This window comes from Nothoprocta perdicaria, unplaced genomic scaffold (assembly GCF_003342845.1).
Source record: "Nothoprocta perdicaria isolate Ctin4 unplaced genomic scaffold, notPer1 scaffold_1, whole genome shotgun sequence".
In the NCBI taxonomy this organism is placed as follows: Eukaryota; Metazoa; Chordata; class Aves; order Tinamiformes; family Tinamidae; genus Nothoprocta; species Nothoprocta perdicaria.
The window spans coordinates 4,134,358-4,205,055 of NW_020454093.1; the positions used below are offsets into that span (position 1 = coordinate 4,134,358).

The 70,698-nt window shown below is 44.6% G+C and overlaps 3 protein-coding genes across 5 annotated transcripts; all 3 read left to right on the forward strand.

Annotated features, from left to right (window-relative positions):
- The first annotated feature begins 21,272 nt into the window (after positions 1-21,272).
- Positions 21,273-26,671, forward strand: F2RL1 (F2R like trypsin receptor 1). The gene is made up of 2 exons (XM_026035388.1): positions 21,273-21,357; positions 25,054-26,671. The coding sequence occupies exons 1-2, from the start codon at positions 21,273-21,275 to the stop codon at positions 26,157-26,159; spliced, it is 1,191 nt and encodes a 396-aa protein (XP_025891173.1). The 3' UTR covers positions 26,160-26,671.
- A 3,863-nt stretch (positions 26,672-30,534) lies between these two features.
- S100Z (S100 calcium binding protein Z) lies at positions 30,535-47,323 on the forward strand. 3 transcript variants are annotated; one of them, XM_026038314.1, is made up of 4 exons: positions 30,535-30,603; positions 43,317-43,540; positions 44,662-44,819; positions 46,027-47,323. In XM_026038314.1, the coding sequence occupies exons 3-4, from the start codon at positions 44,679-44,681 to the stop codon at positions 46,183-46,185; spliced, it is 300 nt and encodes a 99-aa protein (XP_025894099.1). In that variant the 5' UTR covers positions 30,535-30,603; positions 43,317-43,540; positions 44,662-44,678; the 3' UTR covers positions 46,186-47,323. The 3 variants fall into 3 exon arrangements, with proteins under 3 accessions (XP_025894099.1, XP_025894115.1, XP_025894108.1); XM_026038330.1 differs by lacking the exon at positions 30,535-30,603 and adding an exon at positions 32,142-32,166; XM_026038323.1 differs by lacking the exon at positions 30,535-30,603 and adding an exon at positions 35,189-35,249.
- A 10,602-nt stretch (positions 47,324-57,925) lies between these two features.
- Positions 57,926-65,795, forward strand: CRHBP (corticotropin releasing hormone binding protein). The gene is made up of 7 exons (XM_026035773.1): positions 57,926-58,021; positions 58,470-58,563; positions 59,199-59,356; positions 61,377-61,587; positions 62,291-62,439; positions 63,765-63,882; positions 65,031-65,795. The coding sequence occupies exons 1-7, from the start codon at positions 57,941-57,943 to the stop codon at positions 65,186-65,188; spliced, it is 969 nt and encodes a 322-aa protein (XP_025891558.1). The 5' UTR covers positions 57,926-57,940; the 3' UTR covers positions 65,189-65,795.
- The last annotated feature ends 4,903 nt before the right edge of the window (positions 65,796-70,698 follow it).

Sequence of the window (70,698 nt, forward strand, 5' to 3'; positions counted from 1 at the left end):
ATTTTTAGATGGTCAGAAGAGACTGTTACTAAACTTTGCCGGGGTTAGGGTTACGTGCTCGGAGAGAAGGAAATGTCCTCTGAGAACAGCACGACCGTCATGGAAATGGTTTGCCCCCTTTTGCGCTGGGGTTGGCTGTAGCATAACCACAGTGAGAGGCGTTCCCTTAATACAGCCTCCCTCCCCTTCCCTGCATCTCTTGAAGCTGCATACATACTTCTTGTTTTATAAACTTAAGAATACGCAAACGTTTACCCTTTGTTTAGATTTGTTGTTACATATCCCTGGTTTAACCAAATAAACTGGTCCTTATTCTGTTTCTTCTTGGATATAATTATATTATTTTGAGCTACTTTGGAAGCAAAACCTCGCGTTAAACACGCAAGCCTCTGAAGACTGGAGGGCTCCAGGCAATCTAAAAAGGTGGCTGTGCCTCTGCCAGCCACAGGCTTAACCCTCAGGAAGTTCAAAATCGTGTTGTCGTGATATTGTTGAGATAGGTTAGAGAGGGAAGAAGTACTTGACTCAGAAATGTGTATGTATGTTGCATAGGAAATCTGTAGCTTTTCCATGATAACATACGGTTTCTGTAGAAAAGATCTGTGGTTTGCAAGGGAATTGTGCTCTCTCTGCCTCTCGTGGCTTTGTGGGATGTACGGTTATTCAGAGAACGACACCAGCATGTTTTGGTTCAAATGCAAAACTGCATCATGTGTATCAGCTAATGGAGACACAAACACCAGCTTATTTTCTAGGACATTGTTGGACGTGTTTTAAGTTGAAGTTTCACAGCAAAAACAGCATGAAAAGGAGTAAGTGCACACCTACTATAGAAACATTATATCCAAAATGATATTTAAAATTGGTCACATCTTTCTTGAACAGGAGTCGGGACATATTTTGCAAAAAAAAATATATGCAATTTGCCTGAAAACTGCAACTTTGCTTTACAGCAAACCAAGCAAGAAGGAACTGATTCTACCAAAGCAGCAGATGAGCTGATAGCACTAATCCTAACCCTGGCATTCAGCCAAATCTCAGTGGGGCCAGCAAAGCTGGTGTGTTGGCTCTTAGGCAAATGTTAGCCTAGAAGCAATGTGGATAAGAGCCTGGTGCTGCTTTTGACGTGCCTCTTGTCTCTCCCCCTTTGCTTTCAGTTTGTGTTTTGCTGAGGGTTCAGACACATTCGACTGCAAGAACATGCAGAGTGCCCCTGCACCTAGCCCACAAGTCAGAAAATTACTGTCTGACATGTGGGTTCTCGTAACAAGGCCAAACAGCTCGAGTCTTACCCCGTGTAACCAGCTCAGTGCTTAGAAAAGACCACACTTCTCGGCGTCAGGTTTTCTGATGCATTTAGTGTCAGCAGAGCTCGTGTCAGTGCGTTTGCTGCTCGGCAGCGGCAGTTTGCTGAGCCAGTCTCAGGCACCGTAGGCATTTAAAATACAGCCTGGACACTTAGCATGACCGTGATGCAGAAATAATGTGGTATCTATTTTTTAAAAAATGAACTTTAAAAAAAAAAAAGTGCATTTAGACTGACCTGATCAAGCTAACAGAAAAAATTAACCAGCTTTGTGCCTGCTGCACTGCTAGCGGAGATGGAGAATGAGCAGCTTGCGCGGGCAGTGCATGTGCATGAAATTCTGCCCACAGCCAAAGGAAATGAAACCTCTTTGGGGTTCCATGCTGTTTGGCCCATAGCCTCTCTTTCTCAGACCTTATAATGAGGGAATTAGGCTGCATCCTTTTCCACATGAAGCAGATCAAAAACTTAATGGCAAAAGAAAATGTTTTGAGCTGACAAGGTGGCAGGCACTACAAATGCATTAAAACTCTTGCTTTAGCAGGAATTGCAGATAGGATTTGTGCTGCATGATGTTGGCTGGAGATGTGAGAGGATGAGATTTGCAAGCAGCATGATTCTTGTTAGCAAAACACCTGAGGTCACTGGTATAACTTTTTTCACAGCAGAGCACTTGCTCCTTTTAGCGTGGCAACAATTTTGCGGGAATTGGCATGCTCATCCTTGAAGCATTTTATCAGCTAGTTCTTCCAAGCATGCACCCACCACAGCAGCCTGGCTATACAGCACGTGTAGAGTATGATAATTCTGCTTTCTCCGGTTAAACTGTCCTTCTTCCAGAGCCACAAGCAGGAACAGAAACTGTTAGTGATGTTCTCAGTCTGTTGCCACCAATTGTTCCCTCCTTGTGCTGACAGAAAGTGAGAGCCAGCTGGTGGCTCCCGAACCACAGCGGGCTCAGCCGGCGGCCTCTCTGAGGGCTGCGGGAGAGAGGAGCCAGGTGCGCCCTGTATTTGCACCAATTTCTTGGTGATGACTTTTTATATGGGTCATTTCCACCTTTTGTGGTTTGATCCTGCAAGATGCTAAGCAAATAGAAAAAAAAATCCAGAAAATAAAATATTAATGGGAATGTTATGCACTTAAAAGTAATCACCCAGCTGACCATTTTCTTGGTGGAATTTGGCATTTTGCATGTGCTAGAAGGGCTTTGGCTCTAGCAGAGGCAGCCGGAGGAGCAGCCTGATACCGGAGCCTGCACTAGAGGGCATTAAAGCAGCTCGGGAGAGCTGGAGCCCCTGGGGAGGAGCTCTGTGAGCAGGGATTGGGAGCACCGGCCTGGGCTCGGAAACAGGGCTCAGCCCTCTGTGACCAGCCAGACACGTGGATCTGCAGCGGGGAGAGGTGCTTGGCAGCGTGTGAGTTCATATTCACCGTGTTCAGCAAAATTTCTGAGAACAGTTTTTCCATCCTGGTGCTGCTAGTTTATAATGAGGTGTCTAGGAGCTCCTAGGGCAGCCCAAATACTCCTCTACCCTTAAAAGCAGAGAACCCCTGGGCTCACATGCATTGCACCCATTAATGCAGCTCTGTGCAGGTGGGAACGAGTCAAGTCAATGTGCAAGGTGAACCAGGCTTGGTGCATTCCCTCACCAAAGCAAAAATGAATTAATCTGAGTGACCTTCATCTTTCTTAATGTAGTAGGTCTGGAGAAGTCGCTGTGTTGTTTAATCAGCGGGGGGGCTGTGCTGGAGTTCCGGGCTTGGTTGCTTTTTGTGCCGGACTGTGATGTGCCCGGGCAGCAGTGCCTGGGAGCCTGTTGTCCGAGTCGGTGGCTGGCTTGAACACACTCAGTTTATGCCCCAGTAAGTGCGAGGCCTCGCTCGCTCACCCCTCTGAACCAGAGGTGACCCGTGTGAGCAGGGACTGCTGCAGCCCCACGCTGGCCGGGATTGCTCCCTCCTTCCCAGGAGCCCCTCATCTCCCTATGGAGAAACGGCCATCCCGATCTGCAGGGTGCAGCTGCCGCCTTAACCGTCTCTTTGCGGATCCCTTCCCGGTGCTGGTCTCCGCTGCGTGTTAAGCGTTGGAGCGCCTGGGAAGCGGCCTGTGGCGGCAGCCTGGCCTGGCTCGTCGGGCCCCACGTGCCGGAGCCGCCCTGCTGAGCGGCACCTGGAGGCCGAGCCGGCTGCCGAGGTGTCCTTGATGTGTAGCCGCCTTTCCTCAGGGACGACAGGCCCTAGCTCCTCAGGACCGCAGCAGGGGAATGGTGTGGGGAGGCAGGAGCCGCACGGGCGCCGCGCAGCCAGGCTGGCGCGCAGCGGGCTGCTAACCCGGCAGCTTCGTTGCGGGGAGCTGCTCTCACCCTCAGGGCAGCTCTGCCGAGCTGCTGCTTCCTCCAATCTTGAGTGCAGAAATCAGGTGTTTTATGAGGCACAGCCAGAAACAGTTACTGATAGACACCCAGCCCAGAGACTAGAACTGTGGCTTCCCTGGCGCTCCACAGGAGTTACATTACGTGAGGCATGTGTGGCAGTGAGAGTCCAGGCAACAACCAGATTAAGTTTTGGGGGAAGATCTCCTCTTCGCAGGATGTTTGCCCATTTTGTGGGAAGCATCCTGAGCGAACCCTTATAGACAAACCTGGAACACTCTGTGTGGGGTCCCTCCTTGTAGATTCAGCAAAAATTATGCTTTGGGGACACAAAATGGGAATTAACAACTTCTATACTTAGTGTAGCTTTTTGCTTAGAGGTTTGGGCTTTGCCTGTGCTGGGCAAGAGCTATCTGCGCTTAGGATCTGTGTTTAGGCTAGAGAGCAGCAAAGATTGCTTGATTTGTCCTGTGATTGACTTAGATCTTTCTCTCATCCCCGTGGCCAGCTCCTTCAGCATGCCGTATGTCTCCTGGTTATTTTAAGGCCCTACACGTCTTGCCCACATCCTGGTTTAGGTTTCCTCAGCCTGCGTGCAGGTTGTAGCAGCCAGATGCATGAAGAGGTAACTGTTGCTTTAACTGAATGCACCTTGTTCCATCCTGCTATTCCAGAGGAATGGAGCACAACCCAGACCAGCCCTGCCAAGTGTGTCAGAAACACTCACTTTGTAGTAACTTCTGCAAAATCCACTGCCAATTAGGAAGAACCACTGCGTAATCATCCAAACCCAGAGCTGTTTTAGTGATTGCCTCCTTTCACGTGCTGTTCTTGGTGAGCTGCTTGTCTCCACAATATGATTCTACAGAAAGAAACAGGCCTGGGAAAAGCCGGCAGTAGAAAAACTGGTTTTTATTTTATATATTATTAGAAATTATTTTAAAATGTAATTAAATTGATTTGTGCCGTTAACTTTCTACCACTTAATGAAATGAGTACATCTTTTGCCTTTGGTAGAGGATGTGGTAATAATTAGTAACCATGAGATTGCCTTAATTAATAACCATGAGAAAGCCTTCATAGCTTTCACTGTTGTATTCAAAGGGCTTTCTGTTCTTTCTGCTCTGACAGACAGTACTCCAGAGCCTTTTGCCAGCTCTACTTTTAACCAAAATCACTGATTTTGCAAGCTTCTGAGTTGTTGCTGCAAATCGACTCAGCATCATACTGCAGTGAATACAACCTGATAGATCCCGGGAAGCCTCTCCCGAGGCCACAGCCCATTTCTGAGTGCCCCAACAGTCAGGGTGAAAGGGAGAAAGGCCAGTGGGGTTCAGCTCATGGGCCGAGTAATGAAACCTCCCGTTTCCATTGAGCATTGTGGTAGCAAGTGAAGTGCCTAAACCCAACAGCACAGCCCCTCGTGCTCCTGCTCCAAACGGGCAAATTAGGTTGGTGGGGTTTTTTTCCGGCTGTGAAGCTGGTCCTGCATTTCAGAGCAGAGCACTGGTGTCCCTGCAAGGGGCTGGGATTTAGCACACGTCCATACCAGACGTGCTGCTATCGTCCCTCTGGGGCTGCCGTGTGTCTGTGTGCTGGTTGCACTGCTCGCGTGCTCACGCTCTGCCCTCTTACCATGTCCCCAGGAGGCAAGCAGGCCTCTAACTCCCTAATAAACTCCTCTGTCCTCAGATCATGTAGGAGCAGATCTGCGTTCACAATTCGCTCCTTATCTTCCTTTGGCTAGATGATAAAATAAACACATCCACTCTAATGCTGCTACCGAGAACATTTGGCCAAGTAAGTGGCTTAATCAGGCGCTTGTGCAATGGTGGCTCTCAGAATGACTCATACGTGCAATCGCTCACATATATAACACGAAACCATTAAAACCACCCCGGTTCTGGCTCTTTTGATGCCTGTTGTGGAGCACAGCTGTTCCTGAAAGGTCTAGTTGCCCACATATAATAAAGGGGTTAATAGGTAGAACATGGCCTTTGAATGGGCTCAGGAGTTACATGGCTAAAGTCCTGCTACAGAGAGACATAAGCGGGATAGATTCAGGTATCCCACCCCTATAGTCCATAAGGCAACCAGCAACATAAAGGAGCAAAACTGGGAGACAGATGGGAGACAGACAGGGCTAGCAAAGAGTATCTGTGTGTCCCATGGCAATACACCCATGGCAGCAGTGACAGCATGCGCAGGACAGTAATATTTTTGCAGCAGAATTACAAAACAGAGCAATATGCCCTTCATATGCTGAGGGCAATTCATTGCCCTTTATCTTTCCAATTACCTTTAAGGTGATTAAAGATTCCTATAGGTCTTCTCAGCCCTGTGATTTTCCTTCCGTGGCCTCTCCGTTCGCTCTGAAACACGGCGCTGTGTGAGGAGCACCGCGCTCGCGCTGAGGCCTTGCCGGTGCTGAGCACGCTGGTGTGTCGCGCTTCCGCAGCCGTGCTCCCCTTCCCACATCCAGCACGGCGTTGGCCTTTTCCACAACAGCGTGGCGAGCCAGCCGGCCATCAGCTTTTGATCCTCCTCATTCCACCCCGCACATGGTGCTAATTGAGGCTTTGAAGCTCAGTAGGGAAGAACTGGTTCAGTATGGAGGATAAGCAGCTCTGTAGCCTAGTGAAGTTTCCCAATTACAATTTCCATCCGTGTTGGAAATGCAGCTGGAATAGGACCCAGGTCCAAGCTCACTGTTCACTGCATGCGTTTTCTTGTTTCATCTGCCCTCAAAGAAAGCTGATACACAGGATTTTGTAATGACCTCTTCATGTCTTCAGTGATTGAACAGCGGAACAAATCTTCATTCAACATACTTGTCACTTGCCTACTGACAAAAACTAGTTATTTATGTTCTCTAGCATGCATTTCTATTTATTATAGCAATCACAAATATTATTATTTGGGACTAAAACATTTCTACTGCTGTAGCTGCGCTATAACTTGTTATAATGCCCTAGGCATTTCCAGTGGCAGCTCTGCTAATCAAACTGAACACACCACAGGTTTGTTTTAAACCATATTGGTGGGAAACCTTGGACTGATTTTGACAGACTCTTTGCAAGATCTTTAGGTTTGAATGCAACATTTCACTGGTATTAAATCAAAATATAAATATTGGAAGATAGGGATCTTTGAGCTCTGTGAAGCAAACATTGTTCAAGGGTCTGGGCACATAAACAGGAGCTTTTGCTCATACTTTTCCTTCTTTGGTTATTTGCACATGAGAAGTAGTCAGTCTTCTGTTCCCCAACTAGACTCAAAAGTCTGACCATTTTGTTTTCAAAAATTAGTTCCTGTCACAACAGGTCACTCTAATCACGTAATGAAATGTGATCCATTCAATTCCCCCCCAAAAAATTCATCACAACTCTTATCATGCCATATGTCAGAATTTAGGAGAACAGAGTTTTTTCTGAATGACCTGAAAATTTTTTAGGGTTTTTTTTTTTTTTTTTTTTTTGGTAAAAAAAAATCATTTTTTTTTTAAAATTATCATTTGAATGCAATGAAATATCATTTTAAAGACCTTTAAAAGCAATTAATGGTTGCGTGGTGTATTTGAGTGCTGGAAACGTCCACTGTGATGTCTTCATCTCGTAAAAGCTAGTGGAAAAACTCCCATTAAGCAGGTTCAACTCACACTTCCAACAAAGTTATGAGGAACTGAGAGCCTTTGGATTTCAGGAAACCAAGACAATGGCAATTATTTGCTAACTTCATTTGCAACCTTGCTTTTTTTATGGCAAAAATTGTGAAATAATCTTTAAGGATAACATTAGCTACAAAAAAAAATGTTTATTAGAACCTGGGAATGGAAGAGCATAAAAGCAGTGCCTGGCATGCATGGTTTAGATCTCTTTGACTGCTGAAAATCCATGGGAAGTGTGGATAGCAGGGTAGTCAGGCACAGGCTCGCTGGGAACGTGAGTCTTCTCCTGCAGCACCATCCAGTGCATCCTGGAGCTGCATCCCTTATGCCCTGACACAGCATTTGCCCTTAGAGGCCTTCTCGCATGCAGGTGGGGAACAGAAAGCAGAAAGTTGCACCCAGAAACACCAAAGAGCCTTCTGTGCCTCGCGTGCTCCTTGCCCTGGGCCGGTGTGGGAGGCGCTGCTGGCATCGCTCCCACCTGCTCCTCACTTCTCCAGGCTGGGCTTTCCTTCCAGCGAGCTCAACAAGTGCCTTGATAGCACCTAGGAAACTCCAACCAAGCACCCACTGACTAAGCCCTTGTGCAATCCTTGCCCTTGAGAGCTGGTAATTGCAAATCCGGGCGGTTTTATTATGGGGCTTATAGTAATTAGCACTCTCTCTTAAAGTTTCAGTGCTGGACTCAGTTACATGTGAATTCACTGCTGCTTTTTTTTTTTCATTTTTTAAATATAAATTTTCCACAGAAACATAATCCTTTAAAAATAGTACTTGTGTCTGTTCTAATGGCCCTGGTTATGGTGTCAAATTGAAAGTCGATGCTTATGTCTTGTACCGTAGTATGAGTCTGGGCAGGGACAGTCAGCACATTATTTTTAATCTTTGAATACAGAAATGCTGTTACCACTGTCTAGTTTTCAATACATTTTTTTTTTCACTTGTCTGGTATGTGGTAGCTTTTTAGGAAGTGAAGAGAGAGAGGCATAAGAAAAAGGAACACACAAGCCAGCTAAAAAGCCATAAACTATTAAGTTCAAATGAAAATAATTATATTACGGAAGTCCAGGATGAAATGGAGGTGTGTGTTGCTCTCGAGGACCCCTTGGGGATCTCGTGAAGTTTCGCTGCACATGAATTGCTCATTTCAGTGTTGCAGATTCCGCAAAGGTGGGAAGCCACACACACGTCTTCCCTCAGCTGTTTCATTTCATGTTGTTAAGGCCTGGTGTTTATGTCGCTTCCCACCTTATAAGTGCTCCTTCTCCGTGGGTTTTCTTCACAAAGACTCTTGCAACATGGAGCCGCCGGACAGCTTCGGCCCCACCATCTGCTCGTGGGGCACATCCTGGCCTCTGCGATCCCACACAAATATCCATGTGATTTCTAGGAAGGCTGGATAAGCTGCTCTTCCCAGGGCCCTGCACACGTGGGGCCATGGTCCCTGGGGCTGCATCCCTAGGGCCCCCAGGGCTGGAGCAGGCCCTGCTCCCTTTGACTTGCCTCAGGGCTCGCAGGGAGATCCGTCCCTTTCCCTGCCAGAAACTGGGAGCCAGATAACAGAATCTTTAGCTCTGTGGAACAGGGCTTCGCCTGGAACCACCTAATTACCTCCTTAAATACTTCGTATCTTCGTACAATACTCTGTTGTAGTTGCTGGTGACCTGTACCAAATCTTAATCACATTTTGAAAATGCAATGCACGCCTGTAAGTAAAGGTAATTTAATCATATTTCAGTCATTTTTGTGGGTAGCCCATGAAACATATGCTGTAAAAATAAACAAATATATAAACATACAGTGATCTTTCACCAGGTCAGGAATGGTAAGACAGTAATGACTCCATCCTAGAAAAACCAGATCTACCAGCTTTCCTGTGTAGGCATAAAGAAACCAAAACACAGTGGGGAGAAAAACCTCCGAGATTTTCTTTGGTTCAAAGAAACCAAGAAGGCAGACAGAGGCAGACAGAGCTCGGAGCTGCTGTTTGCAGGAAAAATGACTTGATTCAATTACCCACTGTGCAATGAGGATATTGTTGCAGCTGTCATCACCAGGTAATATGTTGAATTAAATGACGGGGATTAACCTTTGCAACGCTGGGAATCTAGCTTTCACTGATCAAACAGTTGTGGAACATTTATTTTTTTCTTAATTCTTACTCCCACACTCCTAATTAATTTGCCACCAAACCTACTGATGAGAGCTAATACAATAAGTACTAGGAACAACCATGCAGACTTCTTGCACAATTTAAATGCAAGAACTGCTGCTATTGCATTTCAGCCTGTTAGACTGTTTTGCAAAAAGATATTCATTGGCTGCTAGAAGGTTATGCAGAAGTAAGACTACATGGTTGAAATGTGCAATTATAATTGTGATGTAAAAAATAGCACAGGGCAGGTGGGAGGATGACTAAAATTCAGTGTGAGAGGCAGGGGGAGCTACATGACATGTCACGTTCTGCATGTAAAAGTTGTCTCTTACACAGTCCTGGGCTGTGCAATGCTGCCCCGGGCTGGGGGCAAGCAGGTGATCAGCACTGAAACGCTCCTCGGGGTCCCTGTGGGTGACCACCCAAATACCTTCCTTTCCTAGTTCAGTTGTGCTCCGCTGTCCCAAGCAGCCCTGTGTGGCCACCGTGGTGGTTTGGAAAGCCCTGGGACCAGTGCAGTCCAGCAGCTCCTCTCTCGCAAGCGCCCCGGAGATGCTAGCAGGGAATTTGGCTGCTGTGCTCCTGCAGCAAATGGCTTCTGCTGTTGGACGCTTCTGTACACGTTAACAGCCCTGCTCACTTTCTAAATGCATGTTAGCATTTTGTTTTCAGATGTTTTCAGATCTGTGAACTAAATACTTGCAGATTGTCGCATACTTAAATTACTTCTGTTTATTTAAACCTTTCTAAAACTGGATAATAATAATGGCTGTAGTTTTTGTTAAACTGAAACAAAAAAATTGCAAATTATTCATGCTCAGTCACTCATTTTACAGAACCACAGCTTCCTGCCAAGAAAATGATGACAGAATAAGCAAATTATTATTGTTTAGAACTATAGCTTCTGTTGTGTGTATGTATGTGTCAGTCCTCCAGCTTTGGTCAGATGACTGCACTGGAGCTAATGAAGAGTTTGTGTTTTCCTCCTGACTCTGCCGAGAGCAGCAGGTGAGCAGAGCCCGAGAGGAAACCTGCAGCACCGAATGGGCACGGAGGGGACGGCGGCGTCACTCAGCCCGGCAGGTTGCATCTCCTCCTCGCTTCCTTTCCCAGCAGAGGCCGTTTCCAGGTTCTGGTCTGGAGTCCTGGCTGGGCAGCATCCTTGTTCCATTAAACTTGCCTCTTAGGGGACACTGCCCTTTGCTTCTAGGCAGACCACAACCCTGCTGTTAAAACACTTGCAAAATGGGTCATAGTTCTGTGCTTTTTAACTGGTAACCCTGAGCAGGGTGAGAGCGTTCAGTGACAATGACATGGGAAATCCCAAAAGCCACTTGCAAAGCACTTGTACTATGGTGAAATGACAGTTGTTGAAGCTTGAGAGTTGCACTGAAGCTATAGAAAGCTATATATGCTGAGACATGAAAAGATACATCCCTTTCCTATTACAGAGCAGGGAAATGCCCAGTCTCTACAGAATATATCCTTTCTACTGCCCAGTCTCTACAGAATATATCATTTCTAATTCAGCTTTTCTCATTTTTCCTTCCTTAAACTGCAGCTTGCTAAACTCAAGTACATCCCAGTAGCTGTCTTTATTCCAGACAGAAATGCTCCTGCCAAATTTGTTATGTCACGTACAGAAGTCGTTTGATACATTTAATTTTGTCCCATATATATTGCTGGACTGTGCTGGAGCCTAAATTGTTAATGTGACCACTGTCTGTTATTCCTAGCTGTACACAGTAACTTGGATCTAGTTCAACTGAGTTTTAAAGAGGTGTTTGTATGCCTCTTGCTTAAGCTCCTTCATATTACTTTAGCAGAATAAGATTACAACGGACAAGGTAGCAGACTCTGCCAAACCTGGCAATCACCTAATAATAATTTATTTCTTCTATTTGCTGTGTTGCATCTTGGACTTCACTACTATTTAAATTGGCATAAGCCAGGATTGCAGCCAGAAAAAACACCACAACCTCTCAGCGTCCTTGCACATTTGGGCATGTCTCTAAACACTCTCTTTTTAATGGTGCCGCAGCCGTTTAACCAGATGGGAGAACTAATATTGTTAAAATTGTACTTTTTCTTTGGATCACTTTCCTGCGATCCCTGCGTGGCTGTACCAGCCTATGGGCCAGCACACGTTGGGGGACAGTTCACAAAAGAGGGAGCATGTATATGTTCATATACATGCTGAGAGGGGAGCAAGCTGTGATCCCACAAGTGTCTGCTTTTTCCCTTACTCCTACCAGGTGGCTATTCCAATATTTCACTGCTGTGATGACTAGAAACGTGGCAATTTCCATCTCATACGTTTTCATGCCTTATTTAACTCACTGATAAATTAAGAACATATGGCTACAACATGATAAGGCCCCAGAGCAGCTCACAGATACTGACAGACTGGCTACAAGGTCAGGTCATATGCTTGAAATGGAATTCGTAGCTGGAAGTTAATAAATGAATGACTTAGTCAAAAGGAAGGTTTTGATGATTAATCAGGAAATGGGGTGTAACTGCACCATTTTAGGTTAACTGCATATCATGGTAGCATAAATTTCCAAAGAATACAGAATAGAAAAATACATTGATATTGTACAGGCCTTGGATTAAGTTCACTTTTCCATTTATGCAGCAACACAAAGTGGTATTATGATTCAACAAATCATGTTTCCTTGTCTCTTAAAGCAGTTGTGCCTCTCATTAGTCATTACAAAAATCAAAGGTCAGTGAAGAATAAGAGACCAGCCCTAAAAAAGTAAGGTTTTGATTAAGAATTCAAAAACACTTCTTAATGGGAGAGGATTTTTTTAAATCTAGGTATAAAAAATATATTCTAGATTCCTATTTTGTTAAAATGCTGGAGTAGTTCAAGCAATTTTGACATCAGTCAATTGCTGTGAATGAGAAACCACATGTCCATCTGTTAAACTGAACTTTCTATCAATTGGAATTTAAAAATACCATCTAATAAGACAGACCCAAGTATTAGCAGGTATGAATGGCAGAGATGGGATCTCACTGTCATCATTAAATGACTTCTTGGGTTCCAACTCTTGGCATCCGCTATTGAAAATAACGCTACTGCTTGAGCAACTCCAAACTCCTCGGGAGGCATCAACATCTCCAAGACTGTGTTCACTGGCCTTATCTTCACCAAGGTATTTAGATAAGGTCAGTAAAACCGACCTATTTGAAGCCGACACCTGCTGAAACTACCTGGGGCTGGGCACTGTGCCCTGGCCGAGCCCAGGTCCTGCAGCCTGTTTGCTGCTGCTGTTCAGCACGTGTGAAACTCCTGCCTCCCCTGCCTGTGGTGGGGCCAGGGGCTGCCCACAGCTCTAGCTTGGGGGGCTTTGTCTGAGTTGTAGTTCGGAGACACTACAGACCCTGTACTGCCATCAGGACATTTTATTTGCTCCCTTGGGCTCCCCATTTCTTCCATGGAGAGCATTCAGCATTTACCAAAAGCTGCTCTGCTGCCTCCTTTGCACCGTCTTGGAGCTCATGGGAAGCTGCGTTGCTACTCAGCAGCACTACTCTTTCTCTCAATAAAGTACTAATCTATATGCTCTTAGAAGGGCCAAAAAATGCCATCAGCAGCAAAAGGGACCATGAAGGTAGGAGACAGTTCTTCTGACTGCTGATCTGGGAAGCTTTAGATTCCCAGAGCCATCATCTGAAAGTCTCATCTTGCTTGTTCTCCTGCAAGTTCACCCTCAGCCACTGTTCTGTCTTCCTGCTCAGACTTTCAGTGCTTGCTTTCACACAGCTCCCCTTCACATCCCTCCCTAGATCCCCACATCCATACAGATTCTGGATTTACTAAAGCATTTCACAACATGCTGCAATTCTGGTAAGGTCTCAAGAGATGCAGGGATGACAAGGAGATAAAAAATAGTTGTTTTCCAGGACACTACTCAAAACATTGCTTCTTCACTGGATTTGTGGCCTCACTTTCCATAGGCTTCCTGTAGTTAGAGATAGGTGGGGAACTGTAAAAAAAATATTCTCTTGAGGGCGCTTTGGGGACTGATAGAAGGTGCAGCAATTCTGTATTAAAAATAACAGAGAAAGAGTGCTGGAAACATGCTTCTACTAACCTGGAAAAGGTGGAAGGCTGATGCCTTTGAGGTAGGCAAAGGCAGGCACTGCCAGTGCAGGCTGGCAGCAGCAGAACTCATGCCAACGGCAGTGAGGGCAGAAGGGAAGGCAGCACTCTGGATACCAATTGTATTAGCTTATCTGTAGGTTATTTCTGCTGTGGGTTATTGCTGCTACAGCCTGCTACTAATCTGAGACATATGCCCACAAGGCGGAGAAGGACTAAGTTCAAAAAGGTCATGAGAAAACCGGAAAGACGTGTCATCCTCCAGTCTCCTTGTCTGGTGCCTCCCAACGTCTGTTAGGACGGCACAACCAATCCTTCAATATTGTTTATAATCTCTGTGCTTAATTTTAAAATCATTCGTGCATTTATTTTTACCACCCAGAAAGGGAAGGAAGAGTATCCCTTATGTGTCCTAAGGGATAGGGAGAGTATCCCTTATGTGTCCACTTTCTTATTTAAGTGTGTTTTAAATACAAATAGGGTAAAATAAACACCAAACCAAAGCAAGTGCTCTCTGTAGCCCCCTGGGGATATACACAGCTATGATGGCACCTTGTTTTGTCCCCAGGACTAGTATTTCCAAGAGCTCCTCGTGCCAGACAGCCCAGCAGCTGGCTGTGACTTCGTGAGCTCCCCAGTCTCCGAGCCTGTGTCTCAGTGCTGCTCTGGGAAGGTGACGAGCTTGGTGGTTCAGTGTCCCCCCCTCCCTGCTCTTTATCTCAGGCTCACTGAGCATGATTCTCCCAGCGTGCACAAATATTGGGGATTCAGGACTGGCATTTTCCATGCATATTATCCAGCTCTTCAAAAAGTGTGCAACCTCAGGGGGTTTCCCAGAGGTCTGTTACTGCCCAAAAGTGTTTTTCTCACCCATGTTTTTTCTCTTACCTAGTGTTTTTCTCACCCAGGCTTTTTCACAACTCTCAGCCCATGCTTCTGCTCCTTCATTGGGTCAGAAGGGCTGGCACTGCTGTGTGGTGGGGAAGCAAGAATGCAGATGGGCTTGAAACACTCCTCTCTCCAGAGCAGAAAACACCAGGCATTACAGCAGGAGACTGTGCTGCTGCCTGAGTCACCCTTGCTCAGAAATGACGAGCATGACCCAAAGACCTGAACTCTTCCCGAGCTAGAATCAGATAAGACGGGTCCTGGAGGGTGTTCGATAGCATTTGGTTTAGAGCAGAGGTACACAAGTGCAAACCAGTGTGCCTTGCTCCCATTTCAGCCTACCCAGCGAGCGTGGAGTATGCGCCGCAGCTGGGACATACTTTCGGGATGCTATCACGTCTGTCTGTGGTCTTCCTCAGACCACGCAAGATTAATTCCCCCAAGCATTCTTTAGACCTTGTTCACATCTTCTCTGGGCTCTGTCCAGTCTTGTTTTAGGAAGATACAGACCAAGTGAGTTCCAACTAAGTCCCTGAATGAATGATTCCTTCACTTACATTACAGGCATCCTCTGCTACAGCACAATATGTTTGACTGCCGTTGAGTTTGTAATTCATTGTAAAGATGCAGTTAATTTTAGCCAGAATTGCTATGTTATACACTCCACCCTTCCCTATTCCTTCCAGCACAGGTGTAGAAATATAAGACTTGGCATAGATCTCCGCTGAAAATATCTTTCAGACGCTTTCAAAGCAGAGTTTTATTAAACAGTATGAGGGGAGGTAAGAAGAGGGGAGGAGAAGGAGAGGAGAAGGAGAGGAGAAGGAGAAGGGATGAAATGGGAGAAGAGAGGAGAAGTGGGGAGGGGAGGAGAGGTCTTGTCTTTCCTCTGTTTGATCAATGTATCCTGACATTCCTTCCATTAATCTGCAGGATATAAATCTGCTTACCATCTTAACCTCTGGTATCAACAGTTATCAATATTCATCATCCATTGCAACTTCTTTTTTCTGGTATCAGAAAGGTTTTTTGTTGTAAAATTTAAGTTAAAAGTTAAAGGGAGTTCCATCCTTTTGGAACTGGTCTGAGTATACTACTAAAGCAGCAGAAATGATCCCAGAAATATTATGGGACAGTATTAACCACTTTTAATGATTATATAAAAAAGATCCCACAGCTAATTGGGTGTTTGGTTAGTACCCTAATGTCATTAAAAACTTAGCTATCTTTGTGATAAGCCAGGAATAAACTTCCTATGTGAGATGGACCAACAGGATTCTGAAAGAGGCAGAAAATCCTTATCCAGTTCATCCTAATTAACACTTTGTCTTCAGTATTTTTCCACCACAACCCTCTCCATTATATTCCCACTGCAAACAGTTTCTGTGTCTAAGAATACAATTATAATGCTCTTGCTCTCATTGTCATAATCCTGACTTTATTTTAAATTCCAGATGGTGATATAAGCCCAAATTTACCATTGCCTTCAGCTGATTTGCTCAAGAGACTAGGTGGCTGTCAGTAAAGGACTAGAGTAACACCCACACTATCAAACCTGCCAATATAATAACAAGGTTTCTCTTTGTTGAGCCGTTAACATGTTTTTTCCCAAGCTTAATAATGATCCATTGTTTCATTTACTCGGCGCAGACAGGAGAGTGGCTCTGTGTGCAGCTGAGCAGACTCACTGAGCTAGTGGTTGCACGAATCTAACGAGTTGCAAGAAGTCTCAGCATCCCTTTCGGTGAGTTCCTGTCTCTGCAAATGGCATCAATCACACTTCCCTAACTTACAACAGCAGCATGATAATAAATTGACATTACCTAAATATTAGTATCTTGAGTATAGCTATATTTGTAAGTACAGGTGTAGAGCACACTCCATTCTGTGCACCATAGAGCACATAATGTTACCCTTAAGCCTGTTTCATAGTGCATAACCATAAGCAGGTTGAATCACAGGTGTAGGAAGCCCCAATTTGAGCATTTCCTAATTTTGACCTTCTTGATCTTGGCTCACTGCACACTGTTTCAGAGCATGTGATTTGCAGGCACATCTGCTCACAAATGGAGAACATTCAGCAGCCATCAACTCAAGTGGAACAGCAGTGCTTTGCATTCTGCATAGCCTTAGCAGTTGCATTTCATTTGCATGTCGGCTCTTTCTGCAAGGTCGCAGGGAGCAGAAGCCACTAAAAGCTCTGCTTTCATGTCAGCGTGGAGTCAGGTCTGGTGCCTCTATGTTAGCATCCCCCAGGCACAGGGCATACTTAACATTTTATTCTAGACCTCTGCCACTTCTCTCTGTTCCACCTCCAACCTGAGTTGTATCTCCTTGCTTTCTGGGAAAAGTGGAAGTATGGGAAGCTTTGAAGGCCAGACATCTGGAAAGAACACAGGAAACTGTGACAGAAGGCTAGAAAAATCAGCAATACACATTAAATGACCAGCTTATCAACCCCTACTACCAGAATGACCCCAAAATGATATTAATATGTGTCCCACACTGGCACCCACAGTAGTAACAACACAACAGGACACCAACATAACGTATGCTCATAGAACACTTCCATGGCCACTTCTTGTAGTCTTCTAAAGACTACAAGAAACCTGCAGGAGATGGGGTGAGACAGGAGTGACTTAGATGTGGAGAAATAAAATAGCTCCTTGTTATCAAGAAGGAATATAAAGTGGCTGCCTTTTTTTCTTTCGTGTTTCATGACAACCTTGCTGGAGGGCATGCAGCTTGTCAAGGACATGGGTGGAAGCTGTCACTTAGTACCTAACAACCTACCAGCTACCTACTAACAGTCCTGCTAGCTCTCACAGACAGGCTGGCAAGAACAGCCAGAAATGCTCAGAGATCTGTTCAAATGTTCTGGGAAAGGGGAAAAAAAAAAAAAAAAAAAAGGACCATTTAAAATGACCCCGGGGTTTTTTTATAAATGAAAAGGACAAGGAAAGATAGGGATCTTTCCTGCCTTGACATGAGTTAATGAAAAAGCTTCTTATATCCACTGCATTATGCATGTACTTGAACAAAGCAAAACTTTGCTTTAATTCAGGGGGCCACAGAACTAGATGGGAAAATGCAGAGGGTACTTAGGGCTATAAGGAGCGGGACATCCCTGGTACCCTCCTTATCTCCCAGATGCCAGCTGGCAGTTGAGGATAAGCTAAGGCAACAAGAGATGACACATGAGCTTCTTTGGGAGCAGAAACTAAATATATCTTTAAACCAGTTCTTGTTGTTTCAATCAAACCAAACTTTATCCTCCCTCCTTGAGCCCTTCGCACTAACTGTACGGTTTGAAGGGTATTTAAGTACTTGTGCCATCATGACAAGACAGATTTTGAATGTTAGAAGATTTTTATTTCATCTCCATTCCCAAAACAAAGTCTTTTAGCACAGGATCATCTTAAAAAAATAAATATTTATGTAAAGCACACAGCACCAACAGCCATTCTCTTACTTTCTTCCTCAGCAGACATGTTACAGGCTTACAGAAAGCCACACACAGAAAACACACTTGCCATCTGAAATCAGAAACCCATAGGACGACACAAAGCACACAGGACAAGCTCTTTATACTGAAAAAATGCTCCCACCTATTTATTTAAGCACAGACAACCATTCTAGTCCTGACAGGCACCTTGCAATGAAGTCACTTTTCAGTTAATAAAGGTGTACCAAGCATGGTTGACAAAGCCACATATCTTTGTGATTATTCATTCCTCATGCTGTTAAAAACCAGTACAGACCCACGGGCTATGGCTCCCGATCCTGGCAGATCTAGACGTCTCCTTCCCAGCTCCCAAACCGTAACACGTTAATACCACCACACCCAAAGGCACTCAAAGAGCAAGGGAGAGCAGATTTCTGACCTTTGCCCAAGGGTGCAGAAGACTTTCCCGGTAATGTGGCCTGCCAGCCGCTGCTGCAGCAGGGAATTACGAGCTTCTGCTCGCTCTCTATCACTTTGGGGTGTGCTCTAACGACCAGTACTAGTCCAGCACCAATGACACCTGCATGTTCAAATCTCCCTGCGAGTCATTGAAGGCAGCAAGGTGAAACTTCCAGGTTTTTTAAAGCATTAATGCTCAGTATAGCAGGAAAAGCAGGAAGCCACCAGTTTGAAACGGCGGGCTGAGGGCTTGTTTGTAATGGAGAGCTTAGCAACCATCTACAGTCACCCACTTACTCCTTTTGCGGCAGTTTACTACAGCTATTCTACTTTTTTTATTATAAATTATTGTGAATTAGAACTAATAGTCTGTGCTTATTTAGTCTGTGTTTATTTAGTAATTCCTAATTTTTCCTTTCGCAATGATAAAATGGCACACCAAGACTGCAAATAGGCTTAACAAATGAGTTGTCCTCAATAAGGATAAGTATGAATAATAAAGGCTTGATGCTGCCCTGTACAACATCCCATTTATTTGAATAGGTCTAAGGCCACATCTACCTTCTCTCAAACACTGTTAAGTCCTGAGGGAGTCCTAATGTGCAGACCTCAAAACGGGAACCTTCCTAACAAATGTTACGCCTGCCGAAAATGTCGGCTTGGAACATTGACTCCTAGCTGAAAGTAAATAAACACGACAAAAGTAGCTGTTCAGAAAAAAAAAAAAAAAAAAAAAAAAAAAAGATACACATTAACTAACTGGCAGCCTTTCCATGGTTGTTAGTCAAGCTCAGATGGAGCACCGGGAGTTACTGTGTGTGAATGCTAAAAGACCACTAGTTTGTTCTAAGGCGGACTGATAAAACTGTCTGGTATTAAAGCTGCCTAACCCTCCCTGCTCTTGGAAGTTCCTACTTTAACTGCTTTTTAATTGCATTGGAAATTCTGAAGGGAGATGATTTTTATGTCAGTTATGAGTTTCCGATTCCTTATGGAAATCTTGCCAAGTTATAAACTTCTGTTAACTCATAGTTCCCATAGCTTCCTTAGTTACTGGAGACTAAGTTCAAGGCTGCCTTGTGTAAAGATGGGTCTGCAGTGCTGCCTACTCCTGCACCCAGCTGCGGGACCTGGACCTGTTTTGGGACAGGCCAGGGCAGATCTGGTTGAGTGGCAGAAAGGAGTCCCTTTCCTTTGTTTCCCTCCCTTCCCATCCTTGCTGGGCGCAGGCAAAATGGGGAAGGAGCTCAAGGCTGCTTGCTTTGAATGAAAAGGGGACCATAAGCCAGACTGCATGGAATAAATCTGGAGAACATAAGCAGTGAAAATCAGGACTGGGCAGTGGCAGACCGCGGGGGAGCACTGGTCGGGATATAAGAAGGAAGACTGAACACTTTCCAGGACTGAAGATCCAAGAGGGAAAACACTGCATATATGTACATGTCTGTCTGAACTGGAGATTAGATAAGAGCTAGATGGGAAGACGAGGACTCCCTGGACAGGGGATCAGGAGCAGGAGGCTGAGTGTGTGTGAAGTGGCTGGTAGCAGAGCCTCACTGCAAGTGAGCGCCAGAGAGCGGCACGGACAGGGCAGACGCGTGGCAGGGAGGCAACTTGTTAATGTGCTAACTTGTACGCTGGATTTTAAATACCTAAAACCTTTTTAAAAACTCCCACTTGTTTGCGCAAACTGAGCGCACTGCTGGTACTGAACTGTGCTGGATTTTATTGTTCTTGGAATTGGTGTTTGCACAGATTAAAGGGTACAAGAGGCTGGTGTGTGCACTGCGCTTAAGGGAGGCTGACAAGTGAAAATATCCCATTATTAACGTTGTGCCACCAAGACAACAATGTAAATGCATTCAGGGTTAAACAAGCGTCCAATACTGCCTGTCTTACATAGGACAACATGGTGAAGACAGTACAAAGCTAGGTAGGCGCAAGGTAACACCTTGAGGCATCGGGAACACACCTGCCTAAAGAAATATCCTTCCAGCCCTTTTCTGAACCAATTTGTGTGTCCTAGGAGTAGTCTGCTAAATTCAGTAAGAAATTCTACATATACCATGATATCCTCTGACTACACAACCATTCAAACAACACTTTTGTTGACTTTACTTGATGCTGATCTGATAATTTATTTATATGCATAATTAGGGTTTTTCTTGGTATTGAAGGATCAGGATAATGAATAGCATTAATGGGACATAATAGAAGTGACTTTCTAATGTATTTTTTTCCTCTTGAAATCTCAGGCATTATTCACAGTATGAGGTCATACTGCAAACAGTGTCATATTTTAAATATGACCTATTACTTCACTTTGTGTGTATATAATATATATATATAATGTATATGTATTTTTTTCCATGCAGCAGATGAACTGGAAAAGTGTGGCCCAGAACACACCAGCTTCCAGCTCCACAGAAGAGTCTGAGGGGACATGGGGTCAAACTATGTGGGATCAAAGTAATATTATTATAATATTATTATTATTATTAATTATATTAAAACCCAGGTGCGCCACCAGGCTCCCAGCAGGCACAGAACCCCGGTGCTCCCCCCTCGGCCGGCGCCCCCGCCATTTCGCAGCGGCCGAGGCGCCCCTGGGGCGTGGCTCCCCCCCGCCATTTCGCGACCCCCGTGGGGCCGTACGCGCCCTCCTCCCAACGCCACCACCATTTTAAGCGCGCCCCGCAGCCCCGCTCGCCCCCAGGGCGGCGGGGGACGAGCGCAGGGCCGGCCCCGCCTGGCGCCGGGCCCGTAGCGGAGGCCGCGCCCTCCGCCCACTCCTTGCTCAGGTATCAGGCGAAACTGGTCGGGCGCGGGGCAGAGCTGCGAGCGCGGCGGGGACAGCGGGAGCATGGCCGGATGCCGCGGGCCGTGCCCGCCGCCGCTGCGGTGGCTGCTGCTGCTGAGCGCGCTGCTGGGAGCCGCCGTGGCCGCAGGTGAGAGTCGGGGCCGGCCGCGGGGTGGGAGCCGGGTCTGCGCGAGCCGGGCCAGGACCGGGCCCCCTCGGGCTCGGTGCCGAAGGAAAGGGAAAAAAACAAATTAAAAACCCCGAACAAGTCGCGAGCGGGAGAGCTCAGCGTTATCTGCTGCCCGGTGCAGCTCGCCCCGAGCCTTTGGCTCCGTGCCCCTGTCCGCCTGGGGAGGTGGCGGGAGCGGCGGCCTCGAGGTGATCCCCAAGTTAATTAACTGCGCCGAAGTCATCTCTCCTCGACGTTATTTCCAACTTCCCAAAGTTAGGGTGTCCTCCTAAACCTGCTGCTTATCGCTGCCAGTTTTTATTATTGCGTAATGTGCATAAGTGCTTTTAAGAGAAGACAGCTATTCATATTTAACTGCCTGAAGGGTCCTGCCGCACTCCCTCTTACAGTAAAACTCGTTGCCGTCTGCACATATGCTCTTTGCACCGTGTCCTCCTATATTTGTTCCTCCTGTACATTAGCGCTTATTTACATAAAAAAAAATGTATGGGGAAAGGCTGTGTAAATAATGGAGCTGAGCTTATGGTAGCTTTTTTTATAAAAAATTCTATATATGGTCATCACCTGTGAGTGAGTACACACCAAGAGTAGATGCGCTTTTCTTGCTTTATTGAGTAATATGTTTTGATTCAAAGATTTAAAAGCTAAATTGATAAGAAACAGGCTTAAAATGTCAACAAAAAAAGGGCTATCTAGCATCTTGTTTGGTTTAAGTCAAACTTGCCCGAAGCACCTGTAGCTGAACTGGCACAGTTGTGCGTGTCAGGAAAGCCTTTCCACTGCCCTTGGAGATGGGCATGGGAGCTCAGCGGCTGACCTGACCGAGGTCAAGCTTTCAACAGGCTTATGGGTTATAGGGAGTCTGTGCTGTGGATCCAAGAACCAGGGGATCTTAACCTCCTTCAATCTAAACTAGTTAGTTTGGGTACTCGCTGCTTTTGGCACTTTTGTGCCTGCAGGATAGTTATAAGCCGTAGTTTGGTATGTGGTAAGTCCTATCTTCTGAACAAATAGGATTTGTGTTGTTTAGGAGTACAGTATGTCTGTCCTCTTGATGCCAAGGACGCTTTTCCTGTGGGCAGATTAGCAAGTCAATTGCATTCTCGGCATGTGAGTCAGGGTGAAACCGTGCTTGGAAAGGAGCTCTTCTCAATTGTTATGGAAAAGGCAAAGAACAGAAGGAGCAGGGAAAGGACACCGAAAATGCACATACCTAACAAAGGATTGGCTCCTCTGAGAGTGCTGCTGCCAAGAGAAACTGGATACTGGAGGCGGTGGTGCCCAGTATCCCGCAGTCAGAAGTTTTGAGGATGGAAATGTAGCATTTCCTACTTAAAATCAGCATTAAGTCAAAACTTGATGTCTTAAATCAAGAGTGTCCATTCAGCTTGACTACATGTAACTTTAAGGAAAAAAAAAAAAAAACCCAACTTTGCTTCTGTTCTGTCACTCTTGGCAAGAGTAGGTCACAAGTGATGTTGCACCATGTTATTTAATAGATTTCTTGTTCTTTCATGTTGCTGTGACACTCTGGTTTTCTTGGTGACCGTGTTTGTTTGCTTTTCCAACCTAGCCTGTGAACATCTCTTTGAAAGCACTGCTTCACACTTGCTCACAAAACATTAGTAAAAGCAAGGCTGGGAATTTACTGTGCTGGTTTGCCATGAAAGGTTCGGTGTTTGGAACTGGGAATATGAATAGTATGACTGGAATTTGATTAAAACTAATTAGTTATTGATGGACAGCTGCTTGACATAGCTCTGTACACTATACTGCTGTACTCTGAGAACAGCTATCAGCTTACAATAATGGCTATGCTTTCAAGTAACTCTGGATTTTTTTTCCCAGCAAAACTAAAAGCATTAGGAAGGATACATTGCTTAGGTATTAATCTTCTACATCTGACACTTATATAAGCAATGATATTCCAGATGGTTTTTATGACTCTTACTATTTACAGTCTGACTGAAGAACTTGGCATTCCTGAAATACACAAATAAATTTGTAATCTTTAGTGCTATAGCTGGCATGTTGCTTGAGGCTTTGAGAGCAGAACTTGTATAATCTGCCTTGATAAACTACGTGTCATACACGCCAAAAAGACTGTTCTTGTTCTTCATTCAAATATATTTTCATTAGAACTGCTGTGTTGTTGGCACAATTAACTTAAACCTAGATTTCATTTAGTCTACTACGAAGTTTTGTCTGTGTAACTATATTGGCAGTACCTTTTTTTTCTAGTGAAGCTTGCCTCTGCCTGGAATTTAGCAGACCCTTGTTAAATGAGCTGGGTAACTTAATTCGAAACATTTAACTCTAGGGAATGCAGACCTGTGCCGTGTTTTACACCTCTTTAGAAGATCGCACAGCCTAGACAGAGCCCTAGGCTTATACATTATACTTTGCAGGAATAACTCAAAAGTAACACTTATCTAAAGTTACAGGGTTTTCTAAAAGCTGTATGGGAAACGTGCATACTTTTGGATAATTTGCATATTTTATTTGTGGGGATCCTGCACTTTAAAGGTTAAGCATTTTTTCCTTCTGAGTAACAAAGGAGCCATCTTCCAGTACTTTTCATGCTTTGTACACAAATCTGTTTGCTCAAGAAGACTGTATTCCTGGGCTTTATGGCTAAAATCATCCACAAATCTTGACAGAAACTGAGATAAAATACTTTTCCCATAGACAGTCACACTCTGGGTTGCTTCAGTTTTGATTGGTGGTTCTATGATTTATGGGACAGAGCCAGTTCACAGAGAGTATCTTTTTGTGCTGTTAAACTTGTTCTCATGAGAGTGCTGTTGGGCATAGAAGATGTCATGGGGGTTTCTGGAGTGAGTCATCCCAAGGCTCTTCACAGGACAGAACATTTGGGAGTCACAGGCTGCCTGACCTACCCTTACGGGCTCCTGGGGCGTTCAGAGGCAGAGCAAAACTGAGAGCTTGCTGGTGTCCAGAACAATCCTAGCTGCCAGTCTGATGGCTTGAACCAAAACTGCAGAGATTACCCAACTACATCTGAACTGAAAGAGATCACAGATGATTAGCCCCATTGTATCTTCATGCATAAAGTTAGTTCACATTTAAATTCAGGTAAAATATAACATTCTTTACAGGTCCGTTGTTCAAATGCCTTCTGCGTTGCACTCTGACAGTTCAAATTCAAGTGAGCCTGATTTTTACTGCATAGTGGTTGGTTTGGAGGCCTTGTCTTAACTGAGGGCACTTCTGGCTGTACTTAAAATTTTGCCACTGGCTCACAATATATGAATCCCAGGACTTGGATAATCTGAGTCTGATAATGGTGCCCCAGGGTACTTGGAACAACTTCTACTTTAACCAGGTCCAGGTGGAAGGAGCATCGGACAGCCATGGTCAATGTGGTATTTTTATATCGGTTGTTTGAGGCAGAAGAGCATTTTGGTTGCTGATGCAACCATCTTCCTTAGCTAGGAATATAGTTGTCTTTTGGTTAGTCAACTAAAATGAGAGCAGGAAAAATTGTCTTTAATTTTTTGGAATTGGAATTCCTTGGAATAGACAGATTATACTGTCTATTTGGAGGGGGAGGTAGACTGTCTGTTTGGAGGGGGAGGTAGAGAGGAAAATGGTGTCTACTTCAATAACTTGTTTGTTTGTTTGTTTTTATAGAGAGAAATGTAACCGGCAAATCAAAAGGAAGAAGTTTCATTGGCCACGTAGTTCCAAATATAAGTAATGGCTCTGAAAAGACATACGAAGTGGATGACTTTGTAGCAAAAGTCCTTACAGGAAAGCTGACTACGGTTTTTCTTCCCATAGTCTATATCATTGTCTTTGTCGTCGGTTTGCCGAGCAATGCCTTGGCACTCTGGGTCTTTTTCTTCAGGACAAAGAAGAAACATCCTGCTGTGATTTATATGGCCAATCTGGCCCTGGCAGACCTTCTTTTTGTTGTCTGGTTCCCACTGAAGATTGCATATCACGTAAATGGCAATAATTGGCTATATGGAGAAGGTCTTTGCAAAGTCCTTGTTGCATTTTTCTATGGAAATATGTACTGCTCCATCCTTTTTATGACGTGCCTCAGTGTGCAACGGTATTGGGTTGTGGTAAACCCCATAGTGCATTCAAGAAAGAAATCTGAAATTGCATTGGGCATCTCCCTTGCTATCTGGATCATAATTGCATTGGGCACCATTCCATTATATCTTGTTAATCAGACTACTTATATTTCACAGCTGAACATCACCACCTGCCATGATGTATTGCCTGAAAATGTTCTGGCTCGTGACCTGTTCAATTACTTCCTCTCACTTGCAATTGGACTCTTCTTATTCCCAGCTATCCTCACTGCTGTAGCTTACATATTAATGATAAAGACTCTGAATGCTTCCATTTCAGACATAAACACTGGAAAGAAACGAAAAAGAGCAATCAAGCTTATTATTACTGTCCTGTCCATGTATCTCATCTGTTTTACACCTAGCAATGTGCTGCTTGTTGTTCACTACTCGCTCCTGAAAACCAATGGCCAGAGCTATTTGTATCTGTCATACATAACTGCGCTGTGCCTCTCTACACTGAACAGCTGTATCGATCCATTTATCTATTACTATATTTCAAAAGACTTCAGAGATAACTTTAAAAACGCTCTTCTTTGCCGAAGTGTGCGAGCAACAAGGAGGATGCAAGTGTCTCTCTCATCGGGTAGATATCCCAAGAAATCCGGTTCTTATTCCTCAAACTCAAACGGAACAACCAAATCAACCTACTGAGCTGGGAGAGAAGTGAACCTTCATTAGTACTTCTTAGAGGATGTAAGTGGCAAAGTTATTTTGTGCAAGAGTCTGAAGAAACAGCTTTGCTTCTTGATTCCCAGTGAAGTCCTAATTTCAGAACTGGTAACCACTTACTCTGTAGGCAGGTGGATCTTCCTACTAGACTGAAAAGAAATCTTGACATTTCCAATGCTCTGTGAAAGTGCTGCTGGCCTTAAAACGAGCTGTGTTTGAAGCCATCTTCCTTCAATTTTGAAGGTGTTAAGATGCAGAACATCTCCAGAATATAGCACACTCTTGCTAGTATATTTAACAGAGAAATTCTGTTCTGTTTGACTTTAATTGTGACATATTAAGCAGTTGAGTGGATTGTTCATATAGGATCTTGCCCTGTGTACCCGTTTCCACTGAACGTTATTTGAAAGCATAGATCCTCCTTTCCTTCTCCCCATTTCACCTTCTCATTGTCGGTCCAGCAGTGTGACTGCTTATTATCCATAGTATAATCTAGTTTTATATTGTTTTCCAAGCTTTCATGTAGTAGTACTAACATGATAGAAGCCTGGTTAGGTTATCCTATTGAGCTGGCAAGCCGAGCTTGTTTTCTGCTAGCACTGAGGTAAATTAAATGTATGAGTTGAGATTATACACGTGGGCCAACTGTTACTAGGTGATTGCCAATACGTGATCTTAAATGGATTTATTTAACAAAATTTTGTTTTTTTGTATAATGTCTTTTAAAAGATATATAAATACAACTTTTTATAACACATTTGAATGGAGTGTTTTCTTTTCTGCACTTAAGTACTCTTCAGTAGGCTGAGTAGCTTCAGTTTACATTACCTGGTTTCAAGAAACAGTGAACTAGAGTTCTGTAGCTGTAGCAAGTATGTGTGTTAGGAAAGATCATCTAATGCTGCACTTAATTAGAGGAAAACTTTCCTGAAAAGAGGTGAGTATGGGGAACAGATAGCTTAAAGCAAATGGTTTGGAACCGTGAAGAAGTAACAAGATACCAAACTTCAGTTGCCTTGTGTTTTTAAAGTATCTTAAATTCTCTTCTATCCACAGTATACGTGACCACTGAGGAACATGGAGTCACATTAATTTTTAATCTGAAAAAGCTGGTACGGTTTTGGTGGTAACTTTTAAATGGATTCTTTCAAATTTTGCTATCCTGTTAAGTTTCACCAAGTTGTAAATTGCGCTAATATCAGTGACTTATCTGAGCCTCAGTTATAACTAGATCCTTTTAAACACAGGCAAACAGAAAAGTCCTTGGTGCACTGAGGAGTGTGAGAGAGCTGGTGTATAGATGGGAAACATTCACCACCTCAAATACGGAGAGCAAGGAAGGGGAGCGTCCCTTATGCTGTGTGGCAATAAACAGGCTATAGGAATGTGCTTTCCCTTGCAGCAGAGCCAAATCCATGTGTTTCCCACTGTAAAACTGAGTAATAAGTGGCACGGAGGAAGGGCGTCCTCCCAGGTGAGGGAAGGCTGCTGGTGCCCTGCCACGTGTCCAAGGGTCGCAAGCTGCACAAGCCAAGGGTTGTGCACTGCACGTGTGCATTTATGCAATACCACAGTGATTTGTAGAGGGTTATTACATTGCTGATAAATGATAGGCTTAAAGTGGCCATTGAGTCCCGTGGAGGACTTGGCTTTGTGAAACTACAGAATTTATCATCTTACATAGCTGTTAATACTGGCTTTATTAAATCCAAAACATTTCCTTCTGTAATGCCCTGGTAGCAATAGCGTAGCTGTCTAAGTGTATTTTAAGACTTTGCTTGCTTTGTACCACTTGCTTTTCTTTAGCGTGCTATGTTTTGAAAACATCCAGTGTGATTTAGTGGGTTTGGTTCCAAATTCTACTCTTTTAACTATGATTTTTTGTTTGTTTGTTTTGTTTTTGTTGTTGTTTCTGTGTCATTCAAAGTGTTCCAAGGCAGGCAAGTATTTCTATGCTTTCTCTTCCTCCTTTCCTGTCATGATGGAATCAGAGTTAGGTGCTAGCTGGCAGTTGCATCACTCTGCTGCAAGTTGTGGAAAGGGCATTGTTGGGTTCCTTTGCCACTTTGCCTTTGCAGCCTTCTTTGCTTCTCGATGGAGAAGGTAAGCTGCAAGTAAGAATCTTTCATCTCTTGTGTGCAGTGACAGTGGCGGTCTGCCAGTGACACGCATAACATGGTCCTGCAGTGTAACTAAAACTTGCCTCATACAGCTTGTAACTAATCAAGAAATTATTTTAAAAGGAGGAACACTTGGTGGAGTAACTACTAACTCCAGAGTAACTAACTCCATTGAAGGAGACCACAGCCATCTAGGTGAAGCTTATTCTTTCAGACTGCTCTCACAAGGAGCTAAAAGCTGTTTAAATTTGGGAGGGAGTTTCTCCCTGTGGACAAATACTGTCATTTCTGCTTATTCTTTCCTGTTTTCATGATACCATGTGGATTTGCCTCTTATTTGAAGGCAGGAGGGAGAACGGAGGTCTCTGTTTTCTACTGCATGTAAGAGAATGACTTCCTCAGCAACAAACTCTTGTGCAGTGTGTCGGAGAAGATGAGGTACTGAGAATTTAGTCAAGCATCCAACTGCTTTAGCAATCTGTTCTCTAAACATTGTTGGGTTTGTCTTACTCTCTTGCCGCCCAAGCACAAAGAAGAGCAAACTAATCTCACTATAAAGAAGGAGAACCCTTATAAGGCTTATTTGGCTGCTTTACCTCTCTGAAACAGAGACAAGTTGTTTTTGGGTTAAATGCTAGCAAGGATTTTTTCCCCCATTTGTAGCTGCATCACACATCCTCATGCTGATTTTGGTATGAAGGGTTAATTCTGTTCCCATTAGTGGAGCAGGTGTAAGTTGGGCTTGTCTGGTACAGAATGTAATAAAAGGGTTGCCAAGGTCAATGAAATGTGCATATGGTTAGAGTTGTTGTCATCAAAGAGTGTCCTCAGGTGTCATGCCACAACAGCGTTTCTTTTCCCACCCTTTGTCAAGCAGTGGTGGTTTATGCAGCTCAGGGATAAAGCAGGTTAGGGAGCTGATTCAACTGAAAACGAGCACTATAGAAAATAATCAATGAAAGAAATCTGAACTTGAATTGGCAGTTATGCATCTGTGTGGCGACAGGGAACGTTGTAGTTCCTTGGACCACCTATTTAAAAATTTTAGATTATGGCACTGGTACCCAGTATGCAAGTGTCCCAGGCCCAACAGTTTGGGCATTCATATTGTCTAACAATGATGTAAAGACTGAAGATGTGTAGCATGTGGGAGTCGTAGCGCGGTGCCCACTATGAGGGCTTTGGGCCTCATGTTTCTTTGAGGAAGTACTTGGTCTGCTGTGTGCACTCTGAACACAGTTAATATACAGTAACAACTCCAAGTGCAAGCACAGTAGCTTGCACAGTAGCGTGGTCATTTTGACTCAAAAATACCCAGAAGAGAATACGGCATCTGTTTTGTCTAATGAATGGTAACCTTCTGTAGGCTGGGAGATAAACATTCTCCAGGGATAATTCTCCAGGGAGATAAACATTACTGGCAATACCAGTACAACAAGCTGCCTCTGCAGTCAGTTCTCTCATCTAGGCCGAAGGAGGTGGAGATACTTTGTATGATGGAAAAATAGTGATTGCGAAGGGTGCCCTGAGTGCACCCCAGAGATGCTGGGCTGACTTGCCTGTGTGACTGGTGCAGTGCCAGCCTGCATGTCCCTTCACAGCCATTTAAGTGTCCCAGCGCCAGCCTCCTGGCTGCCTGCAGCTCGGCCCATCCGGTGCATGCCAGTTGATTTAAGTGAGTGCTTAAATCACGCGGAGTTGTTAGTGCCGGCAGGAGTGTGCAGAGCTGGTGCTATCTGTGATGTGACCGAGTTAATAAATGGTCAGAGTCAAGCTCCAGTGTCTGCGCTCCAGCATAATGGCTGCAGGGATAATCCAAATCGGAGCATGCAACTGGGCCAGGTTCTCCACTTCCATTTCTGCATGTACCTGCTTTGCTCTCCCCTGTGTTGCCAGCTTTTGGGTGCTGTGTGCTGCACAAGGGAGCTTATCTTGAAAGTTCACCTAGGTGCTGTGCTTCACCACAGCAATCTCCCAGCGTAGATAGCCTAAGGGAGAGAGCAGGTAGGATCTCTGACTGCCAGAGCCATGTTAGCAAGAGTCCTAGTGTAGCTGTAACCCAGAGACTGCACTTTTACTGGTACAGCTTTCTCCCCATGGAATTAAGCTTATTGTGAAGCACAGTTTTGCTGCCAACATCGTCCTGGCATTTGGACCTGTACAATCTAGCACACTCATCACAGACTAAGCCCTATTCCTCTGTTTGTTTTGAAGGAATTAGTAACGTGCAGTAACAAGCATTAATGAGCAGCTGTGAAATGAAGCAAGACAGCAGTGGGAGGTGGAGAAAAGTCTGCATTTGAGAGGTAAGAGAAATCAGCCGTCAGGATAACAACCTTAAGCCCTGTCAGTTGGTCACTTCCATGCAAGGCACCCCCAATGAGATATTACTTAGAGCAGACAGCTCTGTGGAAACAGTGGACACAGGAATGCAGACCCTCATTTACGAAAATCTGAAAATTTACCTGCGTTAGAATTCTTAAGGTTGGCAGGATCTTAACTGTCAAACTTTGCATAAGTCAGATGGCAAGTGCTCTGACTGAGAATGAAGCTTGAGCTTTATCCACCATTGGGGGGATGGGGGGGTGGATGTGCATCTGCTGCAGTTAACAGGTACGTTTCTTTCAGTGACTGCGCTTTTACCTTGTGCTTCAATGTCAAGAAGCAAACTGCTGGGAACTGAGTGTTCAGCACATTTAGTTTGGGTGTGGTACATTATATTTTGTGTTTTCCCCTCCCTATTACAGTAGTTGTCAGTCTTAGAGCCTGGGTGTACATGGGAAGGCAAAGATGTACAGATGTGTTTCTGCCATGGGGAACATCCTCACCTTCATGTATTCTCTTTGTTGTGTCTGTGTTCAGGACAGTGCATGTTTCTGGTGCTGTGTTTAGTAACTGGCTGTTTTCCCTCTGCTGAACGCCTGTGCTGGGAGCTGCACTGCCACATGATCCACCCCAGTGTGCACTGGGCTTTTGGGAAGGTTGGTCTGCTGAATAAAGGAAAATGAGGGGAAAAAAATGACACATAGAACATAATGAGTTTAAAAAAAGGCTGGAGCGAGTAGGGGGGAGTTTTCTGAAGAAGTCCCAAAGTGTGTCCTACATCATGCACTCCCAAAAGGCAGGCGGGATGTGATGGAGGCTCAGGAAGGCATGGATGAGTCAATCGGCAATGTTGTCCGGGAGGGAACACCGTGCTCCAATGCTCCCTGAAGTTCAGCAGGCAGTGACTCAAGGCCAGTGTTTGCTTAAAGGCCGTGACCACTTGACACTGGATCCTCAAATCCCAATGAGGCAAGCCTGTTTGCTTTTGCTGTGAGCAGGTGCCCTGGGCTACACAGGTCACAGTCAAAGTCACTCATGTCTCCCTGTTCCTTTGTGGAGCTCAGTAGGGGCCAGCAGATAAAGCCAGAGGCAGCTGTGTTGTGGTAATGCTGCTTGTGAGATGGGTGGAGGGTGCTATTGCTGTGTGTACAGTGTTTTGATGGCAAAATACAACCATAAAATGAAACTGTGGAACTGCTCTGTTGTAATTTGAGTGCTGTATTGTGTATATTGGGCTGGTTACCTGGAAGCTCGCTGTGCAGCTATGTACAGTTAAATTGGTAAACTCATTGTGAAACAGGGAAGGAAAACAGTGGTTGTGGTAAGACATCCTGAATAAATGTCTGCACTGTTGCTGAGTCTGACGAGTCTCGCTGACCTCTACAGTGTCCACCTGTGTAGGTGACTGGTAAGCAGGGTCAGTCACTCATGGCACAGAGGAGCTCTCTGAGACGATCACTATTAACGTGGTCCTTGGGGAGCAGTTCTGTCTGATGTCTCTGAAGAGCGAAGCCTTTCTAATGGAGGATGTAGAGCTGCGTCCGGTACGTATAAAATTCAGCCCAGGATGAGCTTTACCAAACTGAGTTTGTCACAGTAGCCAAGCAGATGCTGGAACAGCAGGAGGAGAGAGTGATCATCCAGTTCCCTTCCCAAGTGCTCATCTCGTCTGAAATCAGGGGACTTCAGATACCTCTGGGTCTTATTACAATGAAGGCCCTTAGACCACCACAGTGATGCAGGGTAGCCTTGCCTCACCTACTAACAAATAGAAAGCTTATTTCTGGTACAAGTTGCCAGCTTCAACAGGATGTGAGACTTTCTGTCACCTTCCATAGGATGTGATACTGTGGGCCCCTCTCTCTTCACTTAAGATCGTCCACTTTCTGCTGTCACTGACATATTGGACCCAAATTTTGCCTCCAGGACCACTCTGATGGCAAGGAAGGAAACTCTTCCTAGATGGTAGTCTGTGTGGATAGTTCTGTTCCAGCTGTGTAAGGGGACATGAATACTTTTCTCAGGCTGGCTTGGGAGCTGAATGGTGTTGGATATGAGGCAATGGGCATGTGCCCTATCAGCTGCCCCTGATGTTTTGGAGGAAGAAGTTACCCCTGCTGCTTCAGCAAGAGGTTGCTCGCGGCTGCCTGATTTGCTCAAGGCAGCAGCTAGAGGAGACCCTCGAGTCCTTCACTGCCCATATGAAGAGAAGAACAGTCTTCTCAGCTGGTGTGTGGAGGCCCTGGCCCCCTTCAATAGCAAAGTCTTAGTAATGATAATGGTTGGGCTTGGCTTGCCAATAGGGAAGGACTTGGCCGTAGGACATTGTACAGCATGGAGTCCCATGGCCAGGAGCAAATGGCAGTGCCCAACACAACTGCTGCAGGCCACAGCTTCCACCACCCACGTGCCAAGTCAAGACAGGAGGGCTTCGGATAAAAAAAAAAAAAAAAAAAAAAAAAAAAAAAAAAAAAAAAGGTTTAAAAAAAGGTTTAAAGAGACCTATAGTTTCCAAATCTCTTTTTCTTTCATGTGGAGTTTGCATTTAAACAAATCAAGGTCAAATAAGTACTGCAGACACACTGTTGGTCACAGGGTCCCCAGAGGTGCTGATCCAGACCTAAGGGACGAACAGGGAGTTCCACAGGGCAGTGTGGCCAGCAAGCCATTTGGAGGGCTTTGCAACACAGTGGGGTACCTGACTGTGTCCTGACCTATACAGGTATCATATGCAAGCTAATTCCCAGCTTCCCGTAGCATGAACCCAGAATTCCTTTGTGTGGGACAGTTTATTTCCGTTGAAGAACAGAGCAAGCTTCTCAGCTTGCATTCAGGAGGGGATGTCTCTGCATGTCTCTTTTTCGGTATCTAAATGTCCAGTATGGTTAGAAAGGACGGTCCAGCACTTAACCACCTCCCTCCTTCTTCCTGGGGCATCTACCTCTCCATTCACTTACACAAGGAGCTGAGGCTGCTGAGTTGAAGTTTGAGGTAAGTAGCTCTTTGACTCTTAGTGCAGGCTGTTCCTGTGCAGTAGGACATTCACTCTAAATTTGCATCCTCACTTTTGCAAATTAACTTCCTCCCTTAGGCAAACTTGCGGTGTACAGAAATCTTAGTGCTGTATCAGTGGAGAAAGGGCACAAAACCCATGGGAGAGCATGAGCCCTCAGATTAAGGGGAGAGATTCACCTAAGGTATCAGCTAAGCTATCTGTCCAAGCCCAATTGTGTTAGTGGTGTTTGATATCTGGTATAGGACACTGTTCTTCAGCTGCAGCTTGAGGGCATGAAACTTTAAATAGAGATTTTTTTTTTTCTCCTAAAAACAGCAAAAAAGAGCTGATGCTGTGATTGAAAGCTCCCCCTTCTGTTTCTAGCTGATATTGCACATTGTCTTTAACACAAACGGGAAGGACTTAATCCATGCTTTCTTGTGCTGTGCAGATAGTTTTGTTATGATCCATTTCAAATCACACAAAAATATTTGATGTTAGAGAAAGAGTAGAAGGATTTAACAGATTATATTCTTCTTAAACTTGGGAGCAGGGAAGCTGATTTCCTGGGGGAGATACAGGTCTCCTATAGGGTACGTTCTGAAGCAGGATATTCTGATGGTATTATCAAGTTTCTCATTTTTTTTTTTCACCTGAGACTTCGTTAAATTGAAGATTTCCAAGAACAATCTTATCTGAACAACGAGAGGTGTTGTCGTTTTATCTCCTACAATCCCCAGCTCTCTGAAATAATGACATGAAGATTTTTTTTTAACTGTATTTGGTCAGCAGGACTTTTTTTCATTATCTTCGCACTCAGTGTGAGGTTTGCCATTGTGGAGAATGTTCCTTGACCTGTAGGTTTCTGACTGTAACTGAATGCCTGTTTACCCAGGGCCACTGTAGCTACAAATAAGTCTGTGCTGGTGAAGGTTCTCAGGCTGCTTCCCAAGTTGTGAGTGGACATAAGTAAGAAACAAACATATTACTTAAGAAATGCATCTTTCCAACCCTTTCAGTGAGGGTTGTCCTATTTGCACATTTTTGACCAGTCTCCCATCATGTTCTGTGAAGAACTACAATAATCCTGCAAGATGCTTCCAGAATGCTTCTGTTTGGCAAGAAGGCAGCACTAAGGCTGTGAGGCAGTTTTGGAGCCTCACATCTCAGGTGAGTCGGGGGTAGTTCAGAGTGGTTCACCTGTCTAGTGGGGCTCTCTGAAATGCCATGTCATTAAAAGAGTCGGAGAGAGCACTGACCCTTCATTTTACTGCAAATTTCTCTTGATAGTAAATTTGAGAATGAAAGGTAGGGAATGCTTAGACAAAAAGAAAAGATGCTTTTAATATTATTTAAGAGCTTTCTATGGATCAGTAACAGCTGTAATCTTGTCTGTTAGAAAGTTATTCATTTACTCAGTGAAGGATGTGTTTTTACTTCGATTTTGCTTAGAATAAACATTATCAGCACCTGTTCTACGTGCTGTTTCGATGACCTTTGGAAGATGGACCATGTCAGTGGAATTATAAAGGTACCTAAATCACAGAACAGTGCAGCTAATGCAGCTGTGACATCTCATAAGATATTCTTTTATGCCTTCTGTCCAACTATGAATTCAAGGAGATCATAGTGGTATGTATTATTTACTTTACATCAGAGAACAGAGTTGCTTATTTTTCTGTGCTAAAATCACCATATATAACTTAAACACTCAACTTGGTACAGAGGAAAAGAAGTCGGTAGCATTTACTTTCCTCCAGGAATGTGATGGCAATTTGGATCTGCAGATTAATCCTGTGAAACAAGAGCTGGGTAATGTTCTATGGAATCAAAGTGTAGATAAAACAAGATATTTGCTAATACAAAGAATTCTTTGAAAAAAGAAAGCAGGGAAGGATGGTGGTATTATCATCACCCTTTCTAGTCCAGGGGTGACAGTGCTTTGTATTGTCAAAAGCACATGTGAAATTTCATTTATTACCAGACTTGGCATTTGTTTTAGTAGATTGTGCAGCCTTCTCTTGAAATATCAGAGGGATAATGAACCTTTAAAGAACCTTTTAAAATCTGGCAAAAGAGTTAGTTTGAAAAGGTTATTTTGAAAAAAAAAACTCATTTCACTCTAAAAATCACTGCACAAAGATGACAAATATTCGCAGAGAAATTAAAAACTTAAAATAGAATATATTTTATATAATCAGTCATGGGCATTCTGCTTTTATAGCTTGTTATAGGTTTGAAAAGCAAGTAAACTCATTTTTATTGTAGATTAATTTCATTTCACTGAAATATATGCCTCTTAGAAGGTACAATATAACTTATTAAAATCTTGCTTATAAGTAAGTGTAGAAAGCTCACAAGAATCTGTCTGAATGCAATTTTTGTAATATTCTGTGGCTGAGAAAGAATTTAAATAGTTTTGATGTGGCTATTTGAAGTAAAGAGAAGATCCACTGATCAAAGGTAGAATATTGCTCAGCATGGGAGACAGGAGATGAGAAAGAAATTGTCTGGATGTAGCACCATCTCTTTCAAGGCTTTGTTGTAGGGATACTTGGGAAAAAACAACAGGATAAGAGCAATAAAACGTTACTCATTTAGAGCTTTATTAGAAGTCAACGGAGCAGCAAATTTCTGAGTGGATTTATGCACAATTACTCTGTTTTCCACAGCAGAGACAATAGCCTTTTTAGCAGCACTGTGCAAATCAGATAATTGTTTTGTGGGCTTCCTATCTGTCATAACTCTTACTCACCCATTTTAATTCTCATCGGTGATTTTATTCCAATTTATTTTCAATTATAATATATTTTAACTCTGATCTGTATTGATTGAGTCACTAGTGTCTGACTTCTCTTCCAACATTTATCTAATGCTTTTGCTGAAATCTGTACCATTCAGAATGCTTCTCCGCATCCAATGTGCTGGATCTGAAAGTGAGCTGATGTTTAAGATCAGCCATATAAGGTAGGTCTCAAACCTATGGGGCAGTAAGATCAGGGGAAATAATACACCACCTCTTCAGAAAACTTCTTGTTGCAGAGCGAGAGTCGTCTGAACCTGAGGTTTTTGGAGGTGAGGGATTCCCTATCTGCAAATGCAGGGGCTGAAAGGTGGTACAAGCGTTTTGTTTGGGAAGGGCAGAAGGTTAGGAGAAACTCAGCAAAGACGGAGGAGCAAGGAAACAAAACTCTCTGACCGTGAGCAGTGCTGAGAAACACTGGAGTGTGTTGAATAGCACTGGGCTCAGCAGAGAGCCCCGTGGGGCTCTACTGGTGATTTCAATTCACTGTAAAAACTACTAATGTATTCTTTATTTCCTCCCTTCCAGTTAACGATATATCTGTGGGAGACTTTTTCTTTAAAGCTATGGCAACCTCATTGTTTTCAGAGTGAGGGAATGCTTTCTGGCAATAAAGGTAGACTGTAATCAGTGAAGTCACCCACTGACTGACTCCTTCAGGGAGTGCCAGTCGATTTGAGCTACGACTTCCTTTCTCTGCACTATATTCTGTTTGGTCATGTTCCCACCAGGTCTGTTTTTTTAGGCTGGTTTCTGTCTCCACCTAGTATGGCCAGCAGATTTATTATGTAGTTGTCCTCTGGATGTTGCCTGGAACCCATTTAAATGGCCAAAATTGCCCAGTTCCAGCGCTGTGGTCCTGAGGCAGATTTGGAGTGAGAGGCTCCCGGACAGACCTCATTGCTCATCCACCCTCAAGTTCCTCTGGGCGCTCAGGGTGGACGCTGTTGAGTCCTGACAAATTGTTGCTGTTTGTTTTGAGGATTTGTCCAACAACATCTGCCTGCACTTCAGTTTGAAACAGATCCTTAAGTGTATATGTCCTGTATCTATTCTGTGTGAATCTACCTAAGCTTCACCACATTCACAGTATTTTTGTTCATTTGTTTTAAATGTTCTATTCTGGCTTCATCTTCTTTCAACATCCTTTCCCTGGACCTTGATGATCTATTGGCCTTCAGTGTCCTCCTCAGGATTCTTAGTTTCATTGTGTTAGAAAGCAAATTCACTACTTTTTACAGTTTCTGTGCTCAAAAGCTGCTGGGGAAACCATATCCCTTTGTTCTTCCATTTCCTCTCAAAAAAAGATAGTGCTGATATGAAGTTGTTTGTTTGTTTTGTCACATCAAGTGGCAAGTTTGGGATGAATTATTAAGGTCTATAGGTTTTTATGGTTAACGTTTGGCAGGTTATTAGCCTGTCTTTCATTAAGGGAATGTACAGCTTGAATTCAGCAAAGCATGTGCCTAAATCCCCTCATTTTAACTTTGACCTGCGAGGGACCAAAGTACTTAAATTCTCTGCAGAATGTATAGCTCCAGCTAACAAGCCAAGGGCATTAGTATATGTTTTCTCTCTGTTTTTTAATCTCTTTTTGCTTGTTGCTGATAAGAAGACCCTATATGATAGCACAGCTTGTTGTAAAAATGTGTCAGTGAAACAGCTGTGTGTGTTGTGAAGCAGCCAAGTGACACCTTTGGGCTCTGGGCTGGATAACTGTGGCAGCATAAATCTGGAAGCACTCGGTAGCAGTTCTTCAGCAGGACACTAAGGGGCAGCCCCAGACCAAAGGAAATTTTTCATGTTATATATCCACAAACTCAGAGAAAACCTTGCTCATCTTATTTTTGTGTATTGATTTAGTATTGGCAAGGCTCAGGAATACTCAATAAAACTAGGCAAGGGTTTTCCAGAGGCAGGAGTTTTTCTCTCATTGTGTTTTTCGAATTTGCCAATGCGCTGGTGATAAGGCAGCTGAATTTGCTTGCTGGTTACCTCAGGCCTGGCTTGCCTGAGCTCCCGGTGAGCAGAAAGAGCAGAGAGGATGAGCGAGTGCCGTGAGCTCTGCCTTGGTTGCAGCAGGGTCAAGCACCTGTAGGAGCAGCGCTCGGTGATGAGCAGTGACTTGTGTGGGCCAGGGCCTTCCCACCTCACAGGAGCCATTGCCACCGGAGAGCAGTGTTACCAGTGGTAAGAAGCTTGCTGCCAAAATAGTGGCTGCTGGATGGATAGTTAGAGACCCCACAAGCAGAAAATAAGAGGCAGCCCACTCGACTTGCCCAGGCCTGGGGAAAACCTGTGGAGGAAAGTGCCTCAGACCATGGCGCTAACTAGAGGTGCCTTCCTTGGGAGTCCGGGGATAAATGCAACAGCAAAGGGACTTCTTTGGGTTATGAAGTAATGAAGGCTCATGGGAGACCTTTTGTAGGGACTCGTGCATGTTCTGCATGTTGCTGAGCCCTGGAGCGTGAGGAACATCCTCCATGCCATTGAAAACCGCAGGGAGCAGAAAACACATCACTGCAGCCCTGGGCTCTAGAAGTCTCTGCTTTTTGATTATGTTTGTTTCAGATGGCTTGCTGTGGACAGACATTTCTTCCTCCTGCATGGTTGTGTACAAGTTGCGCCTACCATCCTAGTGTGCTCTTAAGCACAGAGAAAGCTCAAGACAATCTCATGTTCCACGGGAGTGGGGAGGATGGCAATGATTTCCCAGTCCTCCTGGACTTGTGAGCACTGTGACATGGTCCGAGTTCACCCAGCCCTGAAAGGAGGGGCACTGACAGCTACAAAGCATCATTTGAACCTAGCTGCAAAAGCCTTGAGCAAGGAAGGGCACGTTAAAGCAAAGGCTTAATGCTGTTGCACCTTGATACCGGTTTGAATTAAGAGGAAACATGAGTCTGTCAGAACGAGCATGTCCCAGAAGGGTGTATTTTTCTTATCACTGGACTTAGCACAAAGGGATTTACCACGCTGGCTTTGCTCCGAAGGAGATGCATTGCCAAATACTATTTGTAACTTGAGCTAGCGAAGCCAGCTGGCGCTCTGAGCAAGTTCTCTGGTGACAGCAGGGGAGAGCTGTGCGCTGTGGTGCTGTGCTTGGGCTCCGTGCTGTTATCTGCATGCAGGAGCTGGTCCCCCATCTCTGCCTATGTCGGTGTGTTTTGGACTGTCCTGGTGTGCTCCTGGCCATAGGGAGGCTGCACTAAAGTGCCTGGTAGTGGATAGGTACATCTGCTTCAGAGGCATAAGAAGAAAGGGTTGTAGAGCCAGAGTGTATATATAATCTTTATAACTTCAGTTTAAGGTTGATTAAGGCTTTCCAGGCTATTTGCATGTCATGGTACATTCCTATACAGTTAGATGTAGCTTGTAATAGTTGGTTGCTCACAGAGGGAGTAAAGGGTGGCTGGGATAAAGGGGAGTAGGTGGTGACTCAGCTCAGCATCTCAAGCTGAAGCACAGACAGTGCTTCAAATTCTCTCCTAGGGCAGTATCACGGGAAAAAAGACCATTAAAGGGACAAGAAGAGTTCAATGACCTGGAAATTGCATTTGTGTTTGGAAAAGGAGCACATATAGTCTTGTCCAAATGGCACTCATGAAAATGAGATCAGAGTACTCTTCAGCTTGGGCAGCCCTTGAAATGGGATGTTTTTAAAAGGGTGTGTACAGAGTTAAACACTGAAATTAGGTGATTGGGTATTTTATAGCGGAGTAAGAACAGGCTTAAAAATGTGAACAGGAACCAATGAAGAAGATGGACATTCTTGCTATAACAAGATAAATCAGCCACACAACTACACAGATATGGAAAAAGAACACAAATGAAAGTCAAAAGGTTCATTATAGCTTAACAAGAAGTACTGCTTCAAATACAAGTTTCTTGTAAGCTCTTTAGTGTATATGTGTATATATATAAAAAAATATATATATACACACACCCTTTAATTTAAGCTCCTTTAGTCTAACATAAGCTTTTCAATATGTATCTGTGCTTCTAACCTTTCACTGCTCCCTGTACCTTTTGCCACTTTGGGGGTACAACATTGATTCGAAACACGTGCATCCCAAGAGCAGTGTGAGCCTGGGAGAAATAAATAATGACAGGATGTGGGTGGGAGGCGGCTGGCTTGCCTTTCCCAGCACAATAATTATTTGTGAGAAAATATTCCCCACATGCGCTCTAGCAAATGCCTAAAGCCAGATGCCCCAAGTATGAGATCCTCCTACTTAAATTGAGCAGTATTTCATTGTGGCTTAGACTGTCACTGTATAGGCTGTTCTGGCTTACAGGCGGCCTGTGCAAGTGTTGCCTGAGGAAGAGACTGAGGAAGAATCCTGCTGGTTCAAGAAACCCAAACTCCCTGGCAGTGGATTAGGGAAGCCACTGACCTATATCAGGGGTTGACTTGTGCTCAGAAATGACAGAGCTCTGGTCGGTTCTTTGTAAGAATCTGAGTTGATGCTGTCACAAAATCTCACAGAGAGATGAGATTTTTGTGGCTGTGGTCTTGCAGGCACATGAGTGCAGAAGAAATTTCCCCATAAGACCAGCCTGCTCCCAGCTGGGTGCTACTCATACATTACCCCAAATAAAACTACAGGAATTACTTGGCTAGTTAGCTCATTTTGCAGCCTCAAAAGACAAGGAACATCCTCCTGTTATGTCAGCAGCCTCCGGGGAAATCAGATGTGTTACTCATTTTGTAAGGTTGGCATTTTTGAATAGTTGAGCAAAGGTGGCAGAATCTGGTCCTGAATAGTGTTTGTGCCACACAGAGTGAGAAAGCTGCTGTTCTGCTTCTGACAGCCCTTGATTTTGCAGCACACGCTTTCATACTGAAGCACGCATTAGGAGAAGGGTACAGCTGAAGCAGTCTGCAAGGGGCAAGCGCATAACATGAGGGTGACACTGAAGTGTGGAACTGGATTGGGTGAGTCAGAAGACAGACTATTTTCAAGGTTGTTTTTGACTTAGGGTGAGGAGCTACGAATATTTGAAGAAGTTTCATAAAATCAACACAGCCTGACTCTCCTTGGTAGTGGCAGATGGTATAACCAGGCCCAATGGCCACAAATTACTGCTTTGAATGTTCAGATTGGATATAGGGATAAGGTAGGAGGGTAGTGCAGCACTGGATCAGCATAGCCAAGAGTTCGTGGAGTCTCTATCACCAGAGGTTTGCCTGGACTCTGCAATGGCTGAGCTGCTGCAGTGCTGGTGCTGGTCTCTGTTTGAGCAGGATGTTGGGTTCAGCATCTCCAATGAGGCCTTTCAACCAACACTCCCAGAATTCTGCAAGTTGCAATGGATGAAGTTCGGTCATGGATGAGAAAGGCACCAATCTTCACTGTCTCCAGTTCCATTGTAGTCCTTTCCCTCTTCTGTCCTGGTGCTGCGTCCACATTTCCCATCAGTGGAAACAATGTGCAGGGGAGGACGGATTAAGGAATGGTGACTGCTAACACATAGCTGAGTTTTGCCTTGCTACAGGAGAGCTTACAGGCCATGTGGACTCTACTTATCTTGGTTGTGGATTAGCTGTCATATAAAAACAGACTGTGCTGGATGATGAGTTAAAGACAATCAGTTGATAATCATGAATCTGGAGTAGTCATGCAACCTCCTGGAACCCACCCTTAGGGAGATACAAGATCTCTGCTCTCACTGGACACTGGCAGGATTTCATTAGCCAGGGAGGGAAGAAGAGACAGGCCTCTTAATAAAAAATGTTCAGTGTATCCATTCTCAGTATACATATGATCCACCAGCATGGAATAGTGAATTTCTTATACAGCTAGCTGGAGTGAAAGTGCTGAAGGGGACTACACAAATTATATCCCTGTATAAGTTAGAGAATTTATGGTGAGAATGATGAGAACAATCATGATGAGAATGAGAATGGCAGCTCTTAGATCTTATACTTGTTGCCTGGAAGTTCTACCTCCTGTAGGCTCTTTGTAGGTAATTGAATTTACAGTATACATCAGCCAGAGGACAAATATAATACATAGAAAAACAAGAGGAATTTGTATGTATGTATTGACTCATCTGCCTTTCTTTTCTAGTGGTATATTAAACTGTTATCAGATAAATAGCAAAAATTTGAATTTTGACATTTCTTTTGATTAGTATTTCTGAGCAATAGTTGTAAGTGCTAGAGAATAACAGGCAAGACGTAGCTCTGCATGGCTGTAGCTGCATGAGAGACGCTCTCCATCCATCTGCTCTTCCTTAGCATCTGTGAGCACACAGACTATGCCCCAGATCTGAGTGGGAGAGCTGTGCTGCAGCTGATGCCGACGTCTCCTTCCCCCACATGCTGCCTGGGGTCTCTCTGCATCCCTGTGCTTCCTGGAGCCCAGAGATTCCCCCTTAAAATGCTGGGATCCAGCATCTTTATATGAGTCCTCCTCCCTCACCCCTGTGCCAGAGCAAGTCCTTCCTAAGGGATGTCCCGTGGGGAGGCTGAGACCATCTGGTCATGGACACTTTTCACAGTGGCATCACGTCTGGAGGCAAAGGAGGTGGAGATGTGGGCTGAGCTGGGCTGTGTCCCTCAAAATTATGGGAGCCTGGAGGTTTTCAGAAGTGAAAATGATGGCCGTGTCATTCTGTTCCCTGCCCAGGCTGGGGTGAAAGAGAGCAATAGCAATGGCTGTGTTTGCTCAGCACATTTGTGCTCTCTGGACACGTATCTGCAGCGGGTGGAAGGCTCTGTTGAGGGAGAGCAAACCCAAAGCCAGGAGTTTTCCAATTCATTTGGCTGTTGTGAAAACTGTGGTCATTTTTTATTTCCAATGTTCTCTTCAAAACAGTTAATTTGAACTGGCTTGTTGATTTGTGAACACTATAAATTCAGACACATTTTTTTTCCCCCTCTGGAATAGATACTCTGGTTTCCTCCTGAGGACAACTGTGCTGCAGCAGGAACTTCATTCAGCAAGAGCCAAATTTTTAGACTCATTCAGACATCTGACAGTAAAGACAGATACCTCAAAAGATTTGTGACTAATTCATCTATAAGCCTGTCCAAGGTACCTATATGTCTTTGAACACAGTCTGCCAGAACCTAGGCGTGAAGACTCACTGCTGCAGAAATGCAGGAAGATAGGTAAGAAGGAGCTGTGTTGTAAAGGGGGTTGTTTACTATCCACTTTTTTGTTATTGTGATCATTTTTTGTTTTTGATCTTTGGGTTCCCAGGTGGGCATATTTGTAAAAGGTCAAAAGATAAGAAATATTTGGTGTGTTTTAGCCACAGCGCTGTGCTCTACCTAGTGAATATTTCAGTGACCTATTTAGAGCCAGCAGCTTTTGTTGAGCAGAGTAGTCAAATGCACAGGGAAAGAGAAGCCCAGTTGTCCTCGTGACTGTTATACGTCTGTCTCTATGTGCACAATCTCAGGCTCATTAACAAGAGCCTGTGCAGGCGTTTTGAAAGGAAGGTGCCCATCACCTTCTGTGGTCTGAATATTTCCTTGCTTCAACTGGCCTGGAAAGCAGGTAGGTCCTAGCATTTGCACTGTGATAGTGTTCGTGGCTGCAGTCCTACCTTGAATTTCATTCTGGCTTTTTAAACTCTCTCCTGGTGCTTAATAAAATCAATGTTTCCCTGGCTACTTAGTAACTATATTGCCATCATTTTTTCTTCAGTTTTAGTGGTACTTCCCTCTCTGCCTTCTTACTGCATGTTTGATGAAGCCAGCCCTCCAGGTCACACTTGTTTATCCAGGAAAAAGTCTGCCCAAACAGCAGGATCCATGCAGCAACAGCTGATGCTCCAATACTTGCATGTCTCTACTAGTGACTTTCCTCCAATTGCCACTAGCAAACTGGGATGCTGGGAGAGAACTTTCTGTATAAATGTGCCAACCCTTCAGCCACCATTTGCATGGAGAAACTTTTGGATGAAGAACTATGAGGGTGTACATGCCAGGGCATTCTTCATTTTATCTGTGCTTTCAGCTGTAGGTTCTACTTTCCTTTATTGTAGCTTTGCAAATTGGATGCTCAATAAAATACTTTTTCAATTAAAGCCCTTTTACTTTTTAGAAGTTTAATTACTAATGACTTCCTTTTAATAGTAAGGTAGCTTTGTTCACACACATGACAGGACCGATCAGCTTAGTTCTGTTAACAATTTCTATCTTCAGATGCCCTCTGTCCCTTCCCCAAGACTGGACTTCTGCTTGGATTCTGTGTAATGTCCCTGATTCTTGTTCTTTTTATGCAGCTCTTCCACTTGCTGCTATGTCCACACCACTGGAAGAGGCTATGGACACCTTGATCAGTATTTTTCATCAGTACTCTGGCAAAGAAGGAGATAGGTACAAGCTCAATAAAGAAGAACTCAAAGAACTCCTCGCCAGTGAGCTCACTGACTTCCTTTCAGTAAGATGCAGCTACTGAATCTCTTTAGTTAATGTTTAATGGGTAGGGTAAGAAGCCGTGGAAAGGTTCAGGAATAGGATTTCCTTATGCAATGCACACCCTACTGCAGCCTCTCAGATGACAGTCCTCTCTGTGGAGCCAGAGAGGAGACGTGATCAAGTGTGCTGCTTGAGAAAAAGCATCTTAAAATTGAGGTCTGGCTTCTTCCTAGGGGTCTGCCATCTGCCGTGAGCTGCAGAACCAGGTGCTTTGGAACAGCAGTACTCAAGCAGCCTAGAAGTAGGAGCAAAACTATATTAAATCAGACTTTAATCGGCTTTCTTAATTATTGGAGGGTAAATAACTCCTTACAATGACATCCAGTTCTCAGGAGACAAGAGGGAATTGAGCATAATGGCAAGGCAGAATCTAAGGTCTATTATATTCTTTGAGGCCTTATAAATGTATTATATGCAATTGTTACACAGGTTTGTGGGAAAACACAAGCACAATGCAGCTTATCTGCCCTGCAGAGAGCCATTAAGAAAATCCTTCCAGCTACTGATACGAAGGTTTCTTTACCCATTTGTTATGTTCTTCATTACACAGTATCAATGCTTAATGGAAAAATGACCTGACACATAATTGTTTTTCTGTATCCTATTAATTGTAAGAATTTGTGTGGTTCCTATCACCATCAGTAGGATTTTTTTTTACATTGTATCACTTTTCTTGAATTGAATTTTCTTTTAATCTTGGCTATTGATTTATTATTATGACATTTGCTGTCCTTACACCCACTGAATTGAGTGTTATTTGCTAAGTAGAGGTCTTTGGAACATGACAAATGGAGGCATAATATGACCACTTAGAAACAGCCTCTTGAAAATCCGAGTGCTGTTTGTTACGGATTATACAGACAAATGTACATTAAAGCTCAAACTTACCATAAGAAATTAGCATTCAACATCTCCTAAAACCTCTTCAATTCATTTCAGTGGCTGTTGAGTACATGGATTTCTTCTAAGAGCTGTCTTCAGTTTTTGGAGCTGTGAAATTTGCTACTCCAGACCAGTATTTTTAAGGCTGTGAATAGTGATATATTAGTAATCAAGTGCATATTTCACATAACCTTTTATTTATTACTACCTGAGTTGGTGACATCCCGCTGGAGTGTACAGTGTAGACCTGTACAGCTAAAATACCCTTTTTTTTTCTTCCTCTTTAGGGCCAAAAGGATCCCCTTCTGATTGATAAGATTATGAAAGATCTGGACTCCAACAATGACAACGAAGTGGATTTTAATGAATTTGTGATTCTGGTTGCTGCTTTGACTGTGGCGTGCAATGACTTTTTTGAAGAACAGCTAAAGGAAGAGAGCATTTAGAAATGCAGAATCAATCTCCCAGTGCGAGTGTAACTGAAACCTGCCCAGTTAGGTAGCACTCCTCAGCCTCTTGTGAGTGCAAACCATCATCTGCTAAACTGTTACTGCTGCAAGATCCTTACGGATCAGATCGGCAGCTGGTGTAAGCTGGACCAAAGCCAGCTTGCAGGGCTTGAGATCTGGCTTGTGATACTTTCCATCTTTTGCTTCTGCCTCTCTAATGTGCATTCATCAGTTCCCCAAATCACTGGCTTGGCATGACAGACCATTTGAGGGGTGTTCTGTGTTGATGCCGGCAGTATTTTAATATTGGTGTGAAGTAAAAGGAGCGTGAATGTTACTTCTAAACGTTCTGAAGGGGAAAATTGGCAAAGAAATTGGCAAACTTGTGATTTGTTTTTCAGTCCTTCTGTAACAAACTAATGTTTTTGCAGATCTAAAAGAGCTGTTTGTTTTCTTTTCATCATTTCTGCTTACTCTAGGCCCCTTTTTAGACGCTGCTGTGTGCCTTCCTGCACTCTCATATATCAGATACAGTCAGAACTGCCTCCTGCTTGCCTGAGCAGGCTGAACTATTTGACATTGTTATGGGTTCATTTTCTTCACATCTCCCAGTTGGATGGGGTTGTGTTTGAGTTGTTGCATCCCAATAGTCCACCTCTTCATTCAGAGTAAATTAATTTATTCATATGATAAAATATTCAACAACAGAGGATTTAGTCAACAAAGTGCTCTGAGAGTCGATGGAAGAACTAGGTCTTTAGGGGAGATGTAAGTGCCTTTTGTTTGCACTCTTAAGAGGAAGACTCTTAGAGGACAAGTTGTGGGGGTTTTAATGACAGCATCTCAGGGTACCACTTTATAATATGAGTCACCTTATATAAAGTGATGTCAACCTGTGCTCATCCAGCTCACTGCATGGTCAAAACCATTGCTGGGTGCAGTGCAGAGAGAGCAGTGGGACCCCAGGGCCGGGCGTGGAGAAAGTGGGACAGTCCCTTCCAGTGTTCACCTCTGCTGGCCTGAATGACCAGGTACTCCGGGGAAGGACATAGGGAATGGGACAGGGGGCTTTTCCTCTCATTGTTCCTTATTTTGTTGCTAACTTTCAAGGCCTCTGGATGAAGTGAAAATTTTCTGTTTGCATAAGAGGGAAAAGAAGAACAAAAAAAACCCTCAATAAAGTCATACCTTGCTAGACAGTATTTGAAAAGCACAGTTCATTTTTTTTTCTCTTCCCCAGCCTCCCGGAAAGCATTCAGTAAGGACTATAATATCTGTATGATATCATATATCATTAAAATGATGTAACTTATTGTAGGAAGGGGATTCGGTAAGGTATAATGAACAAAACAAGAGGCAAATGTCATCCCTGAAAAGAGGCCAGCACCTGATGAAGTTATCCTGGAACAAAAGGGACTTTGGGATGGTGGCAGAGTCAGAATGCACTGCCTCTTTTTATAGTGTGGTTAACTCTCTAATAACTGATTTATATAGGATTCCTGAAAGATCTTATAGGAGAATACTGAAAGATCTTATAGGAGAATACTCCGCTGCGCCGGCCCCGCTGGCGGAGGGGCTGCGGCAGCATCTCGTCCGCTGCTGCGTGTGCCAGGGCTCCAGCGCAGCCCGAGGGCCGTGCTTGCACCTGAGCGAGGTGTGAGTCAGAGGCAAATGACTCAAGTGATCTTTATTCCGGCCAAAGTTCATAAAACCTCACAAATCAATTTCTTTTTTCTTGCTGGGCCGGTTGAGTTTTTCTTGTTGCTGTTTTAGCTACTAAGACAACGGTTAAACTCTTAACCTTCTTTACAGCTCTTAAGCTGTAAAGAAGAACCTTTTATACCCAAAGGCAGGATCCCCAGCAGAAAAGGAAGCAAATGTTCCACTGTGCATTCACAAAGGCTGGCACACAAAAAGCCCTGGTGCAGCTTGGTGTGTGGAGGGTGAGGGCCTTGCCATGCTAATGCTGGGCTAGCCATGGGCTGCCTTGCTCTGCTGCTTTGGGAGCCAGCAACCGGTGCTGCAGTCACCTCCTTGGGGGAAGTTACCCCAAATCCTTCTTTTCTGGGGAAGGTGCCCTGAGCTCTGTGGCTTGCCCAGAGCTGCTGCCTGGAAGCAAACCCCGGAGCTGGTGCGGGCACGGCCAGCTGCGCTGCCGCCCCGCTGCTGCGCGCTGCGGAGGCCAGCACGTTGCTTCCCCGAGAAGGAAAACCTCTTCATTTACAAACAAAGGCGTTACTGTCTTTGTCTTACATCTTATTTTTACTGATGTCTTCCTTGCTGTCTTCAAGTTGGCCCGAAGTTCGTGAATCTCGGAACCACGTCAGAGCTTTAATGAAGAGGATGTTTGCTGCGTGGCTTTGTGCAGAGTCCCTCAGCCTTAGGAAAGGGGGATAATTACAAGCACTTTTTTCATTTGTCTTATCAGACTGTCTGGAAAATCAATAGAAAAGTGAACACCATGGTATGACCTAATATTTTCAAGTTGCATTTGAAGACCAACAAAAATACAGTTATGCCAGAAAAGATGTTTTTTAGTTATTGTGAAGTTGTTTTGCCTGACATCTAAAAAGCAGAATTTGAGAAGATAAATGATAATATCTTGAAAGCTTCTGCCTTTGCCATTTGCTTTTATTTCAGTTCAAAGGAAACTGTAAGCGCCAGTGAAACTGGATGCATGAAACTTCATGCGCTGTCTGTAAATAAATTTATAACCACTTCAGATTGGTGTCCAACTACACACCTCAAAAGTGTATGAGACTCTTGTGATGAGGAGTGCTTTGAAATGAAACAGTCTCTCCAAGTCTTGACTTAGCAATGAGGTTGACTGGAAGCAACCACGTTTCTGTCCTGACAGCAGTTGGGTGTCCAGGTGTGCGAGGGCGAATGGGATAATCGTCATCCTGCAGGAGCAGCTCCTGCTGGTAAACGTGGCGATGATAGGGGCTGTAGGAAGGAAGAGAGCAGAGATACCAGGTTTTCCAGAACACTGGCAGATCTTTTTCTTTGCACAGCTGATGTTTTGCGCAGTTAGAAGGTTCATTAGTTGCTTTCCACCAAATGTCATTAAAGAGTAAGCGGAGGAATTGAAGTAGCAGAGGAAAAACAGCCTCTCCAGGGCCCCTCTCAGCCACTGGGCACGTTCAGACATGGGGCGTGCAGCGAGGCTGACGCAGGCAGCTCTGTCCAGCACAACGGTAGGCCAGGTTCACATGCCTGCTCTAGCACTTGCATGCTTGCTTGGACTGGGAATTCTGGAAGGGAAAATCCCAGTTGTTCTTAATGCCGCACGTTGGCATCCCCACACATGGGCATGCAAACTCTTCAGGCTGTCTGTCCCATGCCTGCACTTCCAAACCTGCACGCACCTCCTTTTCCAAAGGAGCTGCTTCCTTCCGAGGAAAAGGCTCCAGGGTCTCCTTCAGCACAGCCTCATGCTGGCAAGGAATTAATGCTCTGATAGTCCAGAATAAGGTGGGAATAGCTCTTCCCGAATGGTACAGATTGGTCGAGGTCACTTGTCAGTCCAGGTCAGAGGACCTGTCCATGAAAAGCGTGACAGACTCTGTGCTGCAGCACACAGCGGAACGGCCAGGAGGGAATTGCTCTGGGACACAGCCCGGCTCCTGTAGGCCCAGCTCATCACCACACAGAAAACATTCAGCTCTGCTCAGATTTTGACCCCCAAAAGTTGGGTAAAGGGCAACGACAAAATTGGCATCTGAAATTAGATTAATCTATATAAAGGTTTTTGACTGGCAAGAAGATGTGTGAGACGGTGATGTGACGTCACACGCATGTCTAACAAGGGGTTTGACTGACAGGCCAGCAATTAACAAATGTGTCTTCAGAGATAATTAAGTCTCTTTGAATGGCACTGTATTATTTGAAGGGAAAAAGGGTCACATTTGCAATTTTATCATTGCTCTGCCATGTGATACTGCATGAGCAAGAATGTTTTGTTTATGATGCACTTATCTCCTCTCTAAGCCAGCTCCATCCACATCCTCTCCTCAGAGCTGGAGTATGTCAATTTATTTGCCCTGAGTAGCCATCCAGATAGAGGAAATAAATGAACCTCTCCACATACTAATAAATAAAATAAAGATAAATCTTGTCTTTTTAAAGACCAAATTTCAGCCACTTGCAATCAGTAGCGTAAGAGGGGCCAACTCCCAAGGAAGAAAACTGCAGCTGCAGCCACTTATTTTGCCCTAGCAAGTAGATTCTCAGCTGATATAAAACAACGGAGCCTATGGCACTTAGTGGCATAATTTTACAACAGCTGAAGGCATGTGTTTGAGACTTTAAATTAGCTTTCAGGGGGAAGTTGTGTTTCTCTTTCACTGGTTGGCTAAATAAGGGCACGTCTATAAAACTGCAAATGTTGCAACAAGGCAGCTGGGAGGAAGATTGAAGGAGCTGTTGCTCAGTGCCCAGGTACTTTAGGGGGAAAGACAAGTAGTAGGAGTTGTGTGAGAATTGTTAGTGAAAGTAATTCTGGCTCTGTAATAATGTTCTGGCTTTAAAGGACAAGCTCTGCCTTCAGGTACTGATTGAGTTCATGGACTGCATATTGTCATAGGGTAACTCTCAGATACTTGTCTATGGCCTCTGCATTTCATTGGAAGTTTTTATCGAAAGTGAATCTCTCTTTAGATTTCAGGGGGTTGAAAAATGCTACTGCTAGGTGATCTCAGTCCTTCAACCTTTGGTTTTTACATCAATGCCAAATATTTTTGGTGTTTTGGTCTTTCCATCCCAAAGCATTTGGAATCTAACTAATAAAGTGTTTATCACTGCATCCTACATGGTTCTAGGTAGGACAGCTAGAAAGGAATCACATGTAGGTAAAGAATAAGAGACTAAGCGGTAGGAGCAGTTGAAAGGATAAATACAATATTATGCTGGGTATGCTTAGCATCTCTTACTTGGCATATTGACTAGCTGAATTGTTATTCTCCACAGTATTTCGGGAAATGAGTCCATTACTGTAATACCTAATGCTATGGGATAGGACTGTGTTGAATCACTGCTCTTTCGCTGGATGAGAAAGACTTGATCGAGGTGGTAGTCACTGCAGCCGAAAACTGCTCTTCTTGAACAGGAGAACTTATGATACCACTCCTGAAGCTGGAGGAGGAGGTTGTGGGAAAGGAAGTTCTCTTCTCCCTAGTGACCCAAATTTTATAACAAATTTTATAACATGGCATATATAAATTCTGAGGTTTTTATAAACACATTTGAAAGTTGTATTTTTGTATAATGGACACATCACCTGCCTGCTGGTGGCACGTGTCACACAGCATCTCCAGCTGCCCCTATGTGGCTCCTGGAAGAAATTCTTTCCGCACTCCCACTGCGTTGTCCTGACAGCTCTGAGCGCTCCGGGCTGAGTCACTGGCGGAGCTGCTGGTGACGATGGCCCTCAGGATAATCTCATGTCTGAATATAACATTTGCTTGATTACTTGCAACCTGCTAAACTGCAGGCTTCAAGTTCCTGGCTTTTATTCAGTGCCATAAAAGTGTTAATGCAACACTTATCATCAAGCCTGTATGATGCTGATAGTCTTTCGGTTCATAGATCACATGCGTTTGTCGTTTCTTCTAAGTGCTCCACATGACAAATTGCACATCTCTTGTGTCAAACTGCCCCGAGTTAACAAGCCCTGCTAACTTCACCTTACCAAAGTTCAGCTCTACTTAAAGCCAGTTTAGACACACACACAGAATAGTAATAGGAGTGTCATTAGACAGAGCTATATGTCAAGACTCAGAGTCTTGTGGATTTGCTCACAGAGGTGGGGCAGAAAGAAGGTGGGAAATATCAGGGGCAGAAATGCCCAGTGATTGCCAACATCCTGGGCATGTTAGATCATGGGCTGTTAGGAAACGTGTCCCATGCTGTAACGTCAGAGTAAAGGCATGAAGTATAAAAAGGGATATAGAACTCTGCAATTTGTTGCTGGGAATGCTCTTTAGCTGTTAATGCAACTGTAATTGGGTTTTTATAAGGAGAATATATCAAAACAGTAAAGGGACCAGTTTAGTTCCTTTCTAGTCACTGAACTGCATCTTTCCTACTGTGTGTTCATAGCTGCTTAAACTACCTTTGAGCTGGTAGTACTGATACGCTTTGCCGAATAGAGAGGTGTCTATTGCTTACTCCCATGGCAGGGATCACACCCAATTCTCACATGCCATTAGCAGTCCCCAAATGCAGCTGTGATCACCACTAAGGGGTCTAGCAGTTAGTTTGGGCTCCTCGGACAGCAGAGTTTGGAGGTGCTGACAAACTCCCATGTCGTCTGGCTCCGTGCTGGTTTGTCTTCTGGGTCATTCCTGGGCAGGGCAGCAGTTCAGGGAAGGTGGTCAGTGCGTGTGCTGGGTACAGAGGGGCTTTGCACCAGGTATAGGGACAATTAATTTACTCTTGTGATTAAACACAACATAAAGTGTGGCACAATCCCTTGATTTGTGATTTTTTTTTTTTTTTTTTATTTGGAAAGGGCGTCTTTGGAAAGATGTTTATATCTGTGTTCCTAGTGTGGAAGGGAGCAACTGCTGAAGCTGCAGTGGGAAGAACGACTGTTAACAGCCCTAAAGCCTGCGCCAATGGGACTGCAAGGGGACTTTATGGGTCCCCCTGTGTCGGCAGAAAGGCTTCTCATCACGTATGGCAGAGGCAAACGCAAAACTCCTCACATGCAGGAAAAGCTCTGAAGGAACATGTAGCTATTTTAATGCTTAGTGTCAGAGCTATGGTGATTAGTACTATATAACAGGGACTCCTATTTGTGCCATTCAAACTCCTTTGTTAGTAAAGAGCTTTTATTAAACCCCTCTGATTCTGCTAAAAATAGTTTGTATCCTTCACTATCATCCTACAGATATAGGTTCTTCATGCGCTAAACTTGGCTTCATGCAGCCATTTGAAAACATTTCCTGGGGGATAAAGGTAATACCTGGGAACTGGAAACGGGTAATCCCAGTAAGTGCAGTGACGTCCCAAACTGGTGCTCAAGGAGAGCATGGTTTAGGTGCTCTCTTTGCAGGTGGTGCTACCCAACTAGGCAAGCTGGCTGCAAAGCAAGGGATGGGCTCGGAGCAGTGATGGGGCCACAGCCAAAGGGGCAGCCCCGGCTTCGTATCAGGCTTCCTATCAGTGGGGCAAAGCATCTCCTGTGCACTTACTGAGGGGAAAAAAATAAAATGAGGGAAAAGCAACACAGAGGACAAGAGAGGTGGGTGTGAGTGTGGAGACTTGGATAGCCCTCTGGTTTGAGAACAGTATTGCCTTGTAAGTACTGAATAGGGGTTTAGTAGCCTCAGCGTCTTTCATGACTTACATGCTGAAGCGAATGGACCTGAAACGAGTGCTCTGTATGCATTTGCACTTCAGTTTTTTACTTTCTCGGGCAATTTTTGGCTCACTTGTGTGAGTCTGTCCTGAGCGTGTGGTTTCCTAAAGAAACCAAGAGGCTCTTGGGCTGTTTTTTGGCATAGAGCCTCACCTGCGGTTCCTTCTCCACGGTGGTATTTCCCAGCAATAATGGGTGGCCAACATAAAGTCTAGTGAGGGCAGAAGTAAATAGATAGCCTTAAATGCAGCAAGTTGAATAGTTGAGAACCACTAGGTTTTTTTTTTTCCTCCTGTATCTGGGATATCTAACCCCACTGTTCAGGGATAATGTACTGAAGGAATCACAGCAAGTCATTTGATATATATATATATATATATATATATATGGATAGATATTGATATATATAGATATAGATGTATAAATATATATTTATATATAATAAAATGCAAGTAATGTGTGGCAGTCCCTTCCCAGCAAAGCCTAGAACTGTGGACCCCAGTGTTCAACCTAATGCCGTGTGATAAACAGCAAGGATTAGTTATTACTACATGACATACACCAGGGGGGAATGAAAGAGACAGTCCCTAAATTAGTTTTGAGTTTCAGCAGGGTCAAGCATAAGGGAAATAAATGTAACTCAGTGCGGTGTTTAACAACACAACAAGAAGTTTAAAGTTCAGCCAAATATCTCACACTGTGCATCGCCCTGTGCCACATCTCTTCAGCCAGTGCTTTGAGCAGCAGTGAAAAATCAGTGCCAACAGCTGAGGACAAAGTGCCCCCGGCGGGAGGAGGAATCCTCTCTGCTGGTTTCTGATGTTCTCTCACCTCAGAGCTGTTGCTGCTTGTTTGGGCTCATGAAGCTGCTGCGAATAGAGAAGCGGAGTCAGCCCTTGCTGGTCTGGCTCCAGGGTTATTTCCTATGGTGAAAAGAGCTGGGCTTTGCATGAGGGATGAGCATCTGTACAGGAATATTAGCTTTGGATTAAAGTCCTAGCTTTAAACCAAAAGAGGAGGGAGATGCTCTGTTGGAGAAGAAATGGTGGGTTTGAGATACAGCCCCAGCCAGGATGGATGAGCCGGTGAGCGCTGCTGAAGGTGGGATTGTTTCTCTGAGCAGAGAGAAGGGAGGGCAGAGACTGCGCTATATTTGTGGTGAAGCCAATGCTGAAATAAAATGTTCTTTCCCAGAAACTGAAGCATGGCAGAGTGGCGCTTTGGTGAGTCAGAGGCTCCAGGAACCCTCTGGAGAAAGGGGGTCCTGCTTGTGTTGTAGCACCCAGTCCTGGCAAGCCCATAAGGAGCAGCTGTATCTCGAGTGCTGCTCAGGAACAAATCCTAATGCCAAAGACATCGTCACAGTTTTACTGTACTAACCACCTCCCTCTTAAGGGAAAGGGGCACACCTCCCACCTGTATTACACTGCAGAGCATTGCTTGTTTGCCACAGGGGAGGCTGGGTGGCCCTGTTTCACCGCTTGTTTATTTAAGTGTATTTTCCTGTCACAACTGGGATCTCTTCTCTGAAATAACAGCTGACAAGACGCCTACAAGCTCTGAGCACAGCACAGAGCTTCCACCATGGGGCAGGCGGGTTGTCCCAAGCGTGCCACTGAAAGGTGTTAACAATAACCCACTTGCAAGTCACTGCTGCAACGAGCTTTGCAAGGGCTCCCAGCAGGGCCTCTGAGCTGTATCGGAGGGGTGCAGCGTAGTGGGGTTGTTGATACCTCTGCTCGGATGGGCAGTTTGCTGGTGGGACATCTTCACATTGGCTATGCCAGGGGAGGAGCTGCTCCAGAAATGAGCTATGACCACTGTGAATGCCACCAGAGCAAAGGTGTTAGTAATATGAAAGAAATGGGATTATTTAGCCCACAGCAAGGCCAGGCCGAAAATGTGTTTTATGATGTTATATAATTTGATGTTAACAACAAAAAAAAATTGTCCTATGAAGTGTTATCATGACTCACCCTAATGAAAGAAAAATGACACCCTCCCCATTTGCCCAAGGGTTCATATCACATTTGAGGTGCTTTTCACTTTCAAGATATTGTAAAAACATTTTGAATCCCATTTAAAATGTTGATATCTCTTTTTACCTTTGCTTTGTTAGTCATGATCATATTTCTTCAAGAGTTCAGTCTTTGCCAATGACCTTAAACAAGAGCAGAGCTAGAAGAAGGGACTGTGCAAGACATCTCAGATGGGAAAGGGGGTTTGTGATACCCAGTGAGGAAGAAGCAGTGCCAAGTGGGGAGATGGAGTTCCTTATTCTCTTGCTGGTTGACACCTGGGTTTGTAGGAAGGTGAATTTGTCTCCTCCCTGTGAGAGCAGTCTCTTCAGAAGGTGAATGCAAAGCTTCCCGGTCTGCTGAGATGGGAATGGAAGGCATGGACAGCCTTGCAAGCAGCATGAACTGTGCCTCTCTGCATGTTCTCTTTGCCCCTCTGTCCCAAATAGGTGCAGAGTGCCTAGAGAAGGAGGGGAAAGAGGGCTCGGGACTGTTATGGGGAATGAAGCAGAGTTTCTGGTGCTGTTTCTAGGTGCTTTGGTCAAAATAGACTTTTCTTGGACCTGCTCTCATGAGCGAATAAAGAGCTGAAATCCTGGTTTTCTGCAGCCCTTCAGAAAACAGATGAGCTGTAGGAGCACAAATGGTGCTGGATTCTCCTGCAACCCCTAGATAAAAGCCTACTGTGGTCCCTGGGGCTTCTGATGGTCCCAGGAGCTACTCTTACCTCCTGTAGTGACCTTTCAGTTGTCCAAGAATGTAAGTGAGGGCTGAACACTGCAGTTCTCCAAGAAACCTTGTAATTCCTAAAGAATTATGATGGATTTGGGATTCTGAACTCCCTTGGTGTTTCTGATAATCCCTGCCTAAAATCAGCACATTTAAACATTGTAAGGAAAGTACAGCAAGACAAGTTAATCCTGTCTTGATTCATCCAATAGGTAACGATTCAATCCCCCAAAGTAGTTTTAACAACTTAATATCAAGGTTCAAAAATGAGAGTTTTCTGAATCCTTAGTATTCTTTATGCTCCTGAAAACCACATAAAAATATGGCAAAAGCACAGAAATGCCATACAGGGGCTGGGAAATACTCCAGTTCACATTAAAGAAATAATAAAGCCAGTTCTATTCTTTTTTTCTGCTTCTTGGCCTAAAGTTTCAGTAGGGGAGCCCTCAGCCCTAAAGCAGAAGCCACACACTTAAATCTTTGCCAGTTCAGTTTGGAGCAAACATTTCTGAATGAAAGGACCAATTTGTGAGAGAAGAGCAGGGCAGAAGGAGATGGTAGCAGGAGAGCTATAGCCAGCAAAGAGTAATCGTTGTCTGCAGAACACTGAGGGTTCATCCAGTGTCAGGTTGGGAAAAACCATAATGAGCCAAAAAACTAGCAACTCTAGTTAGAACTCTGCACAGTTGTGGATTTTAGTCTGCAGACTCACCTTTTGAGGCCATTCTGTTCATCTCCCTTGGATATCTGTGCCGAGAAACTAAAGGAACGGTAGTTCTGTGGGAAATGCTCCCTTGGGAATCTTGTTTTCCTGATTTCTGTAGGAAAGCTGTATCTGGCACGGAGGGCTGTCTGTGCCCTCTGTATGTGCAGAAGGTCTCGGCTGCTGGTGCAGGACCAGGAGGGCTGGGGCCTCCACGAGCCCCGTGGGGCAGCCAGGGTGGCTGCGGTGGGGCTGGCGCCCAGGAGCACCTGGCTGGGGTTGGGGTTCCCAGGGGTGTCCGCTCCGCTCGGAGCGTGGCTGGGAGCCTGGGGTGCAGATTGGAAGTGCCATGGGAAGCGCCTGCTCCCTGCGCTCATGAGAGCCAAGGACTGGGGCAGCTCTGTGGTGGCTCCAGGTGAGGAGCTACATTGGTAGGGCTGGGGAAAGGGTCCAGGTTTAGGGCTCCTGTTGAACTTGGGCTCGTGTTGGTGCCCGGCAGGGACCCAGGAGCACCTGCTGGGGCCTCTGCAGCAGTGAGGGTGTCACTCTGTGCCGAGAGGAGAGCGCCGGGGAGGCCCTCGTGGGTCTGGGATGTCCTGTACCCCTGGAGACCCGTGTGGGCAAGGGAGGGGTGCCCTGATTCGGCTTTGCCTTGGGGTGCCTGGGGCGAGCGCCCCGGCTCTGCCGGGCAGGAGAGCAGGGAAGGCGCCCGCGAGCGCGGAGAGCGCGGCTGGCTGGAAATCCGTGCGCTGGACCCTCGTCACAGCCACGCGCTGTGTCACTGGGAGAGGAATGCAGTTACCATGGGTTACCCTATCAGTACGGGGACCAAGTGCCTCCCCTCCCAACGCTCTATAAAAAGAGTCTCTCCGAGATAGCCCCCCGGCTGCCGCCTGCGTGCACAGCCCGGGAGCAGCGTGGCCCGCCGGAGCCGCCGGCATGCCTTCCGCTTTCCAGCTCCGGTGCCACTTGGTCCTCATCTTCCTGGCAGCCCTCAAGGGGGAAGCCAGGTACCTAGAGGTGAGCAACGCGCTGCGCCCGGCTCCGGCTTTCCCGCAACTGCAACTCGCATTTCCAGCCTCACGGCATCCTGCTGTTCATCTCTCCCTCCCTCTTCCCACTCCCCCTGCATTAAATCTACATCTAACCGCACACGGGAGGCTCATGAGGGAGCTGCTTCCTCTCTCCCCATTTCTTTGGTTTACCTTCCCTTTCCTCAAACTTGCATTTGTGCTGAGGAGTTCAGAGTGTCACCGTGTGCTGCACTTCAGGCTCATCCCTTTCGTGCCAGGTTTGTCCTCTCTGAGGCAGGTTGCCTCGGACCTCGGCAGGTTTCTGACAGAGTTTTCCTCAGCTATGCTCTTTTGGAGGAGAGATTTAATCCGCCGGTACCAACTGTAAGAAGATGCAGAGAGGGGGCCAGGTCCCATTTTGTCCCAACCTCCTCTTGCCCTGTTTGCTCCACCAGGTGAGGGAGGCCGGTGAGGACGAGCCTTTCCTACTCCTCAGCGAAGATCTGAAGCGAGAACTGTCTGCAGGGCAGATCTACCGGCGCTCGCTCAGTGAGTTTCTTTGGTTCTCTGCTGGGGACTCCCGATGTGGGGCAGAACCCCACAAGGAGGAGAGCAAGGGGAAAGGAAGGGGGGCTATCAGGGAACAAGGGGGCTGCAGGTATTTTCTGAGAGGGCTGGAGGAGAAGGAAAGTGATTAAAACCTCAGGGAGCCGCGGTTAAGGCGGTCGGATGGAAATGGGGTTCTGAAGGAGGAAGAGGTGAGCTCCGAGCTGGGCTCCTGACTGGCGCCCGGGATGGGGTCACCAGCCCAAGTCCCTGGGATGGAGGCGACCTTCAGGGCAGGGCTGTGGGCTCCAGGGAGAGGCAAGGATGGGAGGACTGTGAGGAGGGGGACAATAATCCGAAGGACCTGAGTGCTGGTACACGGGTGTGCGCACACTCACGCAGAGTTTTCAGCTCAGTGCTCGGCACAGCCCCACTCATCACGCACACTTGTGCACACACGGGCTGAGCTGCTGTCGTCTCCTCAGCGCTCGTCGCTCCCTCAGGAGAGACCCCCTGCCCCCCATGCTCAGAGGAGGGAGGGTCTCCCCCTCTCCCTTCCCTTCCCTTCCCCTCCTGGCTGGTGCAGGTCCCGCTCCCGGAGCGGGGGCTGAGGCAGATCCCTGGCTGCATTCCTGCAGGATGCATTGACATGCTGAGCATAGAGGGGCAGTTCAGCTTCAGCGCCGAGCAGCCCCAGCTGCACTGTGCCACCTTCTTCATCGGGGAGCCCGAGGAGCTCATCACCATAGACTACGACTTTGTCAACATCGACTGCCAGGGCGGCGATTTCCTGAAGGTGAGCTGGCAAATCCCGCCGCTCTTCCCCTCCTCTCCTCGTGTGTGAGGTTGTGTGTGGACGGGGTAGATGAACGTGTGCGAACAGGAATGTGTCCCTCCTTCCCCCAAGCCCTTGGGAGTCCCTGTGTGTCCTGTAAGGCGCACTCTGGTGCCGGATGAGGCTCCATCTCCCAACGGCAGCACGGCCTGTCCTGGCCTTTTTCAGGAATTTTATCTTCCCAGACGGAGGAGCACATCTCTATTGAGCTCCCATATCCGGGGGATAGTTTGGAAAGAAAAGTTTGGTCAATGCATGCTATAACCCTCCCGACCAAATTAGGACTGCTTTGTTATTGCTTTTGTCGCACCATGAATCATATGAACCCTGCAGCTAATGACACAGCTCTCTAAACTGCTATTTCTGCTCCAGGGTCTCGGCTCTGTGGTCATTAGCATTTGTTTATTGAGAGGATTGTTTCAGACTCTGCTGAAGGGCCCCGCTGGAGCTTTTCAGGACATCCACTATGAACAGGGCAGCAATTTCGTGACTCAGAGCCATTTATATTCCAGAACCAACAAACTTTGTCAAAGCATTTTGCTGGCAGAGAGAAACGTTGAACGAGATCTGAACTGAGTTCAGGAGCCGAGAGGAGGCTCAAAGGTACCTGCTCCCGCCCCGAGCTCTGCCCTCGCAGTGCTGCTGCTGCGCAGGACGCAGACCCGTCCTGCGTGACAGGGGGAAACTGCCCTTCAGATCCTCCCGTGCTCCGAGAGATGTGGCCCCCTCTGCTTGTTTTCCCTTGGGGAATCCTCCCTCTCCATCCTTTTCCCCTGGCCAAGATCTCTTCAAATGCTATATGCTTAGGTTGCTATACCTAAGGGCTGATTTCAGCCTCTTGTGGATCCAAACAGTTTTCCCCTAGATTTACAGCAATTTGTAAAGGCTAGAAAAATGTCAAGAGATTTTTGAGTCTATATAGAGTTTTCCCCCCTTTGTTTATGGGGCCCTCAGTTTATTTCTTATGCTACTGAATCTATAAAGACAGCTTTTCCCGTGTGTGATCTGAGCACCCACATCCTATTACTCAGAAAAAAATCGCAGCTCTAGAAAACCCTGAGACTGATCCTGCAGCTCTTCAAAGAAGGGTACCCATTTTCACCTTAGGATTGCTCACCTGAGCAGTGGCAGAGAATAGTCCTTAAATATTCACAATATCAGCAGAGACCAGCTGAGGTGTAGAAGGAGTTACTGGGTGAGAAGAGCTAGCAAGGAAGGCAGCTGCTCAGCTGCAGTAGAGTTAATGCAAATCTCTAGTTCTGACGTATTTCTGATACATTTCCCTGAACATGGTGAAGGCAAAATTGTTGCTATTGTTGTGAGGGACAATTGGTAGATGCTTAAGATGCAGCCAAGCAGGCAGCATTTGTTCTGCTTTCTAGTGGTTAAGGTGAGCTGAAAGAAAAGATGCAAAGTGAGCAGTATCTCCTTCCCAAAACTGCTGTTCTTCCACGCTGAAGCACCCATGCCCTGGAATGCCTCCAGGCCAGACAGAGACAAGCTGTAAAGCATGTGTGAGGGAGAATGACAGGCCATGCCAGTGGAATTAATGTCTAGAGCTTGAGAGGGTGACCTATGTTTGATGTGGCTTCCAAATCAAGTTCTTCAAAAACCTGGCTCAATAACAGTGTGAATTTACAGCAGTAATAACCTCTGAATTGTTGCAAATGTCACGATGGAATGGAGTTGCCTCCTCCTAAAACATCACCAGCATTGTCACCTGAAAGAAGTAAAAATGACATTGAAAGGTATATTCATCTCTTTCCCAAATACTTATCAAGGTTGAATAACTAATAAAAAGCCAGGAAATATAGAAGTGTAAAGTATTTTCTTCTCACTGGTGGCTTAGAACAAGTCATCTGGTGTCAGAATAAAAAAGGTCTATGAAATGAGCAAGTTATCTCTGCAATAATTTATTTCTGCTCTAAATTAGCAAAGTGATTTTTATGAAGCTCTGGTTTGTATTATTGAATCCCTTTAGGTATTTGATGGCTGGATACTAAAAGGAGAGAAATTTCCTAGTTCCCTGGACCATCCCCTCCCGACTTCCCAAAGATACGTAGATTTTTGTGAAAGTGGCAATAGTCAGAGGAGCATCAGGTCATCGCAGAATGTGGCAATGATCTTCTTCAGGATTCACCAGCCAGGCAATGGATTTACTGTCACCGTCAAGAAAAATGCCAACCTTTTCCGTAAGTCTCATTTTTGTATCACCAAATGGGCTTACATTTTGTGCCGAAATCAAAATGAATATATCGATTTGCATTGAATTCACTCTGTTTGCACCGGATTAGTTTGGGCACATGCTTAATTTTTTCAAGATGGGCAGAAGCTCTGATTTAAACATTTGACAGGGATTACTCAGGCCAGTGTGGTCCAGCTGCTGTGCTGTGCAAAGGCTGAACAACCCACCCTGCTCTTTGTCACTGAGGTCCAAGCCTGGGATGGGGTCTCCACGTTGAGGTGGCTCTCTGGCCACAGACGTGACTGTTCTGTGCAACTGCTGCATCTGCCTCCAGATTGTTATTTTAGCAATATCTGGCAATAACAAGTCAAAAGAGACATAAAACTAAAAGAAAGACGTGCATCCGTATTTAATCTCCTTCAAAGTGGCACCTCCCATCCCGACCGTGTGAGTTGCTGATGTGGGATGGGAGATTCCTACTAACAGCTTCACCTTCGGGTTCTGCCATGCTCGATGCTAAGCTGGAAGCAATGCACAGGGAATATCTAGAGAATAAATGCCAGGTAAGAAAAATAGAGAACACCACACACATTTTTTTCAGTGTTTGGTTATATATTTCAGTAATGAAATCCTCTGTTCTGTGTGATAAATGTAAATTGGGACGACGATGATTGCACAGCTAACTCTTGCACCTTTTCCCTATGCCCCAGCTTGCAATGTGATCTCTCAGACTCCTTCCGGAAGGTTTACCATGGTCATTCCTCACCAGCACCGAAACTGCAGCTTTTCTATAATTTACCCAGTGGTGATAAAAATATCTGATCTTATCCTGGGACATTTAAATGGCCTCTTTCTAAAGGTGAGCTTTTCTGTTCCATAATAACTACCAAGTGCAGTTTTCCTGGGACGGGAAGGGGGAAGGAGAGGCCTCGCTCTCAGCAGGGCTCTCGCAGCATGTGCGCTCGGGATCACGTTCCCGGCCTCCGCGGGCTCTGCTTTCCCCCCAGAGATCAGCACTGGCTCTGGCTCTGTCACTATTGTCTCTACAACGTCGCAGGGGCAATCGAATTATGCAAAGTGCCATTAATGCATGTCAATATTGCTTGCCATAGCAGAGGCTAAGAATCTCATTAGGAAGACAGGAGCTCTTGCCCAGAGAGCAGTCCGTCTGCATTTGAGCTAATGAAAGCAGCAACGGCTCTGCACAGACACTGATTAGATACTGAGGTACTTAAAATGCTGGAAATACAAATGCGTTCACCACAGATCGGGTGCTCAGTGTGCTGAGCAGCCTCTGCTCCATTTTTTTATGGCATGTGGCACAGGGGCTGGGGCTTGGCTGCAGCATCCTAGTGCTCACTGGTGGCCAGTGGCCACTGGGTAGGAGAGGGCACGAGCAGCTGCTGCCAACATGTATCCAGGAGGAATGAAAAAAACAAATTCCAAAACATCCACAAGGGAAGGTGCAGAATTTGTTCTTAAGACACTGTAGGCAAGGGAAAATCAAGTTTGCTATTTTGCTGCCAATGCAACTGCTAGTCTCGGCTCTTTGCTGGAATGAAGCCAATTAGTTATTTTACACTTGTTTTACATGCTGTTTTCAGAGAGACTCTTCCTCTTCCTCATCAGAAAGAGACCGACACCTGATTTAAGGCAAGAAATAATAGGCAAGAAAGAAGTCAAAACAAGGCAAATAAAATATCAAATTTAAAGCATTTTAAAGCATAAAGTTGTTATACAACAATATTATTTTGGTTAATTCCTACTTCATCTTACATTTGCTACAATAGTGCATTTTAGTAAATCTTATTGCTTAGGGATCTAAAAGTTCAATCCAGCCTGTCAGCTGAGTGTGGGCACACACACTCAGTGCATGACTCTATTAATCTGGTTACATGTCTAAACCGTGTGATCAAATTGCTTATCTGCACTTAAGTCAATTGAATCAACACTTTAACTACATCACTGTAATTTTCAGAGCCCACTTAGGTCTTTCTTTGGAATTTCTAAAGAAAATTAACTTGTTAATGTCAAATTGAAGTATTATTACTTGGGATAAGAACAGCTGGAATTTTTTTACACGTTTGAGCAGAGGACTCCTAATAACAGCTGTTGACTGCAATCACGTCTAGAGAAGTGTTACATTTTGGAGATATATAATACATTTTTTCTTTGCCTTTTCAGAAGCCATCAGCAGGCTGCACAGGCATGGGAGACTTTGTAGAGCTGTTGGGAGGAACTGGCTTGGATCCTTCAAAGATGTTTCCACTAGCTGATCTCTGCCACTCCTTTCATGGCTCTGGTGAGAACTCCTCCTCCTAATCACTTCTGTACATGATAAAATATATAAATAGAGGGAGTCCTGCAGGGCCCATCCAAATCTGGACTTCCTGCTAGACTTGTGAGCTTCATGTGTAGTTGATGAGATCAAAAGGCATTCAGCCAGGGTGTTTGGTACAGCAGAACCATGAACGCTTTCTCTTGCCTGTGTATATAAACATAATAATAAGGTTAAGCTATACTTTTTTTTTAAACATTGCATATGACAGATATGGTTATTAGACCCTCAACAGACATGACTCTAGAAATCCATAACAAATGAAGATAGAGCGGTTACATTTTTGTTAAGGAATTGTTCCGCACTTACAGTGTTCCCAAAACTCTCTTTTCTGTTGCGGAAATAAAAGCAGAGTTCAGAGCTTTCACTCACTGCCTCAGACCTCGAGGGAGCTCTGAGCCTGTGGTTCACAATCATGCCATGTTCATGACCTCTTACACAGAAAAAAAATGCCCAATTCTCCTAATATTTAATGTAGAAGAGTAAAAAGTATAGTAGTGATGAGGCAGCTAGGCTTCTATAAACCATATGTATATGGCTGATGGAGTATTTGATCTTGGAGTGTAAATGAGGATATTGGAGGGGTGATTTTCCCTCAAGGTTAGAGATCAGGAGTATTTTCCATGGACTTGCATGGTACCACAATGCCACTACACAAAACTACCCGTCTGTCTAATCGGAAGAGAATAGGAAGAATAGGAAGAGCATATTGGGTATGTCCATGGTAGAGTGCTATAACCTTTAACTGTTGTGATTTCCAAGAGCAGCCTACATCTCGAGCCACAGCCGTCTACAGACCATTCTGTCTTGTCTATCTATATGTACATGAAAATGCAGATGTTCATTAGATGATTGAGTGGTACTGAGTAAAGGTTACAACACATGATGAACTAGCCAAGCCATTGAAAGTAAAACTAAACAGTACGAAAAAGGATTTAGTGTTGCCACCACTGGTTCATTATCTCTACATGCAAATACTTGTTTTCAAGATTACATGCCTTTGTGCCAGCATCATGTGAGTTAGAGGAAAAGTTTTTATATATATGTATATATATATATTTTCTCTCTCTCTCTTTCTCTCTCTCTCTCTCTCATTTATTTTCCCTAATTAGCCCAAATGAAGATTGGCTGTGACAATACAGTGCTGCGAATGGTCTCCAGTGGAAAGCACGTCAATCGCGTGACATTTGAGTATTATCAACTTGATCTGCAGGAACTAGAAAACAGAAAGGAGAACAGCATTGAGGAATTCTGCTTTCCTAGTATCTGACAAGCCTAACAACACATTTTCACACAGCTAATGAAATTAAAATTCTGGTGGATTCAAAACAATGTACTTTTAACCAACTGGTATTATCAAATCTTTCTACAGTAAAAGCATATTTTTTTTTTCATATAATCAATCATTCCCATGAGCAAGCAGAAAAAAACAACCATTATATTAATCTTCGTTATAACTATGATATTTTTTCTGCATTTAAGCTCATTTACTGCATCAAAATGATAGAAAGAACAGAAGACTGTGTTTCCAGTGTAACTATTATTAGACAAACAGATAAAAACCTCTGTAATTTGAACATATACAGAACCCACAATTAGTATAAACTCCATGCAGGAACTTTATCCTTTTGTATCAGGTACAAATAAAAAATTAGGATGGTGGAATATACTTCCAGTTTTGAAACCAGAAATCCAACATTAGTGTGTGTAAAAACTACTCATTTGTTTATGATTATAAATGTACTATTTATTTCTTACGATATGTTTTTAATAAAAATTTATAGCATGAAAATTTCCTTACACAAACGCAAACATGAATAAATACATTCAAAGAGTTGGCAAAATGTTTATTATGTTGTGATTTTCTGAAGAGTTCTTTTCACATTCTGGTTAAACTTCCTAAGTCTTGTGCAGTTTTCTGGAAATGAAAATTTTGAGCATATGTCACTGTAAAATTGTGGACTATTAAAGTAGCATTATGGGCAGAAATTTGGTTTGCCAATCTTGCATACACCTTCCCACAGCATATGTTTCAGTTTAATGCTTACTGGCACCTCTTCTGTTTAAAGGTTTTGACTAGATGTCCTGCTAACCTATGGAGTCAGGGATCTACAGCCACAGGTGTGTTTTCTTCTGGTCCTTTGGTCACCCAGAAGAGGAATGTGAGCTTGGAGGAGCACAGCATATCGGAGCATCAGTGGTGTAGCCCAGCTCGGAAGCACGTGCACTGATCTGGGTGTTTTCTGGGAGGGCTATATGCCAAAACTGGGAGCAAGCTGTTCTGCCTTTGGTGTTGCGTTAGCAGTCAGCAATGAGGAGCCCAGCTGCCAGCCTGAGATCCTCAGAGCTGAATCCCAGCTCCTAATCTTGCATTCATCCACCAGCAATCACTTGGCTTGACTACGCGGCAGCTCTGAAGTTCATCTCCTCCTGCTTAACAGGAGGACAAACTCTTGGGTGCTTCAGCCTCTTCTCTAGTTTTGATGATTGGCTTGTTATCAAAGTGATATGTTTGGCAGCCTGGTCGGATCAGGCCTGAAACCTGGGTCAGGGTGTCCACGCTGCAGATGTGGCTGCCCTGGCCGGCCCTGAGAGGATCACTCACACAGCCTCAGACTGGCCGTGTACCATCCTAGAGCCAGAATCAGCAGTCAGACAGGGCATTAACCCTCCTCCATTTTTGAACAACAAGGAGAAAAAAAGATTGAAGCCCAGTGAATAATCATTTTTAGGAGAAAACTTCCAGTGACTGGCTTTCTGGCCCCTGTATCCCATTTGTCTCTATCTCTGGATGCCTGTCCCACCAGGACAGTGGTACCCAGGCTTCACTATACCAGGCAGGGATGGCTGGTGGTCCCTTGCAATGGCCAGGAGGGTTTATGAAGCTGAGCAGGGTAGGAAAGAGCTTTGGCACCCCCATATTGATCCATGCCTACCAACGTGCCTTCCAAGTGGAGAAAGCCTCGATGAGGTCTTTGAAAATCCTGCTTCTCGGTCACTGGCTTGCTTCACATCACAGGATGAGTCACGGCTGAAAAGCAATGACAGATTTAATGTCTAACAGCACACGGCTGATGAGACTGAACTCAGTAGCTCCTGCTTAGTGCAGTTTCATAGTGGAAACCTTTATGTGTTTTTTTTTTTAAATTTTTTTTTCTGTCATAACATAACTTAAATATCTTCAAAAAAAAAAAAAAAGGCAAAACTTTATAGAAATTATGCTTAACATTCAGAGCCTAGAAAAGTCTCTTTCCAAAGTACATAGAAGTGAACTCTATTACTAAGGAAACCCACAATCATATAAGAGGGAGAATGGGAAAGGATAGGGGGGTTGGACTCGATGACCTCTGAGGTCCCTTCCAACCTTCGGCATTCTATGATTCTATGATTCTATGATACGTTTGTATAACTGGACCATCTATTACTCCATATGTAGTATTGAGTACACGGTGGCTTTACTGGAACTGGCAGCCACTTCACCTGCGCTTTTGAATCAACACAAATTGGACAGCAGTGTCCAACTTTGCACCTCTGGCCATCTTGAAAACAAAACGCACAGCGCAGCTGCCTTGCCATTCTTTGACTTGCTCTTGAAACCATGTCAGGTGGAAAATCGATAGGCACTTTAATCTATGTACCAGTATTTATGGAGGACTTAGTCATTGCAAGAGTTATAGAGCTTCGGTCACAAGGTATCAGCTCATAAATGTCAGGTGCCATATCTCCTCCCAGGGTTTAATTCTGGATAAGTGAGGAAAGAAGGACCCTTGTGAACAAAAGAGAAATGAAAGCAAGCCAAGGAGAGCTCTGCAGGAAAGAAAACAAAGTTTGTGTAAGGAAGGAAGAGGGGAAAAAAGGCAGTACAAGAATTATGTGGATAACATGAATATGTGCTGAAAGAAACATGGAACAGACACACTTAACCATTAATGAGATTGTAAAGTAGACCTGAGCTGGAAAACCTGTTGAGAATTAGAAAAAATAAGACCCTAACAACAGAAATGAAGCAAAAGGCTTTGAAGAAGCACTGGGTGCCAATACTGGCTTTGAGAGAAAGTGTGTGTCCATGATTAGCCTCCTTGACATCTTGCACCATGAACAGAGTACTGAAACTCACAATTAATGTTAAACACACAAACTCATCAGGAGAAAATACAGATGAATGGTTCAGTGCCAATGCGGACATCATGGAACAGAGAACTTAATGTTTTCATTTGGCATTGTCTTTGCCTCCTCGAACCTCTGCAGTAGTCATCCTTGTACAGCATAGGAGCACCAGGCAAGATTTAGATGAAAACTCACCAAAATTGAGCTTATATCTCAGCCACAACTTAAGCAATGAATGGAAAACCCTTCAGCAGCACAAATATACATAGGGTTAAAAACTGGTAATTGCAGAGAAGGGGAAAAATCAGTGTTTTTGAGTGGAAACACAACTTTGGAAGACAAAGCGATACAAGAAATCAATCAGGTGCTGCATCTGCGTAGTAACATAAAATCCAGGGTGGCTGTTCAGAAAGAATAATGTAGCAAATTGCCCAGAGGATGGCTGAATTTACTGCCTTATTTAAGATTTAATAGTTGAAAAATTTCTGCTTAAAGATCAAGCAATAAATCTTCAACTTAAACATTATTTCCATCTTTACTAAGTATTAGATGAAATAAATTAATAGTAACTGCTGAAATTTATAGGAGAGTGGTAATTCTCTGTTGTTAAAATACCCTGGGGGTATAGTAGGAAAAATAAAATGGATCACCTGGAGCAGTAGCAATGTTTTTTGGTGGTGGTGGTTTTCTTGATGAGAATTGTCAAATTTGGGGGTATAAACTCAAGAAAGCAATTGGCAACCAACTAAGAAAGACTAGCTATAGTGAGACATTTCAATCCTTTCTTGCTTTGGGAGGTGGCTTCCTGACCCCCAAATTAGGGTCTTTGTTCTTAAAGCAGAAGGGCAGAAGTTCACAGCTCTGTTGGCAACCATGTTCAACTCACCATAATAATAGGTAATAATTTTTAAAAGTTACAACTATCTTGCTAAATTAACAGCGATTTTTGTCCTTTATGAACAACAACAAAAAAAAGGGCACTCAGAGCATAGACAAGTGCAGTCTTTCTGAATGGCAGTCTGAATTACTTTAAAAATGTCTTCTATTTCTAACTGCTCTTCTAGCACCAATTCAATGAAATCATGCTCTTTTTTCATTTGGAGGAAGGCTGATTGCATAGAGTTCCGATCAGAAATTAGGAAGAAGTCTCCCAAAAGCTAAAGAGTGAAGAAAGCGGTTGCAGTTATGTAACTTGGATGGATCTCCTCTTTAGGCACTTGAAGAAATTTCACTTTTGGTCATGAAATTCAGACTTCCTTGGACCTCAGAGCTGTCCTTACTAAGTTCTAAGCACAAGCTAAATTGTGCTTCAAGGAAGTGATTCATTATAGACATTTTTATTCAGAGCCTCAATACTTCTGGTATCTGAATAACTTTCTTGTTGATAAATTGACACTGTTCTCACTTTTTTTCCTCCACTTTGCTTCTTATCTTTAAAGATCAGCAACAACTAATCATAGCAACTATAGATTTTGTACGCACATCATTTCCTATTAAAGGAAATGCAGTGTGTTACACGTGAGTCACTACAAAATGAAAAGTTTTCATTATCTGCTCTTATGAATAAAATTGATATTCATGGCACCGCGCTGCTGCAAATTACCATCAAACCATCAATTACAGTGTTGACTAATAGTTTTTTTTATAACTTTGCCCCTCAACAGAAAAGCAAGTGGTTTTATAACCAAAACTTGCCTTCCCTCTCTAAGCTGGCACTCAGTGCTCCTCACTGGCACTCACAGTGTTTTGAAGGACTCCGGAGTGCCCTTGATGCCGAGCGCGCGATACCTGCTTTATGCTGGACACTTTGCTCAGGCTGTTGCTCCGTGAGCTCCAGAGGGGCTCTGGAGGGGATCACCCACCCATGTGGGAAGTCACAACCTCCAACACATGCCAGTGGTGGTCCTGGCTCCCCTCCTGCTGCCGGGGAACGTGAGATCTGGGAGGTGGCCCTTGGCCTTGGCTGCTCTTGCCATCTCCTCCCATATCCACAGAGCTAAGGGGATGTTTTGTCAGCCCGTCCGACCTCCTGGACCCACTGGGCACTGTCCCTGCTTTGGACACTTGTAGCTATATGTGGGCACTGACAAACCTATGCATAGAACTTAACACATGAAGTTCAGTTATTCAAATAATCTGCAGAATACTGCAGGGCAATACTAAACACCTTGATTGAGTATTGATCACACAATAAAAATAAAAATAAAAATTACAGAATCATCATCACAGTGACAGGCGATAAAGGATCAAAACAATTTGTCTGGAGAACAATTACCCTGTCTTTGGAAAACTCTTTCTCCAAGGGACAGATATCAGTAAACGCCTCTGGCACATGAGAGCTGGCTGAAGGCAAACACGGAGTCTGGGCATTGACAACAACTTCTGACATCTCGTTCAGATGTCAGCGCCTCGGCTGGACTGATGGGGCACTAGCTGTCCCAAGGTCTCCCTTGGGTCTTTGCTGCCTCCTGGATCCCAGCCCACTTTCCCCGGCGGTGGGAAATCACATGAGGAACATAGGACAGATAGCAGCCGTCCCCACCATGACGCGACGGGGACACCAACCACCTGGCCAGGCACCTTGTGGGAGAAGAAGCATCTGGATATGATTTTTGCAGACTCTTTAAAAGCCTTTTAGTGTTGAGCTGGAGGGCACTGGGAGAAAACAAAGAG

Bases quoted from the DNA above. Each gene is read 5' to 3' on its own strand.
- S100Z (XM_026038314.1), top strand. From the start codon at position 44,679: ATGTCCACACCACTGGAAGAGGCTATGGACACCTTGATCAGTATTTTT. The intron at 44,820-46,026 runs GTAAGATGCAGC...CTTCCTCTTTAG, and splicing joins AGCTCACTGACTTCCTTTCA to GGCCAAAAGGATCCCCTTCT.
- CRHBP (XM_026035773.1), top strand. From the start codon at position 57,941: ATGCCTTCCGCTTTCCAGCTCCGGTGCCACTTGGTCCTCATCTTCCTG. The intron at 58,564-59,198 runs GTGAGTTTCTTT...GCATTCCTGCAG, and splicing joins GATCTACCGGCGCTCGCTCA to GATGCATTGACATGCTGAGC. The intron at 62,440-63,764 runs GTGAGCTTTTCT...TTGCCTTTTCAG, and splicing joins TAAATGGCCTCTTTCTAAAG to AAGCCATCAGCAGGCTGCAC.
- F2RL1 (XM_026035388.1), top strand. From the start codon at position 21,273: ATGGCCGGATGCCGCGGGCCGTGCCCGCCGCCGCTGCGGTGGCTGCTG. The intron at 21,358-25,053 runs GTGAGAGTCGGG...TTGTTTTTATAG, and splicing joins GGGAGCCGCCGTGGCCGCAG to AGAGAAATGTAACCGGCAAA.